Source organism: Lontra canadensis, unplaced genomic scaffold (assembly GCF_010015895.1).
Source record: "Lontra canadensis isolate GAN:19392208 unplaced genomic scaffold, GSC_riverotter_1.0 scaffold186, whole genome shotgun sequence".
NCBI lineage: Eukaryota > Metazoa > Chordata > Mammalia > Carnivora > Mustelidae > Lontra > Lontra canadensis.
The window spans coordinates 376343-443324 of NW_022631180.1; the positions used below are offsets into that span (position 1 = coordinate 376343).

The 66982-nt window shown below is 51.2% G+C and overlaps 4 protein-coding genes and 1 long non-coding RNA gene across 17 annotated transcripts; 3 read left to right on the forward strand and 2 right to left on the reverse strand.

Moving 5' to 3' along the window:
• Positions 1-7997: 7997 nt before the first annotated feature.
• On the forward strand, positions 7998-23942 carry DDR1 (discoidin domain receptor tyrosine kinase 1). Of its 6 annotated transcripts, XM_032847165.1 has the most exons (19): positions 7998-8023; positions 9444-9609; positions 12298-12436; positions 12526-12628; positions 12825-13053; positions 14646-14793; positions 15025-15133; positions 15560-15746; positions 15849-16095; positions 16620-16715; positions 16832-16983; positions 17907-18072; positions 19150-19260; positions 20374-20618; positions 20792-20919; positions 21163-21381; positions 21859-22093; positions 22670-22819; positions 22935-23942. In XM_032847165.1, the coding sequence occupies exons 3-19, from the start codon at positions 12340-12342 to the stop codon at positions 23073-23075; spliced, it is 2763 nt and encodes a 920-aa protein (XP_032703056.1). In that variant the 5' UTR covers positions 7998-8023; positions 9444-9609; positions 12298-12339; the 3' UTR covers positions 23076-23942. The 6 variants fall into 6 exon arrangements, with proteins under 6 accessions (XP_032703056.1, XP_032703059.1, XP_032703057.1 ...); XM_032847168.1 differs by lacking the exons at positions 7998-8023; positions 9444-9609 and adding an exon at positions 8049-8200; XM_032847166.1 differs by lacking the exons at positions 7998-8023; positions 9444-9609 and adding an exon at positions 9834-9904.
• A 4758-nt stretch (positions 23943-28700) lies between these two features.
• Positions 28701-34613, forward strand: GTF2H4 (general transcription factor IIH subunit 4). Of its 4 annotated transcripts, none has more exons than XM_032847356.1 (14): positions 28701-28946; positions 29571-29713; positions 29975-30079; positions 30423-30554; positions 30821-30917; positions 31009-31097; positions 31289-31400; positions 31533-31601; positions 31802-31885; positions 32261-32393; positions 32596-32726; positions 33376-33423; positions 33576-33654; positions 34324-34613. In XM_032847356.1, the coding sequence occupies exons 2-14, from the start codon at positions 29574-29576 to the stop codon at positions 34494-34496; spliced, it is 1392 nt and encodes a 463-aa protein (XP_032703247.1). In that variant the 5' UTR covers positions 28701-28946; positions 29571-29573; the 3' UTR covers positions 34497-34613. The 4 variants fall into 4 exon arrangements, with proteins under 4 accessions (XP_032703247.1, XP_032703246.1, XP_032703245.1 ...); XM_032847355.1 differs by having other exon boundaries at positions 28701-28943; XM_032847354.1 differs by having other exon boundaries at positions 28701-28915.
• Positions 34614-34799: 186 nt separating this feature from the next.
• VARS2 (valyl-tRNA synthetase 2, mitochondrial) lies at positions 34800-46277 on the forward strand. Of its 5 annotated transcripts, XM_032847350.1 has the most exons (30): positions 34800-34844; positions 35261-35487; positions 35621-35702; positions 35819-35919; positions 36223-36344; positions 36463-36529; positions 36626-36723; positions 37452-37533; positions 37711-37830; positions 38256-38373; positions 39071-39159; positions 39676-39766; positions 39980-40107; positions 40235-40338; positions 40579-40660; positions 40973-41049; positions 41132-41207; positions 41508-41613; positions 41838-41908; positions 42035-42160; positions 42382-42486; positions 42634-42702; positions 42827-42905; positions 43015-43142; positions 43265-43417; positions 44036-44242; positions 45086-45197; positions 45355-45530; positions 45720-45848; positions 45940-46277. In XM_032847350.1, exons 2-30 carry the CDS (start codon positions 35287-35289, stop codon positions 46033-46035), a joined length of 3195 nt encoding a protein of 1064 aa, XP_032703241.1. In that variant the 5' UTR covers positions 34800-34844; positions 35261-35286; the 3' UTR covers positions 46036-46277. The 5 variants fall into 5 exon arrangements, 4 of the variants coding, with proteins under 4 accessions (XP_032703241.1, XP_032703242.1, XP_032703243.1 ...); XM_032847351.1 differs by lacking the exon at positions 34800-34844 and having other exon boundaries at positions 34958-35487; positions 38256-38367; XR_004381375.1 differs by lacking the exons at positions 34800-34844; positions 45355-45530 and having other exon boundaries at positions 34957-35487; positions 45940-46055.
• LOC116860970 lies at positions 40632-42414 on the reverse strand. Its single transcript, XR_004381377.1, has 3 exons — positions 42330-42414; positions 41346-41408; positions 40632-40718 (listed from the first exon to the last, which is right to left on the reverse strand). It is a non-coding gene; the product is annotated as an uncharacterized LOC116860970 (long non-coding RNA).
• A 3732-nt stretch (positions 46278-50009) lies between the features above and the next one.
• SFTA2 (surfactant associated 2) lies at positions 50010-50858 on the reverse strand. Its single transcript, XM_032847210.1, has 3 exons — positions 50687-50858; positions 50350-50438; positions 50010-50202 (listed from the first exon to the last, which is right to left on the reverse strand). The coding sequence occupies exons 1-3, from the start codon at positions 50745-50747 to the stop codon at positions 50116-50118; spliced, it is 237 nt and encodes a 78-aa protein (XP_032703101.1). The 5' UTR covers positions 50748-50858; the 3' UTR covers positions 50010-50115.
• Positions 50859-66982: the final 16124 nt, after the last annotated feature.

Here is a 66982-nt window from a genome sequence, read left to right on the forward strand (position 1 = left end):
TCAGCAGGGAGCCTGCTTCTCCCTCTCCCACTCTTCCTGCTTGTATTCCCTTTCTCGTTGTCTCTCTGTCAAGTAAATAAATACAATCTTAATAAAAAAAAAAGTTTCAAGACTTTCCTTGGGATATTAAAAAAAACAACCTATAAGTTTATGTATTTTACCCAATATAGGAATTTTTCAGCCATTATATCTTCAAATTCATTTTTTTTATTTAAAAAAATTTATTTATTTGACAGAGAGAGAGAGCATGAGCATGGTGAACAGGAGGGAGAAGCAGGCTCCACAGTGAGCAGGGAGCCCAATGTAGGCCTTGATCCCAGGATCCTGGGATCATTACCTGAGTGTAATGCAGTCGTTTAACCAACTGAACCACTCAGGCACCCCTCAAATTCTTTTTTAGTTCCACTCTGATTTTCCACTCCTGCTGAGAACCCAAAGACACAAAAGTTAGATCTTTTGTTATAATCGCAGAGGTTCTTTCTGTTCTGCTATTGAGCCCATCCAATGACTTTTAATTTTGATTATGGTATTTTCTGTTCTAAAAACAACAACAAAAACAACAACACCCTGTAGTGGGGGGCTCTTTGCTATTGGGCAGGGATGAAAGTCTGGGATCCTCACTGATTCTTCTCTGATGTCACTCCAGAAGGGGAGAGGAGGCACTTAGGGTATCAGAGTGCCAGGTCTCAGAGGAAGTCTAGGCTCCTCACTCAGCCTTTGCTGGTTGAAGTGGAGATGGAGCTGCATTTTCCTCCCTGGTGTTTTGCTAGGATAGGCCATTATTCTTTTATTTTTTATTTTTTAGTTTAAGAAGTAGAATTTAGTGATTCATCAGTTTTGTATAACACCTGTGCTCATTCCATCAAGTGCCCTCCTTAATGCCCATCACCCAGTTACCCCATCTCCCCCATCACCTCCCTCTAGCAAACCTCAGTTTGTTTCTTAAAGTTAAGAGTCTCTTATGGTTTGTCTCCCTCTCTATTTTTATCTTATTTTATTTTCCCTTCCCTTCCCCTATGTTCATATGTTTTGGTTCTTAAATTTTATATATAATTGAAATTATATGGTATTTGTCTTTCTCTGGCTAACTTATTTCACTTAGCATAATACCCTCTGGCTCTATCCATGTCGGGGCAAATGGAAAGATTTCAATCTTTTTGATGTCTGCTTAATATTCCATTGTGTATATATACCACATCTTTATCCATTCATCTGTCAATGGACATTTGGGCTCTTTCCATAGTTTGGCTGTTGTGGGCATGGCTGCTATAAACATTGGGCTGCAGGTGACCCTTCGAATGGGATAGGCCATTATTGTCTCAGTTTCCTGTCTTGCTAGGTTCAAGCTGTTACTTTTGAAAAGATAAAATTAGTTAAGTTCACTATAAACATACCAAAAAATACAAAGCAAAACTTTCTTTCCTCCACCTTCTGTAGTCCTCTTTGGCTCACTCCAGATATCGTTCTACAGCATTCACACAGGTCTGCCTACGCACATGCATGTGTATGCACAGGCACACATATGTGTATTTATGGACATTTATGCTCAAGTGACCAGTCTCTACTTAGAGGCTTTCTCTAGTGCCATGAGAGCTCACTTAGCCTCTGAAGGCAGACTAAAAGTTCCAGGGAATTAACATCTCCAAGGGAATCCCCACCAATGAGGGATAGGAGTTGGAGGGTGCCATGGACCTGATGTTTGTGTCCCCCCACCAAAAAGCCTTATGTAGCCGCCTTAATGGTATTTGGAAGTGAGGCTTCTGGGAGGTATTTAGGTTTTGATGAGGTCATGAGGACGGAGCCCCCATGCTGAGATGAGTGTCCTTATAAGAGGAAGAGACCAGAACTCACGCTCTCTCTCCACAATGGGAGGACACAACAAGAAGGCAGCTATGTGCACACCAGAAAGAGGGCTATCACTAGACACCAAATGTGCCAGGACCTTGATCTTGGACTTCCCAGTGTCCAGAACTGTGAGAAAGAAATGTTTTTTGTTTAAGTCATCCAGACTGTGGTATTTTATTATGGTGGTCCAAACTGACTAAGATGATGGGAGATAACTGCTTCATCCCTAATGGGAACGAATCTGAGGAGCATTCTATATAGTTCCTTAGAGGGCTCACAGTTTTAAGTCCCAAGGTCCCCCAACAGTAGTCCACAAATTAACACACACATTATTGGCTCTTCTTCCCTCTTTGTCTCACTCCTCCCAGCCCTTCGTTTCAGCTTCCTGGGCTCCAAGTGAGTGACTTTCACACAAGTCATAAGTTCTTGTCTCAGGACATGCTATTGGGAAACCCCCAGCCAAAACCACCATCATTTTTATGGCTCCTCACCACTATTAATGAACACTTCACTGTCTTCTTTTTCTTTCTTTTGCTATTCTTAATTTCCTTCCTTTCTTTAATCTCAAACAAGGTAATGGAAATGTTGTAGACATCTTTGCACACCTGTACAAACATACCCATTTAGTATAAATTCCTAGGGGTAGAATTGCTAGGGGAATTAATGCACACTTAACTTTTTCATAGATACTTTCCTTAAAAAAATCTGTGTACATGTATTTGGGGAAAATTCTACACAATCTCACCGCATTTCCTGATTCTGTCATATCAGTTCTGCTTGGAGTTTTCCCCCAGGTACCTGCTCTATGACTTCCTCACTCTGACTTGCACCTCCATCTCAGTAGCCCAGGGACCCCCAGTTCCAACTTCCTTTCACTGGATCTTGAAGGTGAGAAGATTTCTGGTCCTTAACTGGAATTTGATCACTACAGGTTGGCTTTGGAGGCTCCGGAAGGCCCAGGTTTAGTTTAGCCCTGCTTTAAAACTTGAGTAATGTATGGACCATTTTGGAAGAACTACAATTCTCACGGACTTGATTTAAATTATTTTTACAATTTAAATGTGTGCAAGCCCAGCTAACCATGAATTTTTGTACTTCAATACTTGAGCAGTTATAAAGCTGAAGAAACAAAACAAAGTAGAAATAAAAACACATAAAAGTAAGAAGACAATTTAAACAAACTAATTTGATTGAACAAATAGCTGTTTCTCTGAAATGAAGTTGCTGCTGGCAGGATGAACACACACTGCTTGATACAGGTGCTCATGAAATTGACACAATAATGCACTGTGTGCCTGGTAATGACTCAATTCTCCCCACTCTTGTGTCTATTCAGATTGCTAAGAAATCTTTGTCAGTACATGTTCCCTGGACTTCACTTGGTACAAATGCAATGCAAACAATTATAGAAGTGTTAACTTGACTGTGAGAAGGAAAATGCAAACATGAACAAACACAGGTACTCACATCCAGGGCTGGGCTCAGTTATTTATGATCCAGAAAATGCTTAAATGCTTTTTCTAAATTACCAGAGAAACAAAAACATGGAATTTAATCCTTTTCATGGGGCGTCACAGGTTCTCAGGAGTCCAGTGACCTCGGTTTGAGAAATGCTATCTTAGTACTGACCTTGACTTCTGGTGTGACCTTGAGCAAATCTTTGGCCATTGTTGGATCTCTGTACATTCTTCGTACACAAACAAGAATGATTGGAGCCACCAGTATTTTTGGGAGATGAAGAATGTTAAGAATATTTTCAAGGACTAAAAGGAAGGGATAAGGCTTTTTACAGACTCTAGATTTGGGAAAATAATGATGGCTAAGACCCTCCAGCGCAGTTCTGGCTTTGGAGTAAAAAAGACTCGGGTTTGAATTCCAGATCTGCCAGTTGCGTGGGCGTTGTTTGACTTCTCTTATACTGTTTCTGTCCCGGTAACAGTGGGCATATATCAAAATGCCACATCACGGAGCTGTGGCGAGGGCCAAATGAGATGACTCAGGAAAGTGCTGAGGGCAGAGCCTGGCCCTAGTACAGCTCAGTAATCAGCAGCGTGATCAGGAAGAGGCCAGGGGCTGCTGACAACAGAAGAGAGAAAGAGTCTGAGATTCTGTCTATAACAATATTTCTGATACATGACTATCAGGATATTTCACCCCAATGAGACCTGCAGCGACCCTAAGCCTCCACTCAGCCTTTCTTTTACCTCCTTCCCTATCTGCCCTTCCAAGCCCAGGGCTGGAATCTCTTTCTCTCCAGGCTTTCAAGTCTTAGTCCGGTAAGTAGTGTTGGCACCTGGGAAGCGAGCGCCCCCACGTGGCCGTCCTCTTTTACAGGGACCACAGCCTCCCAAAAGAGTCTGACGGAAGGCGGAGTTTGTAGGGCCAGCAGGATTTATGAGGCTCAGGTGTCTAGTCTAGCCTCACAGAGGTTGTTCTGGATCCCCTCCTGGTTCCCTCCCCCTTTTGGGAGAGAGAGCCTGAGGAATTTAGGAGAGGAATGGGTGGGAAGCAGCAACTTGCCTCAGATGAGGCAAGTTACAACCTCTCCAGCTCTGTTCCCCTTTTATGAAGAGCCCTGTGCCACCCACTTCAAATGCTCCAGAGGAGACAACAAAATAATAGGAGAAAATTCCAGAAAAATATCTAGCATGTGCACTGCTTTACTGTAAAATCTCAGCATTTTCTCATGTATTCTTGACTGGGGGTGGGAGGTGAAACACTGGCTAGATGTGGACGGGATACATTTGGGATCCACTCCTCCCACCCCCTCAGCTGTTGCTCTGCCAGAGGCTGCCAACATTGCTGCCAGAAACCACCTTTAAAATCTACTCATGCCATTTCCCAGCTCAGTATCCCAAGGTCCTTCCTCCTTACCTTCAGAATAAGCGAAACTACTAATGAGATTACCTCACCTTACTCTGCTTCCCTGGGTTTACTCACCTGAGCAGACCCTGTCTTCCAGTCACAGCTGCATTCTCACATACTCATGTTCATGTCCCCCTTCCTCAGCCAGGAGTGGCCCTGCCTCATTTCCGCAAATCCCTGTCTGATTTAAGGCCCAGTTCAAGCTCCAACTCCTTCCTCCATGAAGTCTTCTTGACCTTGACTCAGGAGGACCTGGGCTGCTCCTCTCCCAGGTTTCCGCAGCCCCTTCCAGCTCCAGTTAGAGCACAGGTGATGCTATCTTCTGTGATTATAGACACACACACACACACACACACACAATCACACACATACATATATGCATATACATGTCTGGCTTCCTCTTTAGACTGTAAATGCCTGGAGGACATGGAGTGGGTTGTGTTTCTCAATGTATGTCTCAGAGTGCTTGCTTTCAGAGGCCTGTCCTGCACAAACCCTTAGTAACTATGGAATCAACTGGGAGGTGGAACTCAATGATGCAGGGACATGGGAGGGAGCCCCAGAGGGAGGTCGTGTTAGTGGACTTCCAGGTGGTTGCTTCCATGAAAAGCGCCTGTGGTTTTCAGATGCCATCTCCTATTATCACAACAGACTCCAGGGGCAGGTATTATCACATCTGTCTTACCGGTGAGGGAACTGGGATGTATGTAGTAGGATGCAGCAGGAGAGGCTAGATGGTGAGTGGCAAGTTCAACCCTAGCCGCTGAGAGGCCAAGCCTAGCTTTCTCCCCTCCCCATTTGGTACTCTGCTTCCTTCCAGCTCTGGGAGAGGGGCTGTGACTACCTCGGTCCCTGCCCCACCCCCTCCCAGCCTAATCAGTCACCTTTAGCTATGAGGATCATATTTTCCAAACTAAGAATTGGTACACTATCTGACAAGGACATCTGATTTCTGAGCTGACAGGTCAGCATATGTTTGAAATTGGCGCTGGTCTTGAAAACTGAGGGTGTCTTTTGCAAAATCCGGAGAGAAGGAAGTGGATTGTTAGGGACCCAGAAGGAGGCCTTGAAGAACTGCAGCCAGTCAATGCTAATCTCTCTTCCCTTGCCTGGATTTTCCCCCTTTGGCAGGGTCAGACGCCCACTGCCTAAGCCCTCAGTCACAACTAGCCAGTGCAGCTTTCCCCCTGCTGCCTCCTTCATCTCCCTTTGTCTGGGGTCTCTTTGTCTGGGGTCTCCCTTTGGTTCAGTTTTGAAGTCCTCTGCCCCCTCCCCTCCTTTCTTTTTGGCCAGGCTGCTCCCTTGCTCTCTGCGGGGCCAAGCGGCTCGGGGGAGGGGAGCGGGTCTGGGTTGCCATGGTCACATCGAAGCCGGCCGCAGCTGGCCCCAGGCAGCTGCTCCCAGCCCCCCTGATAGGCGGATAGGCGGACAAAGCCAGGCGTCTTGGCAGCCCCAGACCTGGAACCCCAAAGGCCTCAGACGGGGGGACTGGGACCCAGGAGAACACTAAACTGGAGGTGAGAGGGTAGATGCCAGAGCTCAACTGGGAGGGCAGCAGTGGGGACTGGAGCTGGGCTCATACCTCACCAGGAGGGACCTGGGGGTCTGGGCTGGTGGTGTGGGAGGAAGGCAGCCTGGCCACAGCAGGAGGAGGCCAAGGATACAAGTGGAGTTGGAGGCCGTGGTGTGGCGAATGGGCTGAGGGACTCGGATGGCCCCAAAGGGAGGTCTGGGGCCTCTGTGTCCTGTCACCCAGAAACAGGTTCCAGCCAGCCGTTAGGTCTGTGTCTCTTCTGGTCCGTCCCTTAGTTACCCCTTCCTTTCCTAGCCTCTTATATTTATCATCTCCCTCTGTCTCTTCGTTTCAACCCCAGTGACTCAGTCTCCCTCCTCTTCCCCCATCTCTTGGTTTCACTCCAACCCCTTATTTTCTCCTTTGCCCTTGTTTATTGTCCCCTTGGACTGTCTGTGCCTTTTAGGCTTCCTCACTTTTCTGCCCTACTTTCTGAGTGCCCCCCCACTCCAGTTAGCAGCTCTGACCAGCTCTCTTCTCCCCAAATCTCTATATCCCACCTTCTGCTGTGTGTGCCCTCATCCCCTTCCCTGCTTTCCTTCCTGTGACACCACCCCCCAACTCCTCCCTCATCCTCTGAGTTCCATCTATTCTGTGCGGTCATTCCTCACCCCCAGGCTGCCCACTGCTGAGCTGCCTCATTTCTCCCCATACTATGTCATCTTTCCTTCCTCCTTTCAACTTCTGGGCCTCAGTTTCCCATTTGTACTTGGTGGTACCAAGGCCTGACTCATGGTCGTGGTCTTGCCACCACCCTCTCCTCCCCCCCCACCCCCCGCCCCCAAGTCAGTTCTCATTCTCCCCAGCTGCTGACTGGGCCTGCTTGCTCCAGAGGCAGCTGCATCTCTTGGGAAGGGGACTGCAGCGAGTGTGTGGGGGCCTTTCTGGTCCATCCTCCCTCTCACTGGTCTTGCTGGGCTTCCCTGGGTGATTTGCAGGCCTGAAGCTGCTTCTCTCCCCTTCGTGCCTCTCCTCACTTTTTTTGGGCTCTTTCCCCTCCTCTCCTTCCTGGGCAGCAGGAGGCCATGGGCTTGAAGGGGAGTGAGGGAAGTTCGAAGGGAGGGCATGGATGTGGGAGGGCTGGGCCATCTTTGGGGGCTCAGGAAGAGGCGGGGGTCTCTGGAGTTGGGAGTGATGCAGCAGATGTGGGATGGGCTCTAGGGCCATGAAAGGCTCTGTGGACTCTCAGTCTTTGGCACTGCTCTAGGGGCCCCTGGATAGCTGGGATTTCCCTCTCTGGCCCCTGGGAATCTCGGCTCAGAGCCCCGCATTCCAGCCGGCTCCAGCCCCCTTTCCGATGTCACTTGACTCCGCTGGGCCCCAGCCCTGCATCCCTCCCACTCCTCCAGCTTTGGGCTGGGGCGAGGTGGGCATCACCGACTAGGAATTTCTCCTGGGGGAGAGACCAGGGGACGAGAGTTTCAGGATTCTATGGTTTCCTCTACTCTCCCCACTGGAACCCTCCGGCTGCGCCATGCCACCTGGCCCGGGAGCGTGGGCCTGGGGTGTGGAATGTCCCAGCGGGGTGTGAGGGGCTGCCGCTCCTTCCCTGAGGCGTCTGGAAACAGCCCAGCGGGGTCTGCCAGCCCAGGGTTCCTCCGAGCACAGTCCCTGGAAGGAGGGGTCTTGAGTCTGCCCAGGTGAGGTTACTGGGGAAACATCGGCTCCACCCCGAGCCTGGCTCCACCCCCGGCCCAGCCTCTCCAGGGCCCAGATTCCCCAGCGGCTGTTTCCAGCGGGGTAAGTGCTCTCGGGAACCCCTGGGGGTTTGGTCGGAGGGGAGGGTGGGAAGAGGCAATTCTCCCAGTGACCATGGGGCTGTTTATTAATGAGTCCCGTAGCAGCTGAACGTGTTGCAATTGGTGTGTCCCTGGTGGTTTGGTGCTCTTGCCCATACCGAGGGCCAACTTCTTCCTGGTACTACTTTTGTGTACTTGTCTGGTTGTGACTTAGTGTTTCTTTCTTGGGACTGTGGTTGGGACTGCACGTAGGGGGTGAGCTGATGTCCGCTGTGAGGAGCAGTGGGGCGGGGATCTGCAGTGGACTCAGAGATCTTTCTGAGCCGGTGACATTGATAGGTGGCTGACAGGTGTGGGTGTGGATAGATGGTGGCCTGAGGCAGTGCCCAGGGGGGCGCAGCACTTCCCACCACAGCTCTCTCTCCTGCCCCCCTCACCCAGCCTCCTTGCCCATTTTCTCTGGGACTCCTGTTCCTGGTTCTTTTGGGCTTTGTCCAGTTTTCTCTTTGTCTCCATTCCCCACAACTCCCTCACCTTGTTCAGGCCCATGCCTGCCAGTGGTCAGGGTCTCCACCTCACCTGAGCCCAAGGGAGGCTTGCCCTGAGGACTCCTGGGCCTTGAGCAGGGAGCCCAAGGGAACCAGGCCCTGGGAGTCTGGGCTGCAGGGTCCTAGAGAGGACTGGGGGGTGGAAGGTGGAAGTAGAGAGAGAATGGGGCTAGGAGAGAGTTGGGGGGCGGCTACATCAGGCTCTGGGGCAATCTGGGTTGGGGTGTAGAGGACAGGAGGCCAGAGGATGCCAGAGAGAAGCAAAGGTTGGTGGTGTGGAAAGTGTGAGTCTGGGGCGCCTCGTTGGGCAGGTGAGCCCTGCTCCCTTCCTCCATCCAAACTCCTGCTGCTGGGCTGGGCACAGGGCCTGTGGGAACCTGCTCCTTCCCTGTGCCCTGGGGCTGCCCCCTTCACCTCCCTCTCCAGGAACTGAGCCCAGAAAGGGGGAATAGGGAGGGAGCCATACCCTCACGGGGCCTGGATATGTGGGAGGCCCCAAGCGGGGCCTCAGCTTCGTCTGTTCCATTTAGTGGGGACCCTGGGGCCTGGGGGGTTGGGCCGCGGGGAGGCGGAGGGGGCTGGGCGCGCAGCGTCAAGGGGACCGCTGCGCGGTTACCTGGGGGAGGCCCGGGTGCGCGGGGGAATGCGGGGTGGGCGTGGCGGGCAGAGGGGAGCGCAAGGCCGGGAGGGCGGCGCCGGGCGTGGGAGCGGCGGGGACGACGCTGTCCGGGAGGGGGAAGGGCGGCTACCCCGGCAAGCGGGCGGAGGGCGGAGGGCGGCAGGAGGGAGGGAGGGAAGGAGGGGGAGTCGGGCTGTGGGGAGGCGGCGCCTGGGCCCGAGCCGCCCCAGCCCTGGCTCCTCTCCCCGGAACAGGCCCCCGACAGCTGCTCGCGGGAGCCGCCTCCCGACACCCGAGCCCCGCCGGCGCCTCCCGCTCCCTGCTCCTGGCTCCCTGCGCCTCCCCCGCCCCTCGCCCAGCCGCGGAGGAGGCCCCGCTCCGGGGTCGGACGCCTGGGTCTCCCGGGAAGAGCGATGAGAGGTAGGGGGTGCGGCCGGAGGACCCCTGCGGGGCGGAGGGACAGAGGCCGAGGCCGGGGGCTCCAGGGGAGGTGCGGCGGCCGGGTGAGGGCTTGGCGTCGGAGGCAGGACGCTCCCGGGCTGTTCTAGGTTGCCCAGCTCCGCCAAGCGTGTCCCTGCCCGCCTGTGCGCTGGGACTGTCTGGCTTACCGTCTGAAAATGGGGGGGGGCACCTCCCTGACCTCGGAGAAAGTGTGTTTCATCATTGAGGAAGGACCCTTTACTCAGTGCGAAGGAACTGACGCCCAGGAAGGCAGGTGCTCTTGTGTGGCCCCATTGAATCATCCCCTCTGGCCCCTGGAGAAGCGGGTGTGCCCTCCTATCAGGCGAGTCCCTGCGGGCATCTACCTGCTAAGTGCTAAGTCTCTGCCCAGTCAGCTCCCAGTGGGGCAGCCTGCCCTTAGCCCAGCAGAGAGGCACTGATACCTAACCCGCCAGTGACAGCCTCCGGATGGTCAGTTGGTTCTATTGTGAGGCTGTGTCACTGCCTGGTGCGCCCCATCCTCAGTGTCCCCCCCCCCCCCCCCACACACACCCCCTCGGTCCCCTGCTGGCAGGACTTTCCTTCCCAGCACCTCTACCTGCAGCCAGTGCTGTAGGCACATGGGTGCCTCAGAAGTGAGTGCTACAGTGGAGACAGGTGAAAGCTGAGAGTCTGGAAAAATGGAGCAGTGCCTCTTTTTCTCATGGCCCTTCTAGCCACCACCTTGACTTCTCTCTGGCTTGGTCTTGGTGTGTATTGGGAGGTGGGCCCCAGTTGTCTTGGGATCCTGTGTCTGAGAGCCTGAGTGTATGTGTCTCACGGTGTCCTCTAATGGTAGGAGCATGTGTTATCTGTCATTTCACGTTCACGGATGTCTGAAGATGGCTATTCACTAAGTGATGGCCTGTGGATGGAGTTGATGTGTGCATGAGCATCTGTGATTGCCCCAGCTGGGACAGATGTGTGTAACACATTTAAGTGTCTGTCTCTAAAAGTCTGTGAAGAGTTGTCTTTGACAGAGGGGTGTGTGTGTGTTACAATTAGCCCCAGGGTTTACAGTCAGCTCTGCAAGTTTGCATGGCTGATGAGTGGGGGTGGGGTGGGGTCGTGGGGGGTAAGGGGTGCACAGAATTGTGTCGCTGGTGTTTGTGGTGGGGGGTGGGGATAGGAGAGGAAAAGGAAGGACCTGCAGCAGTGACCAGGTCCCTGCTTTGTAATTGGGGTAGGGTAGGGTGGGGTGGGGTTGGGGTAGCTCTTCTCAGCCTGTCCTCTGTGTGCCTGACCCAGTGGAGAGAAGTAGGGTGATTGGAGTGTTGGAGGGATTGCCCCAGACATCTGTGTGTTTCTCTGCTTGGCTCTGTGCCCTGTGCTTCTGAGCCTGCTCTATTTACCTCTTGCTTTGTGTTTCTCGCCCCGTCTCCCCCTGCCTCCTATCCTTTGCCTGTCTTTGTATCTTTGCCTGGGGCTCCTCTAGCTCTGTCTGGCTCCGATGACTCATCTAGGATAGGCATGAAGGTTACCCAGGGGAACAAGGGCCCCGCTGTTCCCGAGAGAGGTGGGGGTGGAGAGCGGCACCCAGGAATTCCAGGCCAGCCGCCTGGGACCCTGCAGCCTGCTGCCCTGCACGTGGCTCCTGGACCTCCGAGGGACCAGGTGTGATGCCTCCGGTTCTAGCTCTTCTTTGATGCCTTGGTGCCCCCTGCAACTCAGTCAGCCCCCTCAGCTGCTGCTTCAGAGCTGTGGGGTCTCAGCTGCCTCTTACATTCCTGCCCTAGAGCATGATGGGAGCAGCTGGAAGAGGACAAAGGGATGGGGGAGTATCCCCCCACTCTTCCTACCTCCTGGGGTGACCTGGCCTCCCTGCCTGTAGACCCGCCCTCGTCTCCAAGGCAACTCAGGCCTTTCCTCAGCACTGGGCTTCTCCTTCAGAGGCAGCCACCTTCAGAAAGTAGGAACTGTGGGGACAGGATGTCTGGGTCTTAAGAAGGGAAGCATAATGAGGAGAGCTGGGATAGCAGGCTTTGGATCTGATGGCAGAGGTGGGGGAAGGGCATTAGGGGTGGCCCTAGGGGTCCCTCGGGATTCCAGGGCCTGGGGAGCTCAGTTCAGACCTCCAGGAAGAGGAGAGGTCAGAGCAGCTTCTGCTGTTCTGCAGAGGGTGGATAACCTGGATTCACAAGGAGATTCCAGTTGAAATTGTTTTAGGTAGTGTGTGCCACCCAGGCCCTAGTGAAGAGCAGGGATTCTCGGACTTCCATGGGCACGGATCACCTGGGGATTGTGTTAAAATGCAGATTCTGATTCAGCAGATCTCGGGGAGGGATGAAGTTCTGCCTGTCTCCCAACTGCCTGCGTGCTGGGGGGCTGCCAGTCTTGGGGTGACACTGGGCTTAGTGGGGCTATAGAGGACAGTGAGATTGGAAAACCCTGGGGTCCCCCACTTTTCTTAGAATTCTGGGATCGTAGGTGGGGAGTGGACCAGAGTTTAGCCCGGCGTCTGGCACATGGGGAACATTCTAAGAACACAGCTGGTGCTGTTAAGCAGCTTTTGCTGTTGTCACTTTACTCCTGTTATTCCCAGAGCAACCCATTCTGCCTGTCTGTCCTTGGCTGTGACTCAGGCTCCTTGACTTTCACTCACCCTACCCCTTGTTTGCTCCCCTGCAGAGATGCTGCCCCCGCCCCCTTAGGCCTGAGGAATCAGGAGCTATGGGGCCAGGGGCCCTCACATCTCTGCCGCTGGTGCTGCTGCTGCTGCTCTTGGTGGCAACTGGAGATGCTGATATGAAGGGACATTTTGACCCTGGTGAGGAACCTGGCTCCTGGGTCCCTGAGGATGGGGCTTGGGAGACAGAGCCAGGGGCCTTGACCCTCTGTATGCCTGTGTTCACCCAGCCAAATGCCGCTATGCCCTGGGCATGCAGGACAGGACCATTCCAGATGGAGACATCTCTGCCTCCAGCTCTTGGTCAGATTCCACTGCTGCTCGCCACAGCAGGTAACTGGCACACCTGGGGCACCTCTCTGGAGGGAGCTCCTGGGGCCTCTACCTGCCTTTCCGAGTCCTCTGCCCAGGCCCAGAGGCTGCTCGGAGGGCCAGTGCCAATGAAACCCCACCCTGCATCGTGAGGGGCTTGAAATACTAGAGACAGAGGCAGACCAGATGTTCCTTGTGACCTCTTGCTCCCTCCCAGGCTGGAGAGCAGCGACGGGGACGGGGCCTGGTGCCCCGCGGGGCCGGTCTTTCCGAAGGAGGAGGAGTACCTGCAGGTGGATCTGCGGCGGCTGCACCTGGTGGCTTTGGTGGGCACCCAGGGGCGGCACGCAGGAGGCCTGGGCAAGGAGTTCTCCCCCAGCTACCGGTTGCGTTACTCCCGGGACGGCCACCGCTGGATGGCCTGGAGGGACCGCTGGGGTCAGGAGGTGAGGCCAGTGGGGGCAGCCCCGAGGGAAGGTCGGCTCTACTCTTGTCCCCAGCTATACTATAAATGCCACCTGTCCACCCATGACTGACGATTTCTACCTTCTCTAGCCCAAGCCTCTCTCTTGAGCTCCATCTAGCATTGCAAACATGACCACCTTCTGGGCCCTTCCACCTGAATGTCTAATGGGCATCTCAAACCTACCGTAAACCTCCCAAGCTGAATTTGAATCCCATTCCCACCCCAAACCTGCTCCTCCCCCCAACTCAGGCGAGTTGCTCAGGCCACAAGCTAAGATGATGTCTCGGATTCCTCTGGTCTCTCACCCTCCTGCTTCCAAAGCACCAGCAAGGCCAGTCTGTTCTACCTCCGCATTTCCTGAATCCAACCATTTCTCACCACCGCCGCCTCTACCACCCCAGGCCACACACCACACCATCCTAGGCTTAGATGAACCTGTTGGCCTCCAGAGTGTTCTCCCTGCTCCTGTCTGTTCCCACCTGAACTATCTCCACCTAGAGGCTTCGTCCACTGTGCCTGAGAAAATGCAGATCAGATGAGGCGCACCTGGTCCATGACCCTCCACTGGCTTTCCACTATGGAACCAAAGCTAAGCTTCTTCCTGGGTGCAGAAGCTTAGCCTGGCCTGGCTCTTGCCCACTTCCCTTACTCCTCCCTCCTGTATTCTCACTCCACTTGGGCCCACTGGCTTTCTTGCTGTCCCTGGAAGGAACATGGATACATCCCACAGCTTTAGGACATTTTCGCTTGCCAGTCTCTGTGCCTGGAGAGTCTCTCCTGCAGATGTTCCTGGCTTCTCCTTCCACTCAGTTCCCCTCTAGATATCACCTCCTTAGAGAGCCTGCCTCCCACTGCTTCAGCCCCACACCCTGCCTCTTGTTCTGCACAGCTGTTTTTCCTACTGGAATCTCAGTACGGCATGGGGAGAAGGGAGGGACGGATGTTTACCACTGAGAATGTTCATGGCTGGCACAGAGTGGGCAGTCAGCCAATGCCTGCCGAGTGGACAGAGAGGATGGGGTGAAGGAAGAGGGGGAAGGTGGAAGCAGAGGTGCAGAGCTCTGAGAAATGGGTAGAATCTGTGCACGGTGGGATGCATGGCTTAGAGACAAATGGAGACAGGCAGGGTTCGGGGCTGACGCTGGAGGTTGAGGACAAAGCGTCAGGCTGAGAGATGTGTCAGAGGTCCTTTTTAAAAGATTTTATTTATTTATTTGACAGAGAGACACACAGAGAGAGAGAGGGAACACAAGCAGGGGGAGCGGGAGAGGGAGAAGCAGGCTTCCCACCTAGCAGGGAGCCTGATGTGGGCCTCGATCCTAGGACCCTGGGATCATGACCTGAGCCGAAGGCAGCCAACCGAGCCACCCAGGTGCCCGTGTCAGAGGTCTTTGCTACAGCCCCTCATTTTAGAAATGCTTGGCTGTACCCCAGAGCCCTGGGTGCTCAACACCAGCCTTCATGAGTCTCCTTGTGGCTACTGTGTGCTGGGCCAGGGGACCGCGGCTGACTGGGAAGTGAGATCCAACCCAGAGCCTTTCCCGCTCATCCACCCTAATTCCTGGGCCACAGGTGATTTTAGGTAATGAGGACCCTGGGGGCGTGGTGCTGAAGGACCTGGGACCCCCCATGGTGGCCCGGCTGGTTCGCTTTTACCCCCGGGCGGACCGGGTCATGAGTGTCTGTCTGCGGGTGGAGCTCTATGGCTGCCTCTGGAAGGGTGAGTCATTCAGACCCCTGAGAATTTGTTTTCTGGGCTGGGGCCTGGGGAGAAGGGCCTCCAGAATCATCCTTCTCTTGTTGGGAAGCTGTCACTCTGAGTGGGGGGCAGTGCTGGCCAACTTTGTCCCCTCCATGCCCGTGGGCCTGTGGAGGGACACAGGAAGGGACTGATGCAAGGGAGCGGGAGAGGCTTCCTGCCTCTAACATCACCTCTGCAACCCTGCCCCAGACGGACTGCTGTCTTACACGGCCCCTGTGGGGCAGACGATGTACTTATCCGAGGCAGTGCACCTGAACGACTCCACCTACGATGGACACACCACACACGCTGTTGGCGGGTAAGAGAGGCAGGCTGTGCAGGGCCAGGAGCCTGGGGTGGGAGGGAGGATGTAGTGGGTGGGGTCAAGAGTCTGGCCAGTGAGATGGAAGAACTGGGGAGAGGGACAGGTTAGGTGGGGCCTTGGGAACACAAGATCAGGATTGAAGGGTAGCAAGGCAACTACTAGCTCATGTGACACTTTGTGTGAGTTAGTAAAAGGCACCCCTTTTGCTAAGACACATCTTTAGAAACTGTTGCCATAAATACACACACCTTAGGCTGCATGGTGCCCCCTAGAGGTGGTGCCTCCATGCAACCAGGGCAATTCTGGGGGTGAGAGAGAGAGCCACAGCGGGGAGGTCGAGGCCCGGGGTGGCAGAGCACATGGATGGGTGCCACTCTCTTCTCTGCCACCCTCTGGTTCCTCTGCTGTCCTGCTTTCCAGGCTGCTGTACGGAGGTCTGGGTCAGCTGGCGGATGGTGTGGTGGGGCTGGATGACTTTAGGAAGAGCCAGGAGCTGCGGGTCTGGCCAGGCTATGACTATGTGGGGTGGAGCAACCACAGCTTCCCAGCTGGCTATGTGGAGATGGAGTTTGAGTTTGACCGCCTGAGGGCTTTCCAGGCCATGCAGGTAAGTGTGTCCGGCTCCTCGGAGTCCAGGGTGGTTGCTCCTGGGGTGCTCACCTGGGCTCTCCTGGCCTTGACCCTGTATCCCTCCTCCCTTCCCCCCCAGGTCCACTGTAACAACATGCACACCCTGGGAGCCCGCCTGCCTGGTGGGGTGGAATGTCGCTTCAAGCGGGGCCCTGCCATGGCCTGGGAGGGGGAGCCTGTACGCCACGCCCTGGGGGGCAGCCTGGGGGACCCCAGAGCCCGGGCTGTGTCCGTGCCTCTGGGCGGCCGCGTGGGCCGCTTTCTGCAGTGTCGCTTCCTCTTTGCTGGGCCTTGGTTACTCTTCAGCGAAATCTCCTTCATCTCTGGTAAGCCCCTTGTCTCTGCCCAGTCCTCATCCTCTAGGATTGCCAACCTGCAGGATGCCAAAATATCCACTCCCAGCACCAGATCCATCTACCACTCGTGAGACTTCCCAAGCAGAGATGCCCAGAATAATTGGAACGTCTCCCTACTCCTTCCCCCCAGCCCTATCTTTGCTTTATCAGCCCTTCCCTCATGACTGATACTGAGCTGGTAATACAGTGTTGGCTATAAAAACACGAAGTACTCTGTGCTGGTTGAGAAATAGCCTCTTCTCCAGGCCGCCTGGTACCCAAGATCCCCACCTGGGGCTCTCTCTCTCTCTGGGAGTCCTGTATCTCCTCACAACCCAGCAGCTAAACACTTGACAACCACAATAGCCAGCCCCCTTCCTTCGGATGGGTGGGTACATATACTGAGTATCACCCCTGCTCCTAGTGGTAGAATTCCACAGGTCTCATGCCAGTAGCTTCCCTTTGGGCCCTCTTCCCTCTCTGACTCCATCCTTTCTTCTCGTCCTTCTCTATAGATGTTATGAATGACTCCTCTCCAGCTCTGGGGGGCACCTTCCCACCGGCTCCGTGGTGGCCACCTGGCCCACCTCCCACCAACTTCAGCAGCCTGGGTGAGCAGCCTGGGGCCTCCTCCCAAACCAGTGGGTCCTGTGCTGCCATTGCTACTGGGGCCACTCCCACTCGGGTGGGAAGCCTCCTGTGGTTCTGACTCTCCTGTCTCTGACAGAGCTAGAGCCCCGAGGCCAGCAACCTGTGGCCAAGGCGGAGGGGAGCCCAACTGCCATCCTCATCGGCTGCCTGGTGGCCATCATCTTGCTGCTGCTGCTCATCATTGCCCTCATGCTCTGGCGGCTGCACTGGCGCAGGCTCCTCAGCAAGGTGAGCGGTGTGGGGGTGTGGCCTGGGGGTGTAGAGTGTGGGCGAGGGGTGAGGGGATTGAGGGGAGCATGGGGTTACAGTGTGGAGAGCACAGGCAGGGTGTGGGTGTGGAGACTGAGGCCAGGCTGAGGCCAACGTGTATGGGGACGCCTGCGTTAGTTTGGGTCCTGTAGGTACCACAGAACACAGTCTAATTAAGATAACCAGAGGTGGGCTCAGTAAACTGCCAGGTTGCAAAGGAGTGGGCGGCCTTATGGAAATCGCAAAGAGTAGTGAAATTCCCACAGAACTGTCACCACTCATGGGCTTTGGGCATGCAAGATGAGAGGAGGGAAGTTACCAGAACCTGGAGAAGTGAGTCTGGGGAAAGGCTCCTTGAGACGGGCAGTGGTGTTTGCTTCAAGGATACAGCTAGCCTGAGTCCACTTCTCAGGGAGGGGCTGGGAGACTAATCACCCTGACCTTACTTCCCGCCTGCCCAACAAACTCCTCTCCAGCCAACCCAAACTGAGTCAGTTGATAAGGTCCACACTAGTCAACCTCTTGGTGTAGGAGCCAGATGGGAAAGGGGGAGAGTGGAGCTAGAAGGGCGGAGAGGAGCTAGAGGAAGAAACCAGGCATACTCCAAGCCCCTGTCTTCCTGGTGAGAGTTTGGTGGGGGTGATATGCATGAAGGTTGATGGTTCTATAATTATCTGGTCAGATTTGAGTTGGAATCCCATTATGGGACATCAGGGGACTGACCTACATGCTCTTGAACCTTTGTTTCTTTAGAAAGAGAGTTAATAGTGATACCACTATGTGAAATAGAGCTAATAGTAGATACCACTATGCGACTGTTGTGGGGACTGAAGGGGAGAAGGGGACCTTGTCATTATTGAGCTGGAATCATGTGCAGTTAACATTCCCATTCCCGCAACAAGGCTGAGCGCCGGGTTTTAGAAGAGGAGCTGACAGTTCATCTGTCTGTCCCTGGGGACACCATCCTCATCAACAACCGCCCAGGCCCTCTTGAGCCACCTCCTTACCAGGAACCCCGCCCTCGTGGGAATCCGCCCCACTCTGCTCCCAGTGTCCCCAACAGCTCTGGTAAGACCTGCCTTGTTCTAGTCCTACCTCCGTCCTCTGCTTATTTTCTTATTGTATCCCTTTTCCTCTCTGTTTCCATTCCCTTCTTTTTCTGTCTTTCCAATTTCAACTCATTTTCTTTATTTCTGTGCCCTGGTCACCACACTGTATCTCTCCCATGTCCTTACCTTATAATTTTTCTCAAGAATTTCCCATGTATTACCCCTAATCCGTGGTGGTCTCATTTTGTTTGTGTCCCATACACATTTCTCTCTTCTTTTTGGTGCCCTCTCATTGTATCGTCTAGCCTCTCTCCTTTCTCCTAGACTTGCCATGTTCATTCCATCCATCCATCCATCCATTATCCATCCTTCTATCTGTATTTATGTGTACGTTCATCCCTCTGTCCGTTCACTCCTCTATCCACCATCTGACCATTTATCCATTATGCATCCATCCATAAATGTTCATACATCTATTCACCCATCTATCATCCAGCCAGCCAGCCACCCATCCAATCTTCCATCTCTCCGTCCATCCATTTTACCACCCATCTGTCCTCTGTCCGTCTACCAATCCATTATTCATCCATGTTCATACATCTGTACATCCATCCATCTACCATCCAATTACTGGATGCATCATCTACCCATCCATCATCCATCCAAATATATTCAAACATCCATTTGTTCATCTCTCCATCCATCCATCCACCATCCAATCATTCACCTGTCATCCATCCAGCTATCCATATATATTTATCCACTCATTTCTCTGTCTGCCCATTCATCCATTCAACCGTTCGTTTATCATCCATCCAGCTATCCATATATATTTATCCACTCATTTCTCTGTCTGCCCATTCATCCATTCAACCGTTCGTTTATCATCCATCCATCTACCCATCCATCTGTCCGTCTGTTCACTCATTATTCATCCAGCAATCCAGCACTCTCCAGATCCTTGTTTTATCCTGTCCCTGTCTCTCAGTACACTCATTCCCATCAGCCCTGGTCTTGCCCTATTCCAGGTCTCCTTGTCTGTCTAGCCTTGAGTCTCATCCCTTCCCCGTGTCTCCCCCCCTCCTTCTCCCGACAGCGTTGCTGCTCTCCAATCCAGCCTACCGCCTCCTTCTGGCCACTTACGCCCGTCCCCCTCGGGGCCCCGGCCCCCCCACACCCGCCTGGGCCAAACCCACCAACACCCAGGGTAAGCCCCTCTGCCTCTGGGCTCCTCCAGGCTCCCCATACCTTTACAGGGGCAGGGAAAAGTCCTCACACCTTGCATTCCCTCCTCTCCCTGCTGTGGCCTCTTTTGCTCTCCTGAGCTCCCAAGGAGGAAGCTCTAATGCCCTTAGCTCTCCTCTGCTGTGCTTGTTCCTTCTTAAAGCCTTTCCCTTGAGCACAGGAGCAGAAAGCTCACTGGTTCTCAGCTCTGTCTTCCTCCTCCTCTTCCACCCCATCTTTTCTGCTCTCCAGAGCCAGAGAGGAGGTTGCTATACTGACCCCAGGTTCTCTTATAACTCCTCCTTTGTTTCCTCTCTCTCTAGAGCTGCAAGGAGGAGGGCCTCTCACCCTGGGTGCTTGCCCTCTCCCCCCATGTGTACTCTCTCTGCAGTCCCAGAGGTGAAGGCTCACACCCTGCCCTTCCTGTCTGCTCCTCCTCTCCTTGGTGTTGCCTTCTCTCATTGTTGCTCCTTCCCCAGGGCTAAGAGGGGACAGCTCTGCTTCCTCTCCTCTGTCTGTAGATTCCTTGTTGTCCTGGCCGTGAGGAACTGTTCCCCCTCCCCCTTTCTGTGTGCCCCTGTCTCTGCTTGTCTTTGAGCTTGGAGTATTGGGTCAGGGAGGGTTTGGGTAACCATGGCAGGGAGGAGCCAAGGCTGAAATTATGTGTGGGGACGTGCAGGTAGGTAGAACAGCTAAGTGAACAGGAGGGGCTGGCGGTGAGTGGGACAAGGGCTTAGAAGGTAGGGGGTAACCAGATGACTGGCACCATCCTTCTTCTGATGGTGGGTAGAGGAATTCCTCTTCTAATCAAGACTTCTGTCATGGTTTCTTGGGCTGTGCTGGGATCCCTAGAGAATAGACGATGTCATTCTTTGTTCAACTGTTTCCATTGCCTTAAACTCTGGAACAGTTCACTCTCATCTCATGCCAGCATCTTCTCTGGTTTGAGGTTGGCAGGTAGAATATCAAGAAGATGGATCATAGACCCAGTCTCTCACCCAGCTGGGAGACAAGGGAGGCTGGGGCGTGGAGAACCATGGCTCTCAAGGGCTGCTCCTGATGCTTCGTCTTGTCTTCTTTCCCCTCAACCCTCCAGCCTGCAGTGGGGACTATATGGAGCCTGAGAAGCCGGGTGCCCTGCTTCTGCCCCCACCGCCCCAGAACAGCGTCCCCCATTATGCCGAGGCTGACATTGTCACCCTGCAGGGCGTCACCGGGGGCAACACCTATGCTGTGCCTGCGCTGCCCCCAGGGGCTGCCGGGGATGGGCCTCCCAGAGTGGATTTTCCTCGGTCTCGGCTCCGCTTCAAAGAGAAGCTTGGCGAGGGCCAATTTGGGGAGGTAAGGAGGATCCCTGCCCAGCTATCAGCAGTGTCTTGACTGTCTGGAGCTCTGATGTCATGCCCATATATCCCCATTGGTCAGAACCTGTCATCTGTGACTGTGTTATCCCAGTTGACCCTGTGACCTCAGTGAATCATGTGACTTTCTAACAAATGAGCTTCTTTCCCCAGGTGCACCTGTGTGAGGTAGAAAACCCTCAAGATCTGGTCAGTCTTGATTTCCCCCTTAATGTGTGCAAGGGACACCCTTTGCTGGTAGCTGTCAAGATCCTACGGCCAGATGCCACCAAGAATGCCAGGTGAGGACCAGGGATGGTGTCTGGTGATAGGGAAGGGAGGCCATGAAGAATGGGGAATATGGTAGAGACCAATAGGGGGAGTGGCTGGGGAAGGAAGTTTGCATCTCAGGCTGATCTCAGGCCAGGTCTCAGTGTCACTAGTGAGTCAGCTTGTCTGCTGGGGTTAGGGTGCTGGTCTGCGTGAGCAGGAGAGAAAGGACAAATCAGCCCCTCAGTGTCCCTGCCACCTCCCCGCTTTTCTAGGAATGATTTCCTGAAGGAGGTGAAGATCATGTCGAGGCTAAAGGACCCAAACATCATCCGGCTCCTGGGCGTGTGTGTGCAGGACGACCCCCTCTGCATGATTACCGATTACATGGAGAATGGTGACCTTAACCAGTTCCTCAGTGCCCACCAGCTAGAGGACAAGGTGGCCGAGGGGGCCCCCAGAGACGGGGAGGCTGCCCCAGGGCCCACCATCAGGTACCCACTTACCCAGGCTGGCCCTTCTCTGAGAGCTCCCCGGGGAGGGGTCTCCTCTCCCCTTGCTCCAACCTGGATCCATCATGGGATGTGGGGGCAGGTAGTGAGGTTCAGGGGGTGTGGGGACTGGGGTGAGGAATACATGGCCATGTTCATCTGGGGACTGAGAAGCAAGAAGTTACTATAGGGGGTTGCTGAAGGGACTTGGACTCTGTCAGGAATCTCCCTCTGCTCTTGCTCACCCTCAGTGCCTGAGTCCAGACAACAGAGCAGCAGCTCCCTGGGTCAGATGAGCCAAACAAGTGTTGTGTGGGCACCTACCCCTGGCCTCTGCATGGGCATTCCATCCCTGCACCAGCAGTAGACATGACCCAGTCCCAGGGAGTGGGCCCCCTGGGATTCCTCCCAGGAATCTGTGAGGTGGGTGTGAGTCTGGGACTGCCTCCAGGGACTCTCTCTCATTGGCTCTGTCCTCAGCTACCCCATGCTGCTACACGTGGCAGCTCAGATTGCCTCGGGCATGCGCTATCTGGCCACGCTCAACTTTGTGCATCGGGACCTGGCCACAAGGAACTGCCTGGTTGGGGAAAATTTCACTATCAAAATTGCTGACTTCGGTATGAGCCGGAACCTCTATGCTGGGGACTATTATCGCGTGCAGGGCCGGGCAGTGCTGCCCATCCGGTGGATGGCCTGGGAGTGCATCCTCATGGTGAGAGGCCCTGAGAGAGGCGGGCAGGGCAGGGCTGGGCAGGGGTTGGCAGGGGAGGGCAGAGAGGGGGTTAGCACTGGCTGCTCTGTGGTGTCTGTCAAGTCACTTGCCTTCCCCTCACTGCAGTTCCCTCATCTCTGAAGTGAGGGTTTGGGCCAGTGCTCTGTAAGTTTCCCTCTGGCTCTAGGGACCAGAGAAAGTAGGGAGGAGTGGTATGATGGGAAAGGGTTCAGGAGCCAAGAGTGGGTACAAGAGCAGGAGTCAGGGAGCAAGAGAGGTAAGGGGAGACAGGAGGCTAGAGATAAAAAGGTAGGAGTTGGGAGAGAATCAGGAGCAGAAAATGAGGGTCATGGTGGAAGGGCAGGGTGCGTAGAAGAAGGAAGATTTCAGGGAGAGGACTAGAGCCTGAGAAAGAAGGCAAAGCCCGAAGGAGGGAGGAGCAGGCTTGTTGGGAGGGGCCAGCCAGGAGGAGTCATTCTGGGGAAGTGCTGAGTGAACGGGGAGCTGTGGGGAGGTGAGGAGGGTCTCTGTTACCTGATGTCTTTCTCTGCCTTTGTTGCTTTATCCACACGCCAGGGGAAGTTCACGACGGCAAGTGACGTGTGGGCCTTTGGGGTGACCCTGTGGGAGGTGCTGATGCTCTGCCGGGCCCAGCCGTTTGGGCAGCTCACTGATGAGCAAGTCATTGAGAACGCCGGGGAGTTCTTCCGGGACCAGGGCCGCCAGGTCAGAGCAGAAGGGAGGGAAGATAAGGTTGTGGGTCTGGGAGGGCCAGAGCCTGTCATCTTGGGAACTAAAGACCATTTGTTCCCTGCCTTTTGTCCACCCTGTCATAATGCAGGTGTACCTTTCTCGGCCCCCTGCCTGCCCGCTGGGCCTGTACGAGCTGATGCTTCGGTGCTGGAGCCGGGAGCCTGAGCAGCGACCACCCTTTTCCCAGCTACATCGGTTCCTGGCCGAAGATGCGCTCAACACGGTGTGAATCACACCCAGCTGCCCCTTCCTCAGGGAGGATTCAGGCAAAGCCAGAGGCAATAAACAAGAGGATTTTCATGGCACCCCCACTCCATTCCCTGTCCCAAACACCTTTCACCTCTGAAAGAGAGGCAGTGTGACCACAGGTAGGCTGGGCCTGCCAGGGAGCTGACGCCTCCCTTCCAGGGACATACTCTTATGGCCCCTTCCTGCTCCTCTCTTAGAAGCCTCCGCCACCCACCCAGCTGGCCCTGTGGATGGGATCCTCTCTGACCTCTTCTAGCCATCCCTGGGGGGCGGGGGGGAGATAGGGGCACATATAGGACAGACACTGGATAAGGCCTATTGGAGCACCTGGGCCCCACTGGACAACACTGGTTCCAAGAGAGAAGGCTGTGCCCCCCCAGCCTCTCTCTCCTTCCGTCACACACTGGATCCTATTGGCTGAGAATCTGGGGAATGAGGAGGACAAGAAGGGGAGAAAGATGTTCCCTTGTGCTAACTCCTGGAATTGTCCTTGACTTTGGCTTCTCCCTCCTCCATCCTCTGAAACACTGGACCTGGGGGTGATCCCTGTACCCCACCCCCAGCCATCCCCACTTCCCACCTGCTGTGTTCTAGCTAGAACTTCTCTAAGCCTGTATGTTTCTATGGATTAAATACTGGGATTAGGGGTAAAGAGGGAGCAATGGCCTGTGGCCTTGGGGTTGGACACCTCTGTTGTAGCTGCCATATTGGTTTTTCTATAATCACTTGGGGTTTGTACATTTTTGGGGGGAGAGACACAGATTTTTACACTAATATATGGATCTAGCTCAATGCAATTTTAATATCCTGCACTAGGCAGGTAATAATAAAGGTTGAGTTTTCCACAGATGTGAGTGGATTTCTTGCGGTTTTGGTTAAATCTGCTTCCTGTGTCTGTTCCCAACTCATTTCCATTTCCTTCCTTCTCCTTTCTTCTCCTCCCCACTCCATTTCCTATTGTATCTTGGCCAGCACAGTGTTCTGTCTATAAGCCAGGCTCTTGCCTATGGGGACCTCAGGTCCTATATGAATGTATGAACTTTGTAAACTCCAGTGGGAGCTCTGCAGGAGGCTTAGAGGGGGCTGAATTAGGCCTGATGGCTTACCCTTGTTTGACCCATGGGTCCCTTTGGCAGACTAGAGCAGTCTACTGATTCCTCCTCAGAATTGTTTTAAAATGTGTTACACATACACACACACACACGTGTGCACACACAAATGCATATATCATATATGATCATAGAAGAAATGAATTGAGTTTCCTAAAATGTTTAAAAAAAACCTATCACATGGTAACCTATGTGTTTTTTAAATATATTTAATAACAATATCTAGCAGGAGGTGTAATAACTACTAACATTCTCCAAATAGTAATAAGCATAAAAGGTACTCAATACTCCGAGATTTCTACAAAAGTAGTGGGATATGAAAAGAGCTGTGGTGTCTCAGTGACAAGTCCCGGGTCCTGCTAATACTACCGGGGGTTTTGCTTATATTCATACTTGCAGGAAATGCTAAATTTGTTAGAGATTAATAAAAACAGAGGTGTACATTTTGGGGGCCCTAATTCTAGGACCCCCCTTCAAGGATCTGGAAGTCCCAGGCAGAGAATCTTTGGATTTGGCTGATGAGATGCACAGATGAGATGATAGGTGTCAGCTATTTGTGTGGGAACCAGAATCAAGAGCTTAAATTATTTCAGAGGTCTGGAAGGATGAGCCACAACCACCAACAGAGCATTAACAGAGTTTTAAAATAGGTTGGAAAAAAAAATCACTTGCAAGTAGTGGAAAAGGCAAGCTTATCTTGATGGAAGTTCGTGTGAAATAAAGACCCTGGGGTCTTGGTTGATGATATTCACCAAATGAGCCAACTGGATAAGGGGAGAAGCAAACTCTTCTGCTGAACAGGGAACCCGATGTGGGGCTCCATCCCAGGACCTTGGGATCGTGACCTGAGCCGAAGGTAGTCATTTAACCGACTGAGCCACCCAGGTATCCCGTGATCTATGTTTTAAGACACGTTGATGGGTCAGGAGTTTAGAGGCCAGGACCCAGAATGGTGAACAACAGATGCCATGGCTGTGAGCTGAGAACTCCCAAAGCTCCAGACATACGCAATCACCTGGAATTCATTTGAACTTGTCTCAGAATATTCAAACCTGCTCCTCCATGGGGTCCCGAAGTCAGTGAATGGCAGCATCATCCATTCAGCTTCACATGCCAAAACCTTGGGGATCATCCCTGACGCCTCTTCTCCCCTCTTCTCCCCTTCCAAGGCCAGCCTATCAAGAAGCCCTGTTGATCTTGCTTCCCAGATTTCCCTTAAATTTGTCATTTCTCTTCATCTCCATCACCATCCTGGCACATGCTACCTCCATCTTGCCCAGACTACTGCAGTAGTTTCCCAGAGTCTATTCCTGCTCTTTGGTTTGTTTTCCGCTGCCGCCAAACATAAATCTGACCCTGCTACTTTATTTCAAATCCTTTAATGGCTTCCTGTTAACCTTAGAATAAAGAACAAAAATCTTCTTGACCAAGTTTGCCCACCTCATTCTTCAGCATCCTACCCCACTGTCCTTTATACACCACTGGCCTAGTTCCAGTTCCTGCAACCGCCCACAGTCCCTCCTGCCATGGCCTTTGCAGAATCTTGTTCCCCTCCCTGCTGTCTTTGCCTTGTTAAGTCCTGCTTGTCCTTCAGCAATCTTCCCCCACTTGGCAACCAGATCAAATCCCCTCTTGCTGCTTTCAGGCACAGGACTTTCTTCTTTGTAGTACTTACTATAGGTGTGATTTTACTTTTTAAAGAAAATAATAACAATACTATTTACTGAGCACCTATTACATGCCAGGACAATACTTATTACATATTATATCTTATTTCATACAACACGAAATAGTTAATGTTATTGCCATTTCACAGAAAAGAAAACTTAATTGTTTTTTTGTAAAGGATTTTATTTTTATTTTTGCAAGAGCGAGAGCGAGTACAAGCACCAGCGTGCACGTGCATGACTAGTTGAGAGGGAGGGGCAGAGGGAGAGGCAGACTCCCCGCTGAGCAGAGAGCCCATGCAGGACTCAACCCCAGCACCCTGAGATCATGACCTGAGCTGAAGGCGCCAACTGAGCCACCCAGGTGCCTAAAAACTTGTTTTAAGCAACTTGCTCAAGGCCACACAGCCAGGAAACTGCAAAGCTGGTCAGAAGCAGCCAGTAGGCTCTGGGCTCTCTGTTCTTTCTCTCTAGGATGCTGCCTGAGGGGAGGAGGTTATGAACTCTCCATCATAGGTTGGATAATCCTATTTCGGGAAGCTCCCAGGATCCCAGGCTGATGATCCAGCTCTAGAAACAGCCTGTACTCAGTTCCTGACATCAGACAAATTGTCCCCATTCACTGCATCCCTTCAGGCAAGACTCTCCAAGAGAATCTGTGATCACAGAAACGGTCTATAGCTGCACCACCCAATAGGTAGCCACTAGTCACATGTGACTATTGACTACTTGAAATGCGGCTAATGTGGCTGAGGAACTGAAGTTAAAATTTTAGTTAATTTAAATTTAAATAGCCGCAGGTGGCTATAGTGGCTCCTCTTCTGGGCAGGGTAGCCTTAAAGAGTTTTCTCTATGCTATAGGGAACTGTCACCTTGTCCGCCCGGCTTCTGCTGGTTTGCACCTGTCAAAATGAAGCACATGACCTATTTCAGTTTTACACACCCATAAAAAGCTTCTTACAAAGAAGGCACTGAACTAGGCAAGCCATTTTGTAATCTGCTTTTCTCCCCCTCATGATAGGTAGTAGTACATAGTTCGGCCACTATGCATATGGTGTCCTTTCTAAGTGTTGCCAGTATCCTACATTGTTGTGATGACCCACATTTTGGGACATTCAGGCAGTTTCCATTGTTTTCACAATACAATAACAGACACACTTCTTTTTTTTTTTTTTTTAAAGATTTTACTTATTTATTTGACAGAGAGAGATCACAAGTAGGCAGAGAAGTAGGCAGAGAGAGCGCGGGAAGCCGACTCCCTGCAGAGCAGAGAGCCCGACACAGGGCTTGATCCCAGGACCCTGAGATCATGACCTGAGCCGAAGGCAGAGGCTTAACCCACTGAGCCACCCAGGCGCCCCTAACAGACACACTTCAATAAATATCTTTGCATGTCTATCTCTGTATCCGTGGGGGAGAACTTCAGTATGATACATTTCTAAAGGTGGAGTTGGTAGGTCAAACAGCAGTCACATTCAAATAACTGGACATACCGCCAAAGCCCCCTTTAAAAGGTGTGACTGGAGTCGCCTTTCAACAGAAAGTTGAGTACTGTTGAGTACTGTATGCTCCTGTGCGGTGACAACGAGGTTGTCAATCCCTAATTTTTTTTTCTAATCAGATATTATATTGTTTCTTTAATTTGCTTTTCCTTACTTACTGGTAAAGATGAGAGCTTTTTCATTTGGTTATAAACAATTCATATTTTTTTCTGTTTATTGCCTGTTGCATCTTTCTACAGTTTTTTAAGATTTTATTTATTTATTTGTCAGAGAGAGAGCACAAGCAGAGGGAACAGCAGGCAGAGGGAGAAGCAGGCTCCCCGCTGAGCAAGGAGCCCCATGTGGGACTCAATGCCAGGACCTGGGATCATGATCTGAGCCAAAGGCAGAGGCTTAACCTACTGAGCTATCCAGGAGTCCCTCTTCCTACAGTCTTTCTACTCTGTTCTTCTTACTGCTTTGTAAAAGCTCTCTGTATTGTCTATTTAGTTAAATATTTCTTCCAGACTAATTTGTCACTTATTTTACTTAAGGTTAACCGTAAAAACGCTTTGTTACTTTTGTGTCATTCTTGAGGATTTTATGCAGGACTGTTAAAGAAACGGAAAAACAAAACAAGCACGAGTGAGCATAACAGGGTCTTACACAGTTCTTGCCATTTTGGTCCGTGTTCCCTCACATGTACTTCAAATCCCAGCCTCAGGTTTTTCCAGATGAACCATTGTGGGCAAATTTCCTAATCTCACTGGGCTTCGGTATTCTAGTCTGTAAAGTGGGAATAATAAACCTTGCTTTATAGGAACTTGGGGATACTTGTAGTTCTGGCTTTGGCTTAAGACGTTCCCTTCCCTTTCCCCGCAGTAGCCTCATGAATCATATCAGACCCAACAACTGGTTTCTTTGAAAATCGTATTAAAGAAACAAGGTGGTGGGAGCATGGTGGACGTGGTAAAATTAACACTGAGTACATACGCGCCGAGTGAGGAGTAGTGCTCTTACCTCGCAAGAACGCTCTATAGAGTGCTGTATTCCATGAGGACCAAAGAGCTCAAGGAGCTCAGTTTCCTGTGTCTCTAGTAGGAGCGTCTCACCAGGGAGCCATATGCCCGCCTCCCGCCCAGGTCGGTCCGACTCGCCGTTAACTGCGTGAGCGGAAAGCGACGCGGAACCAAGTGGTACGGCCTCTGATGTCTCCGGCTCCCTCAATTAAAGGCCAGCCTCCCTCCCGTCCGGCTTCCTCGCGGTGCCTTTTGGGAGTTGTAGTCAGACGAGCTAAAGCCCACTCCGGGGCGAGGCGAGACAAGACTCTAATTCCCAGAATGCCCCGCGGCGGGCGAATGAGTGCCGCGCCTATTCTTAGCTTCCCTACTTTTCCACTCCTTCCCCTCCTTTCCTTCTCTTCTGAATCCTCCACTCTGGACTCCTGTCTAGTTGTTTGTCCTTCTCCCCATCTTTTTCTCTCAATTTCCATCGTCCATTCTCCTATTCTCGGGAGCCAAGGCGAGACTTTAGCTCCGATTAAGCGACGACTTGAAACTCCGGGTGCACGAGGGGGGAGCGACACGGAGTGGTGGTGGGGGGCCCGAGAGAGAGGGGATGGGGGAGGTTTGAGAGTTGGGTGAGAGGCTAGGAGTAGGAGGGAAGTAGGAGAGAAGTTAGGAGACCCGACATGTCGATCAAGGTGAATGGGGTGAAGTCTTGCGGTGCAAAGAGGAGAGGTGGACTTAGATTTGGGAGACAAGGAGGAGAAAGGTAGTTCATTGTTGTGCCCGGTAGGACCTGTGGGTCCAAGAAACAGATGGGAAGGACTGACAGATTTGGAGCTCATGGGCTGATCTGACCAGGAGAGGGCAACGGAGAGGGGATTTGGCTTAAACAAGTGTCCTTGCAACCTAGGTAAAAATAAGACAAGATAGTGAAATAAAAAAAATGATTTTTCTAATATGGGACAATTAACAATTCTCCAGTTTGGAAATTGAGAGAAGACTGGAGTTGAGGCCAGAAGTGGGGCGTGGAGGCAAGAGAGAAGTGGAGGTGGGTCAGGTCTGGGAGAAAGGAAAGGAGATGAGTGACACAGAAGAGGAAATCTTAGAAAGGATGGGTTACTATGGGGGCCAGCGGATCTGGAATAGGAATGAGGTGAGGGATGATACTGGCATGGATTGTGGGGGTGCATTTCTAACTTTGCATCTCTCAGGTGATGGAGAGCACCCCCTCAAGGGGTGGACTGAACCGAGTACACCTACAATGCAGGAATCTGCAGGAATTCCTAGGGGGCCTGAGCCCTGGCGTATTAGATCGATTGTATGGGCATCCTGCCACCTGTTTGGCTGTCTTCAGGTAAGGACCCTCTTCATTGCAGGGACCATGTTGAAGAAGTGTAATGGGGCCTTCAGACTGGAATAAGTTATCATGAGTTGAAGCTTAGCCCTGGGGGGCTGGAAGACTGAAATGTGTCAGGCGAAAACAGATGGAGCTAGTGGGAGCAGCAAGACTGGTAGAGGTGTGGGGGGTGGAATGAGATGTTTGAGAGGTTGTTGAGGGCAGAGATGCAGATGAGGCAGTTTCTGATATTAACATTTTACCTGTACCCCCTTCCAGGGAGCTCCCCTCATTGGCTAAGAACTGGGTGATGCGGATGCTCTTTCTGGAGCAGCCTTTGCCACAAGCTGCCGTAGCCCTGTGGGTGAAGAAGGAATTCAGCAAGTGAGTCTCTGTTGCATGCTCAACCAGATACGGATTTCTCAACAACTAGCTATTCCAAGTGTTCCTTGGAACACTTCCAGGAAATGTTAATGGATACACCACAAAACTTGTATTTAAATAAGTTTGGGAAATTCTGTGTACTGTGTTTTTCCTTTTGGAAAGTTGTGATGTCTGCAACATGGTTCTAGTAAGGCATTGCCGTAAAGAAATTTGCCTTAAGAAGGCATTGTTTTTGCTGTGTGAAATGGTGTTTCAAGGGAAAACCAGTTCAGAAAAGGCAGACGTGGAGGCCTTTATGGGCCTCCTGCTTTTTGTTCTCCACACACCCCTGCTTCTGTTTCAGAGCTCAAGAGGAGAGCACAGGGCTGCTGAGTGGCCTCCGGATCTGGCACACCCAGCTGCTCCCTGGTGGTCTCCAGGGCCTGATCCTCAACCCCATCTTCCGCCAAAACCTCCGCATTGCCCTTCTGGGTGGGTATGTCACTTCCATCTTCCTAAGCTAGGCCAGGGGAACTAGTATTTAAACTGCTGGTTGGGGGGAGCCCCTAAGGGCCTCTCTGGAACCTTGTGGGCTTTACCTTTGGGAGCTCCTTTAGGAATAATTTGGATGAGATGTAGCTGCATGATGTAGGAAAGGAATGTCTCCCACTCATAGCCCATAGAGATGAAGGGGGAAAGAGGACAGAGGATCAGGCAGGGAACACAGGCAGGGTTCCTTACTCTTGGTCCATTCTGGCATAGGGGCAAGGCCTGGTCTGACGACACAAGTCAGCTGGGTCCCGACAAGCACGCTCGGGATGTTCCCTCACTTGACAAGTATGCCGAGGAGCGATGGGAGGTGAGGACTTGGGACTCTATGTCTCTGCTTGTGCTCCTATGTCTCGTGGCCCTTAGAGGCATTGTTCTCTCTATCCACTTCTGTTTCTCAGGTGGTCCTACACTTCATGGTGGGCTCCCCCAGTGCAGCTGTCAGCCAGGACTTGGCTCAGCTCCTCAGCCAGGCTGGGCTCATGAAGAGGTGAGGAAACCAGAGGTACATCAGATCCCTGCTAAACTGAGTATCTGGGGTGGGCTAGGCGTGCAGGCAGTTATGAGAAAGGATTGCTGAGTGGAGTATGGCCAGAGAGAAACAAAAAAATGTGAGAGGACAAGTGGGGATGGTGGCCTCTCACGGCGTATCTCTGCCATTGTCCCTGTCTGTGTCTCTAGCACTGAACCTGGAGAGCCGCCCTGCATTACCTCAGCTGGCTTCCAGTTCCTGTTGCTGGACACCCCTGCCCAGCTGTGGTACTTTATGTTGCAGTATCTACAGACAGCCCAGGTGAGGAGGCTATTTGCTGACATGCTCTGATCTTCTCAGGACCCACTGAGAGACTACCTTGCAGACTGTTCCCTGATCCCTCATTTTCTCCCTTCCATCCCTGCCCCTTTGTCTCTGCGCATTCCTCCCTAGAGTCGGGGCATGGACCTAGTGGAGATTCTCTCCTTCCTCTTCCAGCTCAGTTTCTCTACTCTGGGCAAGGTAAGCAGGGGGATGGAGCTGGGGACTTAAGTGGGCAAGTTGGTGGGTAGAGAGATGATAAGAGGAAATCAGGTTATGGGCAAAAGCGTGAAAGATAAGAATGAATAAAGCGTAGATGGGAAAAGAGGGAATGAGTGTATGAATTTGGGAAGGGGGAGAACGGGATGTTTTGATTCCAGTCAACCACTTCTCTTCCCCAGGATTATTCCGTGGAAGGTATGAGTGATTCTTTGTTGAATTTCCTACAACATCTACGTGAGTTTGGGCTTGTTTTCCAGAGGAAGGTATGCATACCCAGATACGTGGCTTCTAGGAAAGAGGCAGGGTGGTCTCTTGCCTTGGCCTTTAAAAAGGAGTGGGGTCTCAGATGGGAGTTACACTTATAATGAGTGTGGCCTAAGTGTAGAGTTGCTGAATCACTATATTATGCACCTGAAACTAATGTTACATTACGTGTCAACTATACTAAAAAAAGAGTGGGGTCTCAGGCGGCAGTAGCTAGAAGGGAGTTGCCAGGACTGAGTACTTAGGCCCCTTGGGGTTGTTAAATTGGGAGTTGAGGCTCTTGCCATCAGAGGGGTCTGGTGTCTCAGGCAGAAAGATGGTTAGGGACCCTGAGAGTGAGCCGGCCCTCTGTCTTTCCCTTCTGTCTTTTCCAGAGGAAATCTCGGCGTTACTACCCCACACGGCTGGCCATTAATCTCTCATCAGGTGTTTCTGGAGCTGGGGGTACTGCCCATCAGCCAGGCTTCATTGTCGTGGAGACTAATTACCGACTGTATGCCTACACTGGTGAGGCCAGACAGAGGGCCCCAAGCAGCAGATAGAGGATGGAAGTGGGGAGAGGGAAGGGAGCAGGAGGGAGTGCCAGTTTGTGTTATGTTTACCTGGCAGTTTACAGAGTTCTCTGGCATTCCTCATCATACTTGAAGGTCTTGAGGGAATTGGGGTGTGGGAATAGCCTTCTCACCTTCTCTTCCTATCCCTGGGCCAGAGTCGGAGCTGCAGATTGCCCTCATTGCCCTCTTCTCAGAGATGCTCTATCGATTCCCCAACATGGTGGTGGCACAGGTGACCCGGGAGAGTGTTCAGCAGGCCATCGCCAGTGGCATCACAGCCCAGCAGGTATTGCTACTTGGGGAAGGCAGGGGCAGGAAGATAGGCTGCACTTGAGCTATGGGGTACAGGGTGCTCATCTTATAGAAGGCTGATATCGGTTCTGTGAGAGTAGATAGTGGCGAGTTGTCTCTGAGCATAGACCATGGACTTGAAGAGAAGTCAAGGTTCTAAGCATCAGGAAAAAACACGGGAGTGGGGGAGGTATAGATTTGTGTCTCTACCACCAACCCCTTCCTAGCTGCATAAATGTCCTGGTTGCTTCACTTCTCTGAGCCTCATTTTCCTCATCTGAAAAATGGAAATAATAACAGTTCTCCCCTCACAGGGTTTGGGGAGGATTCAATGAGAGAATAGCAGTAAAACCTTTGGCTCAGAGCCTGTCATGCAGTAAGTGCTAAAAAAAATAGTAGTTGCTGCTATTTAAAAAAAATAAAAACAGGACTATCGAAAGGGCAAATGTGCTAGAGAAGAAATAGCAGACATAACCAGTGGGAACAGCAACTTGGGATGACAGCTGTACAGGGATGGCTTTATGACAGGCATATGGCTATGGATTTTTAAATAGCTGATATTCCAGTGACATTAGGTGACAGTTTAGGTACCTTTCCTGCCCTCTTACTTGAGCCCCTGATTCCATTCTTGTCTGTTTCCCTAGATCATCCATTTCCTAAGGACAAGGGCGCACCCAGTGATGCTCAAACAGGTAGCAAGCTGCTGGAGGCTGACAGTTCCTGGCACCTGGCGATGAAGTGATGGGAAAGAGAAAGGGACAGCCAAATCTGGGGAATGAGTAGAGGGGTGGGGTTGTCTGGGGCAGTATTCCTGAATCTTCACAGCCATTGCTTGCCCCTACAGACACCTGTGCTGCCGCCCACCATCACAGACCAGATTCGGCTGTGGGAGCTGGAAAGGGACAGACTCAGGTTCACTGAGGGTGAGTGGCTTCTGGTGGTTGATTCTTGGTCACTGGCCAGGGGAAGGACAGTTTAGTCTTGATGAACTGAAAAAGCTTTTCATGTATTTTATATTTTTATTGCATGAAATGGGAGAGAAAAGCTGGCAAGACACTTTATTTTGGGGGTGAGTGTGCAGTGGTAAATAAATTGTCTCAACTCTGGAATGTGGATTGAGCTAGAAGAGGGAAATTGGGAGCAATAATTAGAGTAATTTCTCTGTGGTGAGCATTAGTTGGTTTTTCTTACTGTGTTATATTGCCTTACTGAACATGGCTGGCTCACACTACTGTTAGGATGAGCTCTAGGACAGACAGGCATAGAGAATTTAGTTTTGTTTTTTTTTTTAAAGATTTTATTTATTCATTTGAGAGAGAGAGAGAGCACAAGACGGGCAGAGGGAGAGGCAGAGGGAGAAGCAGACTCCCCACTGAGCTAGTAGCCTGTTGTGGGGCTCGATCCCAGGACCTGGAGATCATGACCTGAGCCGAAGGCAGAGGCTTAACCATCTGAGCCACCCAGGCGCCCCGAGAATTTATTTTTTAAATTGTGTCTGGCAAGCCCAGACTACTGCCCTGAAGCTGCTCCGCAGGGGCCTCACGTTTTTTGCCCTTTCTGCCTCCCGGCTGCCCCTGCCCTGCGGACTCCAGGTGTCCTGTATAACCAGTTCCTGTCGCAAGTGGACTTTGAACTGCTGCTGGCCCACGCTCGCGAGTTGGGCGTGCTGGTGTTCGAGAACTCTGCCAAGCGGCTGATGGTGGTGACCCCAGCGGGGCACAGCGACGTCAAGCGCTTCTGGAAGCGGCAGAAGCACAGCTCCTGAGAGCTCGGGCTCCGGGTGGGGCGGGGTGGCCGCGGCCTCAGAACTCAGGTGTTTTTATTTACACGTCGGACTATTAATTGTTTAATAAAGTTGTGGAAATGAGCCACGCGGCCCCGGGCCGCTCCTCGCGAGGCTTCCTCTCTCCTTGGAGGGCCCGCTTCTTGCGGCGCCGGCAGCCATTGGACCGGAGGGCAGCGAATGGGGTCGAGCCGGCTACCGCGCATGCCCGGGGCAGGGCTCCGCCTCCCTGCGCCGTGCGGCTCGCGGGTCGCTTTCCGGGGTCGTAGTCGCTGCTTCGCTTGGCGCCTGGGGCCGCCGGGTTCCGTGGGATAGCGGCGGGCTAGCCCGGTGAGCGCGCGTCGGAGCTGCCTCCGGAGGGGTGGGAGGCGCAGCCGCCGGGATCCACGCGGTGAAGCGGTGCTACGGGCCGGGAGGGCCGGGAGGGCCGGGCGGGCCGGGCGGAATGGGCCCAGGGGTAGCGCGAGACTCCTTGCGGGTTTCGCTCTCGGGCGCCCTGAGGTCGACTGTCTCCCAGAATGCCTGAGTCCTTTCCCCGCCTGTGTGTTGGCGGTCAGCCACAGTCGCCGATGCAGAGGTTGAGGACGGCAGACTCCCGACACCATGCCCTCTGGCCCTCACTAGAAAGCGTTGTGTGGGAGGGGGTAAACAGAAAAAAGACCAGTGCTAGTAGAAGGCAGGCAGGGAATAAGGAAGAGGGTGTGACCCACGCAGCCACATCTCTTAATGTGCTCTATCTGGAACAGATCTTGGCCCTTTTCAAGCACTCCTGATGCCTCATTTGCCTTTGGGCTATTTTCGATCACCAGTCTGGGGGCTGAGGCCCTTAGAGGGCCTCCCCAGGTTCCGTGCCCTCTCTACCCACTCAAAGCCCCATGGATCCTCCATCTCCCGAAAGAACCATGAAGCCAAACAGAAGCGCCAGCGAAAGAAGCAGGCGGCGCTGGAGGCTGGGATAGCCCGACAGAACAAGGTTAGGGATCAGCTTGTCCTTGGTTCTTTGAGAAAACTTTGGACGGGGCTGGAAGAGACTGGTTGGATTCAGATGCCTGGCGTATGCTGGAAATTGTATTTCCCCATCCCCGCTTTTTGGTCATTCTTTCCAGTCACCTGCAGAATCCAGTAAGGCCTGGACTCCCAAGGAGGTAGTGTTGTATGAAATCCCCACGGAACCGGGTGAAAAAAAAGGTGATTAGGGAACTTGAAGGCCTATTCACTCACATGTTTGTTGCCCACTTGGGCTGCTGAAATGCAGCCCAGGAACAAAGTTCAGGACTTAGTGGATCTCTCCTCTGCTGCTGCAGATGTCTCCCGGCTTCTGCCTCCTGCATACAGCCCTCAATATGTTGAGGCTGCCTGGTACTCTTGGTGGGTGCAAGAGGGCTTCTTCAAACCAGAGTATCAGGTTAGTACCTGGAAGGGAGGGATACTAAATGGTCCCCAGGACAGAATGGCCATTGAGTTTGGGTGGGCACAACTGAGCCTCAGAGTCTAGAGCTTACAGCCAGCCTGCCCAATAAATGGGAGAGCTTGTCTTCACCCCTGGTGTCCAAAGGGTTTTCTTGGCAGGTTTTTCCTGTTACTTGTTGGTTTATCTTTCCTGCAGTTCTTTCCGCCTTGGGGACACCAGAGGGTACTATTCCCCCATGTAAGAGCCCAGGGCAGGTGGGGGAGTCGTCTCTTGCTCTTTGACTTTTCCACTTTATAGACCAAGCTGCCTCAGGCTACAGGGGAGACCTTCTCCATGTGTATCCCACCTCCCAATGTCACTGGCTCCCTACATATCGGGCATGCACTGACGGTGGCCATACAGGATGCTCTGGTGCGCTGGTGAGAGGGGTTGGGGATGCTTGCTTTCCTGGAGGGGAAGGAGGAAGTGAGGTAGTGTGGAAGCATCGAGAATAAACACGCAAGCTCAGGGGTTCACTTGAGGGTGTTTGTTTTGTAGGCACCGGATGTGTGGGGATCAGGTGCTGTGGGTTCCTGGCTCAGATCATGCAGGAATTGCTACACAAGTATGCATTTTGCCACTTTGCCCTTTTGTTGGGTGGAGGAGAGTTTTCCCAAAGTGATCCGATTCTCTGTTCATTTGCCTCCTAATCTTACTGTAGGCTGTGGTGGAGAAGCAACTGTGGAAGGAGAGAGGAGTGAGGAGACACGAGCTGAGCCGGGAAGAATTCCTTAGGGAGGTGTGGAAGTGGAAGGAGGAGTGAGTACGATGGGTGGAGGTGGAGGGGCCGAGGTGGCAGGCTTGGGCCCTGCTTCCCAGCCGTTCTCCCTGACTCGATGGGCTCTTCCCATTCAGCTCTAACCTTCCTTGGAGAGGGGAACTCTGGGTTCCTTTAGCTTTCAGCAGGGTCTCCAAGCTGTCTCTCTGTGTGTGTGTGTGTGTGTGTATATATATATATATATATATATATATTTTTTTTTTTTTTAAATGCACATATTTGTGGGTGTGGACATGTATGTATAATTTTTGTCTACTTACCCCGTGTTTCCTTACCTTTCACCATCTCTTCTACTTACCTATTTCTCCTCTCCATTTGCTTGAAATTACCCTCATTCTTACAGGTCTGTTACCACGTACCACTTTCTCTGTAAAGCTTCTTTTGGTTTTTCCCAAATTAGCTGCCCCCTTCTCTGTTACCATAGAACTTTGTTTTAAGTATACTCTACATCCAGTGTGGGGCTTGAACTCATTGCCTCGAGATCCAGAATCACGTGCTCCACCAACTGAGCCAACCAGGCGCCCATACCTTTACACTTATTTTAATGCCACAGAAGTTCCCTGCTGAGTTTGTGTGTCTGTCTTCGTTGGCTTCTAGAGGCTAGATTAATGCCATACTCTAATGCTCGGCATTGCCGGTAGTATCACTGGGCCTGGTACATAGTTGGTGCTCAGGACAAGTTTGCTGACCAAAATCTGTCTGGGCACAGGAAAGGAGGAGAGATCAGTGAGCAGCTCCAAGCTCTGGGGGCCTCCCTGGACTGGGACCGAGAGTGCTTCACTATGGATGCTGTGAGTGCTCCATGCCTTGCTCCCTGTGGGTATTGAGGCGGTGTCTAGAGACAGGTGTGGGCAGGCAGGATGCTGTGTGTGTTGGGGATACTAGTAGGGAGGGAATGCCTGGGTCCCTGAGTGGGGTGATGGGCTAAGAAGGGGCTGTTGGATAGAGACGCTGAGGTCATTTCCTAGGGCTCCTCGGTGGCCGTGACTGAAGCTTTTGTGCGACTCTACGAGGCAGGCTTGTTGTACCGGGGCCAGCAGCTTGTCAACTGGTCCTGCGCTTTAAGATCAGCCATCTCGGATATTGAGGTGAGGCAGAGGAGGAGGGCAGGTTGGGAGAGCTCCTAGGTGGGCAAAAAAAGCTCAGACTCTGCAGCCAGATGGCCAGGATTCACTGAGTCCTGCCACCAACCAGCCATGGGAACTCTGGCAGGGCACTAGCCTCTGTCACCCTCAGTTTCCCCAGTCAGTTAGGGCTGATGGAAATGCCTGTGTCAGGAGGGCGTCGTGAGAATTAAGTGAGAATTCATGGAAGGTGTTCAGCATGATACTGGCGCACAGTGTAAGTGCTCGATGAATGTTTCTGTAACTGTGACTGAATTGAGGGGGAGGTGGCTCCTGAATCCTTGGAGTGTCTTTAGATGGGCTGCAAGGAGCCCAGGGCAGGTGGGGGAGTGAAGATGGGAAGCCTGCAGAAAGGCTGCTCTCCAGCCCTGCTGCTTGGATTCCTCTAGGTGGAGAGCCGGCCGCTTCCTGGCCGCACGGAGCTTCGACTGCCTGGCTGCCCCAGCCCTGTGTCTTTTGGCCTCCTCGTTTCTGTGGCCTTCCCTGTGGATGGAGAGCCTGGTGAGGGTAATCCTCAGAAAGGTTGCCTGCTTATCTCTGCTTTCTTGCGCATGTGTTGGGTTGATGGGAAGGAACCCATAAACCCATTTCCCACGTGGCCTGGTGGGAGGCACATAAGGAACCTTGGGTAGTATTTGCGTTCTGGTGGGCATTTGTTCTGGGTATTCTGTGTCACGTGAGAAAAGTGCACGTGGTACTTGCCTGTCGGAAGCTTAGCATCATTCTACAGGAGGCTGCTACCCTGAAAGAGACAAAAAATAAATTCTGAAGTGTGATTTGAACAGTAAGTGCTTGGAAGAATTCAGAGAAAGCAAAGAAGGATTAGCTGGCATAGATGGAGAACGTTTCCCAAGGAAGGGCTGGTGCTTGCCCCAGAGAAAGCACAGCATTTGTGATTACGGTCTCGAGAACTCTCAGTGTTTTCTGGGCACCATGTAAGGATTCTGGTTGCTTTTATTCATGATCTACCTGTTTCTCCCGTGCACATTTTTGAGAAATTCCTTAACACCAGACAGCCTCCCAGGCTTCTGGTCATCAGCTTACATGGAAACCCCCGGCTCCTAATTTTCTCTAGTTGCTCCTGGGGCCCTGCTCAATCTTGATAGGTTCTCGCCTCCTCCCTTTTCTGGTTCCTCTGGCTCCAGTTATGAGAGTGAGGGGCCATGGCAATGACCAGTGTTGAGTGCTTGACTTTTGTCTTCAGATGCAGAGGTTGTAGTGGGAACCACAAGGCCAGAAACATTGCCTGGAGATGTGGCTGTGGCTGTTCATCCTGAGGACTCTCGATACATGGTAACACACAGTGTACTCTCTGCCACTCGCTTGTCTACCTCATAGCTTGCATTTCTTGTCCTTTTTTGATGGTAGCTCCTTCTTTCCTTCAGTTGCATCTTCCTAAGATTTTTCTCGTGTCAGCTCTCCAGTGTCTCTGACTATATGCCTTTCTTTTCTTGATGTTCTATTTTTTCTCTAGCTCAGTGGTTGATAAATTGTGGCCCATGGGCCAAATCCATCCCATTGCCTGTTTTTGTATGATATGCACTTGCCTGTTTACACATTATCTGCAACTGGGTATCATGACCTCACTGCTGCAGTGGCAGAGCAGAGGAATTGTGCAGAGACTGAATTTGCCTCTTGGTCTGCAAAGGCTTAAATACACCCTGGCCCCATAAGAAAAAGTTTACTGACCACTGCTCTAGCTCTTTACCTTCTGGTTTTCACCCTGTTATTCCCAGGGTTCTCACGCTCAGCCCAGACCTTTGCACTCCACATGTGTGCCTGTCCTTGATCTCGCTCCCTTCCTTTCAGCATTTGCATGGACGACAGCTTCGTCACCCCTTGACTGGGCAGCTTCTCCCCCTCATCACAGACTCTGCTGTTCAGCCACATGTGGGCACAGGTAGGTGGAGGTCACAGAAAGGCAAGGAGGCTGGGGATTCTGGAGGAGTGGGGAGCACCAGGAAGAGGAAAGGAGGGGAGGGAAGTCTCAGTGGATAATGAGATGGGAAGGAGGCATAGACCGAGAAGAGAAGGGAGGGGTGGGGGCATGGGCAATGACAGAACTGCTGGAAAAGGTGAGGGGTCAGTGCTCACGGTGGTTCTCCTCTCCCAGGGGCAGTGAAGGTGACTCCGGCACATAGCCCTGCTGATGCTGAGCTGGGGGCCCGGCACAGCTTGAGCCCCCTGAGTGTCATTGCAGAGGATGGGACCATGACCTCCCTCTGCGGGGACTGGCTGCAGGTGGTACTGGCCTCAGTGTCACCCCATTCTTTGGGCGCACTCTCTGCCTTTTCTCACCTCCTCCCCTCTCTCACTTTCTTATTTTTTTAGCAACCTTTACCCTCTATTGTTGCCATCATCTCCCCAGGGTCTTCACCGATTTGTGGCCCGAGAGAAGATTATGTCTGCGTTGAGGGAACGGGGCCTGTTCCGAGGCATCCAGAACCACCCCATGGTGCTTCCTATTTGCAGGTAACCCCATTTTAACTCTTTTTACGTAGGACTTCTCCAGGAAGGGAGTGAATAAAGCTGAAGAGGGCAAGAGGGTGGGCTCTATACGTACCCCTTTGCGAGGGAACAGAAGCTCTGTGTCAGTTTTATTTGCTGTTCTATTCTTGGTTCTGAGGGCCTGGCGTGTAGTAGTGTCCCATGTCCCTTGGGGGAAGAGCACAGAACCCAAGGAGCAGCACACTTAGCCTGTCTCTTTCTCAGCCGTTCTGGGGATGTGGTTGAATACCTACTGAAGAGCCAGTGGTTTGTCCGCTGCCAGGAGATGGGGGACCGAGCTGCGCAGGTGAGGCTGCAGTGTGCGGAAGGGGCCAGCGCCTTGGGTGGCGGGAACTCCCTGCAAACTGGAATGAAGAAACAGGGAGGCTGAGGCCTCCTGATCCATAGACCTCTGGCCCCAGCATTTGAGAGGATAGCTGTGGGATGGAGGCAGGGTGGCCTAGACGGGGCTGGCTCATCTCCCACTCAAACCCAGAAGCTCCTCAGGAGCCTTGGGAGATCCTTTCTGAGTAACAGCACCACCTCAGAGGCCACTTGTCCCATCCGGGAGGGTACAGGTGCAGGAAGCGAAGCACTGTCTAAGGGCCTTTTTCTCCAGGCTGTGGAGTCAGGGGCTCTGGAGCTTAGTCCATCCTTCCACCAGAAGAACTGGCAGCACTGGTTTTCCCAAATCGGGTAAGGGTGAGGGGAGTTCTGTGGAGGTGGGGTGGGGCAATGCCCTGCTTATGCCAAGGAGTTACTGACGTCCTTCCCGCAGGGACTGGTGTGTCTCCCGGCAGCTGTGGTGGGGCCATCAGATTCCTGCCTACCTGGTGGTGGAGGGGCACGTGAAGGTTGGTACGTGGAAGAGGATGGGAGGGCTGGGCATGGTGGAGGGAGAAATAGCCATATCACAGGAGTCAGAGGACTTCCAGGGCCAGTCCCAGCTCCCTGCCTTCCCTGGGCTTCATGCCCTTAGTCATGTCACCCACCATGTGGTCAGAGCTCCCGAGCTGGACCTTCTTCCTCCCACTGCCAGAGGGAGCCAGCCGTTCCTAGATCACGTGGGAGAATGTGAAACTCAGTGATGTTTCTTTCACACCTGGTGGGTGTTACTCTTCCTCACTCTCTCCACCCCTTAACTTTTTCTGTAGGGTGATAAAGGAGACTGTTGGGTGGTTGGGCGGACAGAGGCCGAGGCCAGAAAAATAGCTGCAGAACTGACAGGGAAACCAGGGGCAGAGCTGACCCTGCAGAGGGGTGAGTGTCTGGGTTGTGGAGGGCAGGGGTGGGAGGCTGGGCTGTTCGGGAGCAGATCCTGAGGTGGAGGAGGTGGTGTTGGGAAAGTTGAGAATGAGGCAGAGGGCCTGATAATGGTGTCTGCTTGGGGGGACGGGTACAGAGGTTGGGGGGATTGGGCTGGAAAGATGCACAGCAGTGGGCTTGCGGTTCCATCTGCCCCCATTCCCTGTTCTGTTTCCCAGATCCTGATGTCCTGGACACATGGTTCTCTTCAGCTCTTTTCCCCTTTGCTGCCCTGGGTTGGCCCCAAGAGGTGAGGCGGGTTGTGAGGAAGAGAGTGAAGGTGGGGATGATGAATTAAAGACCTTGCTCCCCCAAGAACCTTGAGGAGAGCTATAGGCACAGAGCTTGGCTTCTCATTGCTTCTCTTTTTCTCTAGACCCCAGACCTCGCTCGTTTCTACCCCCTGTCACTTTTGGAAACGGGCAGTGACCTTCTGTTGTTCTGGGTGGGCCGCATGGTCATGTTGGGGACCCAGCTCACAGGGCAGCTCCCCTTCAGTAAGGTAATGGCCCTTCAGTGCCCAGCCCCTCTCTTTGACCCCCCAGTTTTCCTTAAATCTTGTTCTCTCTTCTAACCCCGATTGTGCTGTTGTCTGTGGTCCCAATTCCTTTTTCCTGATTTACTAACTCCTCTAACCCCTGATGCACAGAGGCATCTTCCAGGGAAATCACCTCCAGGGAAAGGCTCCCCCAGCTCCTCTGCTGACTCCCTCCATGCCCCCAGGTGCTCCTTCATTCCATGGTTCGGGACAGGCAGGGCCGGAAGATGAGCAAGTCCCTGGGGAATGTGTTGGACCCACGAGACATCATCCATGGGGTGGACCTGCAGGTCAGGATGAAGAGTTTTGTGAAGGATGGCATTCGTGGGGGAGATGGGAGCTTGAGGAGAGAGGGGCCAGCTGGAAGGGATAGTGGCTGGGAGCCTTGTAGGGGCAGGGTCCCTGACCAAGGCCACTGAAGTCCTTACACATCCCAGGTGCTGCAGACAAAGCTGAGGGATGGGAACTTGGACTCCACAGAGCTGGCGATCGCGACTGCAGCACAAGTGAGTCACCAGCGTCTGCCTGTCTCAGCCTCAAGCTCATGGCTGCCGGTCTCCTGCGTAGCCCAGGCTTCTGGCCTTGCAGCTGCATAGACATCGGCCATACCTCCTCTCCCTCTGATTGCAGAGAAAGGACTTCCCTCATGGGATCCCTGAGTGTGGGACAGATGCCCTGCGATTCGCCCTGTGCTCCCATGGGGCCTTAGGTAAGCCTGGGCGAGGGAGGGGCTAGGGCTGTAGGCCCCACAATAGAGGGGTGGGCCAGGACTCCCTGTGCCTCTGCCACCCACGTGCACGCTCCCCCCTCCCTCTCAGGGGGCGACTTGAACCTGTCTGTCTCTGAGGTCCTGAGTTCCCGGCATTTCTGCAACAAAATTTGGAATGCCCTGCGCTTTATGCTCAATGCCTTAGGGGAGAAATTCGTACCCCAGCCTGTGGAGGAGGTAAGAGAATAAGAGAGGCTTGAAGGGCAGAATCATCAGGTGTCTGAGGGTTGAAGATGGGGTTTGGAGGGAAAGGAGATGGGAGTCCGTTATCCCGTCCTGAAGCCCCCTTCTGCCTGCAGCTGTCCCCCTCGTCCCCCATGGATGCCTGGATCCTGAGCCGTCTTGCCCATACTGCCCAGGAGTGTGAGCGAGGCTTCCTTGCTCGAGAGCTCTCACTTATCACCCATGCCCTACACCACTTCTGGCTCCACAACCTCTGTGATGTCTACTTGGTAAGTCAGACTGGGGCCACGGAGTTTCATTCCACCCTGCATACCTGCTTCCTGTTCCCCTTGAGATCGGGTTCCCTGGCAGAGAACTCTTTTTTTTTTTTTAAATGTTAAATATTTACAGAATCATTTTTTAAAAGGATTTTTTATTTATTTATTTGAGGGAGAGAGTGAAGGAGAGAGCCTGAGCAAAGGGAGTGTCAGAGAGAGAGGGAGAAGCAGACTTCTGGCCGAGCAAGGAGCCCGATGCAGGCCTCTATGAGGGACTCCATGCTGTTGCACTCCAGGATAATGACCTGAGCTGAAGGCAGATGAGACACTGAGACACCCAGGCGCCCCTCTGTCTTTCTGATAGGCAAAAACCTCAGTGCTTTGCTTTCAAAACTATGCAAACCACGCTGACAGTTTTATCCCCCTTCCCACCCCTGAGAATCCTGGCCATAGATTTCTACTTTTCATTTGCTCCAAAGTGTGTTCTGGGACAGCCAGTGGTGTCCAAGATGCTGTGTGCTCCTACCTGTGTTTACCCACAGCATTTTCCATGGGCAGGGCAGCAGATGCGTGGGAAAAGGATGTGGTTATGGCTTTGGCCTGCCCCCGACCCTATGGCTTCTTCCCTAGGAGGCTATAAAGCCAGTGCTGTCGCACTCGCCCCATCCCCCAGACCCCCTTCAGGTCCTGTTCTCCTGTGCTGATGTCGGTCTCCGCCTCCTCGCCCCACTCATGCCCTTCCTGGCTGAAGAGCTCTGGCAGAGGCTGCCCCCCAGGCCTGGCGGCAGCTCTGCCCCTAGCATCTGTGTTGCCCCCTATCCCACTGCCCACAGCCTGGTGAGTCCCATGGGAACGGGACCATGGGTGAAGGGGTGGGGAGCAGTCTTCTCTAAGGGTGTGGTGCTGTGGGGTCTCGGGTCTACTTTAGAGTCTTTAGGAGGATGAGTTGTTCCTGCAGAGCTGTGGCGGGGGTAGTCTTAGCCCAGTGGGCAAGAGCAGGACCACACTGCTGTGTGACCGTGCCTCAGTTCCCCATCTTTAGCCACGGTTATGATGAGGATTAGATGTTAGTCCTAGGATGGCCCCCAAATATCTGTGGTTTTAAGCTTTAATAATGTCGGAAGGGTAAATGCCGTAAACTCACCCCCAAGTGATTTAAAGTTTATGTAAATTTTCTTTTTTTTTTTTTTTAAGAGTTTTATTTATTTATTTGACAGAGAGAGAGCACAAGTAGGCAGAGAGGCAGGCAGAGAGAGAGGGGGGAAGCAGGCTCCCCGCTGAGCAGAGAGCCCGATGTGGGGCTCGATCCCAGGACCCCGGGATCATGACCTGAGCCGAAGGCAGAGGCTTAACCCACTGAGCCACCCAGGCGCCCCACTATGTAAATTTTCTTATGCTTATTTGGTTCTGTGAGTTTTGAGTAATAGAGTTTAAGTTCTAACTTACTTCTGGTCGTTCGCCTTTGATGAGAACAGTTAACAGATATCAACCACAGCCGCCAACTGAGACCTGCATAGGCAGTGCCCCAGGTTTTGCTTGAGTTGGTGAATTCTGTGTGTGGTGGGGAGGACAGATTCTGTTGCCCTAAGCAGACTGGGTTGTGCAGGTGTGGGACAGAGCCAGGAGAGTTGCTGCTGTGTCCCAGGAGCCTGCTTGTCAGCTCTGGGTCTTCATCTGCAGGAGCACTGGCGCCAGCCAGAGCTGGAGCAGCACTTCTCCCGGGTCCAGGAGGCTGTGCAGGCACTGAGGGCTCTCCGAGCCACATACCAGCTCACCAAGGCCCGGCCCCGAGGTGAGCTGGGTTCTGGGTCCCTAAGTCCTGCAGAAAGAGGGGGCTGGCAGAGGAGCATGGGGGAGCCTGGAGGGCAGAGTCCGAGTTAGGAGGTGCAGGATGGGCAGGGAAGCAGGATCTTGTGGTTTGACCCTGACAGTTTCCCTTTCTTCCTCAGTGCTGCTGCAGAGCTCAGAGCCTGGAGAGCAGGGCCTCTTTGAGGCCTTCCTGGAGCCCCTGGGCACCCTGGGCCGCTGTGGGGTCATGGGCCTCTTACCCCCAGGTGTTGCAGCGCCTTCCGGCTGGGCCCAGACCCCACTCAGTGACACCACTCAGGTGTACATGGAGCTGCAGGTGCCCAGAGGAGATTGGAGGAGGAAGGGAGGGATCGAAAGGATGTTGGGAGGAGGGCAAGGGGCAGGTTCCGTAAAAGTGAGGGGAGCTCCTAAGAATGGGGTGGACAGAGGTATTGGACAGGCTGCAGGTGAAGCAGAGCTGTGGGTGGTGCAGAGAGAAACTTGAACCCTCGCTGTTCTCCCGCAGGGCCTGGTGGACCCCCAGACCCATCTGTCTCTGCTAGCTGCCCGAAGACACAAGTTGCAGAAGCAGCTTGATGGCCTCATGGCCTGGACCCCATCAGAGGGAGAGGCGGAGACTAAGAGGCAGCAGAGGGTGAGGCTGGAGGCCTGACTCCCTGTAGGCACGTGGGCTGGAGGGTGTGGCCCTAATATCTGGATCCTCACCTGCTGCTCTTCTTGTCTAGCTTTCTTCCCTCCAGCTGGACTTGTCGAAGCTGGACAAGGCGGCCTCTCACCTCCGGCAGCTGATGGATGCATGTCCCGGCCCTGGGGAGCTCTGAGCGCCAGCTCACTCTTGGGGAGAAAAAAACCCTGCCTTTGGGGACAAACATCTGGCAGCTGTGGGCATTGATGGCGCCTCTGAGACCATGTGGCTCACCTCTCTCATTTCATAAATGGGGAAACAGATTGGCTTGGTTGGTGTCACTGGGTGTCCTCGAGATGCTGACATTCCTGCCCAGCCTCCCTCCTATGTAATCCCACCTGGAAGTTTAGGAGTGAGATAAACTTTTAAAATCCCAAACATTGGGGCACCTGGGTGGCTCAGTGGGTTAAGGCCTCTGCTTTCAGCTCAGGTCATGATCCCAGGGTCTTGGGATCGAGCCCCACATCGGGCTCTCTGCTCAGCAGGGAGCCTGCTTCCACCTCTCTCTCTGTCTGCCTCTCTGCCTACTTGTGATCTCTGCCTATGTAAAGATTTAAATAAAATCTTTAAAATAAAATAAAATAAAATCCCAAACATTACTGTCTGTGGTCCTTTTATCCCTCTTCCCCTAGTGGTGACTTTCTTGCATCTCAGTTGTTCCCTGAGACGTTGGTCTAGGAAATGAGGGGGGCTACTTCTTAGCCCTGGGCTCTGCTGCAGTGGAAGCGTGTATGCTGGTGGTGCCTGCCTCACTGGAAAAGAGAGGCACTTCCTAGGAGCATCTGGGTACAGTGACTTGGGTTCCACCTGCTTTGAATTATTGCTAGTGCCTTGGCTTCTGCTGGCCCTTCCTCCTCACCAGACGGAAGCTCCCCTGTTTCCTTGGCCTTATCTTGGGGGCTGCTGGAGAGGAGTAGGTACTTCCTGTAGGCCCGAGGGGCTGCAGGGTGCGCTGGGGCTGGAGTGCTGCTTCCATTCTGTGTCCGTGACACCACATATACGTCCCCACAGATAAAGACACCCACCCACCCACCGTGAACATCTCATGTCCTCCCCGTGGAATTCGGGGGCCTGCTTCTTACACGTCCAAGTTATATTCTGTCCAGCAGCTCCGAGTAGCTACTATTTATGGTGGGCCTATCAGGGTCTGGGTCTTCAGTGATGCCATGGAGAACCTCATGGTAGATGTTTGCTCCAGTTTGGAAATGAAGAAATGTCCTCCGAGAATAAAAACAACTTGTCCCAAATATCAACTGGGATTCAACCCAGTAAACAGGTGCAGTTCTTTTTGGCCACTATAAGCAAGCTTCATATAGAATGGTGGTGGCTTAGGCAAAGTGGACGTTTCTCCTGGGCAGAGGTAGGGCAGGGGTCTGCAGAAATGGAGGCCCACACCTCACTGAATCTGATTTTGTGCCATTCTGCTGCACTCCTTCCAACTTAGTGTCTAAGATCTGTTCCAGCTCCCATCCTCCCTCCCAACTCCCCTGGCCCCATCCCACCTAGAAGGAAGAGGGAGAGGAGAGGAGGGCAGCAGCTTCCTGTCTTTCCCCTTTGAACAAGTACTTCTTGAGTACTTACTACTGTGTGCTAGGCCCTATTCTGGACCCTTGGATTCATCAATGAGTGAAACAGATCTTTGCCCTTGTACTTTCATTCTAGTAAAGAGAACACATGTAAGTAAGTTCACTGCAGCGTGTCTGAGTCATAAATGCTATTGGGGAAAAAGCGGTAACGGGTGGGGAGCAGATTGTAGTATTAAGTAGGGGGTCAAGTAGAACTCATTGTGAAAGTGAGATTAAGCAAGGACTTGCCGGAGTTGTAGGAATTAGCCAAGTAGGATGTGTGGGAGGGAAGGGCCAGAGCAAAACTAAGACGCAAGCATTCCCTGAGTACTCAAAAGTGTAACAAGGAGACCAGTGTTGGGGGCAAGAGCAGGGGTAAATTCCATTGTGGGGTAGGGGGTTAGGAAGGCTTGAGGCAGACCATCTAGGGCTATGCTATCCAAAATGGTTGCCACTTAACTAATTAAAATTAAACACAACTAAACATTCAGCTCCTTGGTCACACTAGCCACATTTCAAGTGTTTGATAGCCACATGTAGCTAGTGTCTACCATATTGGTCAGTGCAGGTCAGTCTTGGAAGAGAGATTTTTGAGAAAAGAATCAGAAAATCACAGCCTGGTGATCCTGGGCCCTGAGATCTAGGAATCAGGTTAAGGAGCAGTTAGCTGTTTGCTCCTCCAGTCTTTTGGATATCCAGACATCCAGTCTCCCAGCTTGGTTAGGGCCTTATACCGAACCCATTGGGGCTCACCTGCCCACTGGTGCGGGCTAGGAGCAAGTCATGAAACACTGGGGCCCTTTGCGGCTCCCAGTTGCTTCTCTTCTAAGCTGCTGGTCCCAGGACAATTGCAGAGGAAACTAGAGGAATTTTGTTGCACAGTTTTCTTTTTTAAACTCCCCCATTTATACAGAGCCAGGCCTTCACCTCCCTCCAAAGGAGTCAGCATCTAATTTCACATGGTGATGGTGTGTAGGTGGGAACTATGATAGGCAGGAGTGAGGACTATGGAGAACAGGAAACGATTACATTAATACTCCCAAATGGTCAGGTTTGGGCTGCATGCTTGCATTTTGAGAGAGGTAGTAAGAAGTCAAGATAATCTTGGGGAGGAGTCAGATGAGTGCCTGTGTCAAGACTATCAGGAGAAGGAGGACCCTGGATTCCTGAGGGGACAAGGATTTATATGTTGGGACTAGGGTTCTACCTTAACCACCCTTACTGCTGATTCCTACTGATCTGACATGTGTCCTAAATGGCTGATGCATGTAATCCTCCCAGGAGTGCAAGCAGCAGGTACCATCAGTCATTCCCATGTTGCCCGTGAAGAAATGGAGGCACCAAGAAGGTAAGAAATTTACCTAGGACTCAAGTGCAGGCCTATGGGACTGAATGTCCTCAGAGTCAGCCAGTAGGAGCTCTGCTCCCCCACCCACCCCGTCCACCCCGCCCACCCTCTTCCCCACCACTTAAACCAGGCTGGCCATCTCCTCACAGGTGGAACCTCTCATCTCCCACGGGGACTGCCTCCCACCCCTACCTCCTACCCTAACTGACCTGTGCGGAGTCACACAGGTTCTGTCCACATTGCTCTCTGGGCTCCTGAGCTCCCAGCCCCAAAGCTGAAGCAGAGAGAGATGAAATGAAAATCTTGCTTAAGCTAAGGCATTTGTCTGGTGTCGGACTTGTCTGCTGCTGATGGCCCTCAAGTGACTTACCCTTGGTAAGCCTCAGTCCTCATCTGTAAATTTCAAGACAGCTGTGAGCATCGAAATGGGAAAGCATTGAGCCTGGAACAAAGTAAGAATTCCATACAGGCGGAGAGCCTGAGGGCTCAGTGGGTTAAAGCCTCTGCCTTCAGCTCAGGTCATGATCCCAGGGTCCTGGGATCGAGACTCGCATCGGACTCTCTGCTCAGCAGGGAGCCTGCTTCCTCCTCTCTCCTCTCTCTCTGCCTGCCTCTCTGCCTACTTGTGATCTCTGTCAAATAAATAAATAAAATCTTAAAAAAAAAAAAAAAACAAACTCCATACAGGCTTCTTTGCTTTATTTCTAGGTGTTATGAGGATCTCAGCTTGAAGTGTTAGTTCACGCACATGGGTATATGAGTGTGGTGTGTGTGTCCCCCAAACACTTAATTCCCCAGATTCTTTCTAGGCCTTTCACACTGGTGTTGAGGGACATGATGTCCATCCTGGAACCTCTCTGCTTAATAAGGGGGAGAATCAGAGATTTTGGTGTCCCAATTCCGTTTTTTCTTTCTTTCTTCCTTTCTTTCTTTCTTTCTTTCCTTTCTTTCTTCTTTCTTTTTTTAGATTTTATTTATTTATTTGACAGAGAGCATGCACACAAGCAGGGAGAGTGGTGGGCAGAGGGAGAGAGAGAAGCAGACTCCCTGCTGAGCAGGAAGCCCCATGTGGGACTCAACCCCAGGACCCCAGGATCATGACCTGAGCTGAAGGCAATCACTTAATCAACTGAGCCATCCAGGCGCTCCCAATTCCATTTTCCTGCTGGACCTCTGCTCATGAACACACAAAGGCAGGTCATTGAATTTACATTTACTGCCCCTCAGCAGGGTTAGGGCATCCCTTTTGTACCTTGGTGGCCAAATGCCTGGGCCAAGGGAGATACACAGGTTTCGACTATTCTCAGACTTTGCAGATGACGTGGAGTGGGGATCCTGCATGACGGAGGGTGACATTGGTCCCCGATGGGAGATGGAGGAGGAAGCAGAGCTGGGGGAGAGAAAAGGTTAGAGGGAAAGGTGTAAGATGGCTCCCACTCATCCCTTGGTGGTGGCCAAACATCAGCAGAGAGGCCCACAATGAGTCAGAAATACACTTTGAGGTCATGCAGCCCTCTCTCCCCTCCCAAAGAACTACCTTTTCGAGCAATTCCAGGAAGCTGGAGTCATAGGAGAAATTTGCTAGAAAAGAGTCCTTCAGCTTCAGCTGTAAAATCATTCCTGGCCCTAGGGATCCAAAAACAGAGTTTAGGGCCCAGTAATTAGGGTCATATTCCCTCAGAGACACACGTACCCCTTCCCCTACACCCTCCTACCCCCAGTTCCTCTTCCCTGACAATGGCCTTTCAGAACCTATCAATGCAGGAGTTCAGCCCCAGACTGAGAGCTCAGAACTGGGTGCCCTGTCCCTATCACCCTCCTCTTTGGCCTCTTCCTGCCATGAGCACCCAGGCCTCAAGCCATCCCGCCCTCACCTGTTCCCTGTGAGCTGCCCAGGAGAGTCAGGAAGAGAAAGAAGGGCATCCTGGCCCCCATTGTGGCCACCTTGCTTCTTGCTTCCCTGATGGAAGAGTTGTCTGAAGCTCTGGCTGGCCTCTCCTTACCAGGCCTGCCTTTCTACACTCCACTCAATCCTTAAGCCCAGGTGTTTGGGGAAAAATGGGAGAGGAAAGCTGGGTAACTGGATTTTCCAGTTTCCCCAATAAGGCTTGAGGACACAGGAGAGGGCCATTCAGTGGGTTGTTGAGGAAAATAGAAAGTTGTTCCCTTTCCTCAATCCTGTGCCCCCCTCTCCCTGTATCTGGAGACTTGAGGAGGGTGCCCAGTCCTACAGAGAGGGAAGTTAAGGAAGTGTCCCTCTCTAAGTGTCTGGGCCCCACCCAAGCCTGGGCCTCTCCTTGCTCTTTAGAGATTAATGATTAACTGCAATTAATTTCCATCATTCATGCCACGAAAGGGCTCAGGAATGTGGGCCCAAAAGGGAGGGGTAGATTACACCCAAGTTTCTTTCCAAACCCAGGTATCCTGCTCCCCGAGGCACAGCGGCTTTCTAGATGAGAAATCTGGGTAAGAGGGAGCCTTCATCTTTGAATGTTTTGTTTTGATTGTTCTAAAACATCTGCTCAGGTGGAAACACAAGTTTCATCAAATATCCTCCCACCCCCTGCCTTATGAACACTCATCCTCCCAATCCACAGCTATATACGCAGGCATTCTGAATGATGAAAACAAGTACAAATATGGAGGGAGAGTTTGGAGCCCATCTAGTTTACCATCTTTCATTACAAATTAGGAAACCAAGGCCCAGAAAGGGCATATGACTCACTAAGGTCACATCACAGGTTTGCAGCAGAGAGATTAGAACCCACCCCTCCATATGCCAGACATAGGGACAAGCTCAACAGATTGACACACTGGTCAAATAAGCCCCCAGAACACATAAAAGCACATGCCCTTTGTCTTCCTACTTGCATGCCTGTGTTTTATCTCCATCCTCCCTGGAAGACCAGTGGGCCCAAGCACAGAGGGATGGAAGCAGTGAGACCACTGGGCAGACTCAAGGAGAGAAGCCAAAAGCAAAAGCAAGGAAATGGAGAGATGGAGGGAGACACTGTCTACACCATAAAGATAAATAAAGTGAGGCATCCAAGGACCCCCAGACTTGCACAAGAGAGCAGGCAGAGAAGAATGGAAAGAATAAATGGACAGAAAGATCAGTGGGCACCAGAGGTATGAGCAGGGGGTAGGAGGCAAGAGCACAGGCAGATGCACTGGGGCATCTGAGTCTTCTTACGAGGAGAGTGGGGGCACCCTATGTCTTTCCCCGCTGGTTCCCCCAACTCTATATATTTGTGGCTGACACTGCTGTTTGCTAGGAACATTAGAACCATTATTTCCTTTAGTGCTGGTAACGACCCTGTGAAGTACGTACCAGCTCACGCCATTTTGGGGTGAAGAAATGACTTAGATCACATGACTTGTCTGAGATTGCACAGGTTGGGAGTAGTGGATTCAAAACAGTCTGGCTTCAGAGCTAGGTTCTGAACTCCTGCATTGCACTGTTCCAGAACATGACTCATGTCTTCCCTGGTGCTCCTCTTTGCCCCTTGCCCCTTCTCTGCTGAAAGAATGGAAAGCTTTGTGGGCCACAACCAGCGAGGTGAGTGATGGCTCAGGTGTTTACCCTACCCTGAGCAGGCCCCAGGTCCCGATATCCTCCACCTCCATCCAGCTCCCAAATTCTGCTTCCTCAAGGGACCCATGTATCCTTACCCCTGATGGTTGTACTCCTAGGAGCAAGAGGACTCTGGGATAGGACACCCTCCCTTTGGGGAAGGTCTGGGCTGGAGATTGACTTGAGCATGGGAGATTGGTCCCAAGTCTGGGAAGAGCCTAAAGGGCCAGGTAGGGGAGTCCTCAGCCTCTCTTGCTCACTCTTCCCCTCCCCCAGTGTTTCCTGGGATCAAGCTGGGACAGGTTAATCCCCTGAGGACAGCTTGGTGACCTCTCCCTGGGGATGGAGATCCTGGGGTTGATGGAGGCCCCGACACACCTGGCTCTCCTGAGACTTGTAATCAGCCTTTAAAGAGCCGGGAGATGGATCTAGAAAGGCACACACTGGCAGGTACCATGGATGCTGCACTGGTGCTGTTCCTGGGCCTGCAGGAACACCAACCACTGAAAAGGGGTGTTGGGGTGAAGATGTGGGCTCTGAACCCAGGGACATGACTGACTCTTCTAACCTCATTTATTTTTCTTCTTCCAACAGCTCAGCTGAGCTCATCAGGAAACACAGTATCTGGAGGCATCCTGACTACCTCTGAGAGTCCCTCAAACTCTTGAAGATACCTCTGCCAGTCTCCTATTTCTGAGGAGATCTCTGCTGGTCTCCTCACTGTCTCTGCTGGTCTCCCCACGATCTTTGGGGAGATCTCTTCCAGGCTCCCCACTGTCTCTGGGGAGATCTCTGACAGTCTGACAGTCTCTGTACCATCTTTGTGAGTTTCTCAACAAGTTCTTCAACTTCTGGGGTTTTCCCAGAAGTGCTCAGACTTCCACTATGACCATTTCTGGGAGCACTGCAGTAACAGTCTTAGTGTCTCAGTGATATTTCTGTTGCTCAGTCCATCTCTGAAGGGCTCTTTAGCTTGGCCTGGGGCTTGGGGCAGGGAGTAAGTCGACAGTTCCCCAGAACCTCAACTGAAGCAGTGCCCTGGCCTTGGTGACTCTACAAAGGCCCCCCTTCCGCTTTTTTAATTTACAAAGTTCTTTTCTTGTAGTTAGTGTTTTTTGTATCCTGCCCAGGACTTTTTTTTTTTTTCTCCCAACGTCAAAGTAAAAGAAGTATTCTCTTATATGTCCTGTTGGAAGCTTTATTATTTAGGCTCTGAAATTTAAGCTTATGATCTGTCTTTGATTAATTTCTGTTTATGGAGTAAGGTAGAGGTTGGTTCATTTTTCCCCTTGTGAATAACCAGTTGTCCCAGACCATTTATTTCAAAGACCCTCCCTCTCTGCCGCCATTGAATTGTGTGAGTACCTTTACTGAAAGTCAAGCAAGCATATATGTGGAGATCTATTTCTGGACTCTATTCTGTTATTCTGTGTATATTCTTATGTCAGTGCCACAGCACTTAATGACCAGTTTTGTACCAAGTTTCAAGATCTGGTAGGATACGTCTTCTACCTTTGTTTTGCTTTAAGATTTCTTGGCTATTCTCAGTCTTCATTATCATAGAGTCAGTTCATTAACTTATACCAACAACTTGCTAGGATTTTTTTTTTTAAGGTTTTTTTTATTTATTTGACAGATCACAAGTAGGCAGAGAGAGAGAGAGGAGGAGGAGGCAGGCTCTCCGCTGAGCAGAGAGCCCGACGCGGGACTCGATCCCAGGACCCTGAGATCATGACCTGAGCCGAAGGCAGAGGCTCTAACCACTGAGCCACCCAGGCGCCCCACTTGCTAGGATTTTGACCGAGGGTACACTGGGCGTAATTTCTTCTGCTCTCACTCTGATCTCTTCTGGCCATGTTCTCCCTCTGCCCTTCTAGGATCTGTCTGTCTCCCTCACAGTAGCCCCTGGAACTGCAACCACTCTGCCTGGCCTTCCATGCCCAGCATTGCTGTTTCAGGAGTTTTCACTCCCATAGTGGCTAAAGCGGCCACCACATGCCCTGAATTCAGCCCCCAGACCAGTAAGGTGCTCTTATTTGCACTGGGCCACTTACCAGTAAAGATGGTGGTTGGGCCCATTCTTTTACAGCCAGCCCTGTCTCTTGGAGAAGAGTGTAGGAACAGGCGTTAGTGCCTGCTTTCAACTGTGTTTTGAGTATGTCTAAGGATGTCTACAATTCTTAAAGGGGTTTTGGTCCTGCTTGAGCTTCTGGTCATACCAACAGCAGTCTGTTACCTGACTGCTTCCTTAAAAAGTTTCCAACCTCCTTCCTCATGGCCTGATCTTTCTGGTGCAAGAAGCATTCCCTCTAAGGATCCTGTTCCCCCTCCTCCCTCTGTCTCCTCTTCTTCTCCCCTCCATTCCCAGCAGGGGAGGCATGAGCAGCCTCTCCCCAGGTAGCTGAGGGCAGGAAATGAGGGGAAGGAAGACAGGACAACAGGCTCTAGCTCCCCTTGATCAGGTGGTGGAAAGGACTGGGGTTCAGAAGAAGGAGAGAGGCCTGCCTGGGCATCCTCATAGCAGACACATTACAGATGAGAGAGACATAGACAATAGAGCCAGAAATACTAGAGGAAGGTTCAGAAAGACAGAGATATGTGGATGTCAGTGAGGAGTTTAGAGACCAACAGACACACAATCTACAGGTGTCAGGGAAGAGGTGGCTGTGGCTTGGATGGAAGCCCTTAAAACCCCTTCCATTGAGATTCTGCTCTCAAGATGATAGGAAAGAACTCCACAGAGACCTGTGGTCTTTGGGCTACATAGACATAGGAGTCACAGAAGGAAAGATGGAAAGTCATGAGGCAGTGGAGAGCTGAGGGTTGAGGTCCCACCTGCCTTGATCACTGTTCCTCTCTGTTCCTCAGGCCCGAAGCCTCAGGAGAAGAGCTCTGTCTGGGACTGGGCCATTGTGCTGATCACCCTCACTGTGGTGGCAACAATGGTCAGCCTACTGTATGGTATTGAGAAGGTGAGTGAAACTGTGGCCCAAACGTGGGGGTCCCAAGGCTAGTGGGGCTGGGACCTGGCATTCCAGGACTCTGAGAAGAACAGGGGCTTCAGGGAGGAGGATGACAACCTGCCACACTTAGAGGTCAGGGGGAAAAGGAAACCTTGTCTGGGTAGCTGAAACATTGACCAGGCAGGGATAGGGATTTGGGGCCACTGAAAGAGAGGCTGGGGAGGGCTAGAGGCTGGGAGACAAGCCCAGGGAGACACTAAATTTAGCTCCAAGCAGTGAAGAGCTGTCTGCTCTGTGAATCATATCAACCTGGGTGTTGAATCCTAGCTCTACCATTATAGCTGTGTGATCTTGTGCAAAGTACTTAACCTTTCTGTGCTCCAGATTTCTCATTAATAATAATAACTAATACTTAAATAGCATTTATTATATGCCAGGGACTATATACATACCCACATACCTGTTGATATAGGTGCTATTATGACCCCTCATTTTATAGATGAGGTGTAGCCCTCATTTGATAAATGAATGCTGGGTAAAAGGAAAATGATAGCATCCATTTCAAAGGGCTGTTGGAGAATGAACTATATATGTAAAGCACTTAAGTGCTTGGGATTGGTAAGTGCTTACTAAATTAGCCTTATTGATCACTATTATTGTTTTGCTTGAAAAGGAATGCTGAGAACCTGAGCTGTCAAAAAGAGACAGCAATCTTTGGGGAGAGCTGAGGACTGGACAGCAGGTTCCGGGGGCCCTCAGTTAACCCAAACTATCCATCCCTCATCTCATAGGTCTGTTGGTTCCAGAAAAAAATGAGTGTGGAGTGTGGTTGTGGTTCTGGGAGTTCTTACAACTGCCACCATGAGGACAGCAGCCAGTGCTACCCTGTCAAATGAAGGGATGGGGCCAGGATAGCTGAGTATTCCTCCCCCTTGGGCCTTCCTTCTTCCTCTCCAAAAGAGACTCATTCCCAGACTCAGCTTCCCATTCAGCTAGCTGGGTCCATTTCCTACAGTGGATTCCTTGGGCTACTGACCCATCCAGGTCTCCTCCACCAACATTGTAAGGGGAAGTCCATGGTCAGTCACCAAGTGGGAGGCCGAGATTCCAGTCCTGGTCCTGCCACCAGCCTGCCATCTGGCACTTAAGTTCTCTGATGCCGTTTTCTCATCTGCAGAAGGAAGGACCAGAGCTCCATTGTCTCCAGGGGTCTTCCAGACTTCATGGAATCTAGGCCTGGATGGTTGGAACTTTTGCCCCTCACCCTTTCTTCATATTCTACCCTCTTCCACAGAGAAGCTCATTAGCTAAGGACACTTTGGGCCTCCCTGGCTTAGGATGAGGGATTCTCCCTTCACAGCTCCTTTCATATGGAGCCCCTTTGGGCTGGCTCCTTCCCTCCCAAGACCCAAATTCTCTCACTCTCTCACCAGTTTCTCCTCACAGGTGAGGAACCCTGCTCTGTAATGTCCCCTTAGACCACTCTGAGTGGATGAAGGACACAATTCTTGCTAAATAAAACACTAGCCCCTTCACTTGTCTCCTAGCCACTGTGTATTTGTCGAAGCACATGGGTTTTACCATAGAGCAGGCCCTGCCTGATTCTGGTCTCCTATTTACCAGGTGTGTGACCTTGGGCAAGTCACTTCCCTGATCTGAGGTTGTTTATTCTCATCAGTAAAAGTGAGGCTGATATTGTTAACCTCATAGGTTATAACAAGGTAAGGTGCTTAGCACAGTCTTTGGTACATAATAAATGCTCAAACATTAGAAGCTAGTAGGGTTGTTTTGTGACTGGCCCCTCAGCCTCTAGCACAGCATCCTCTACTCACAGTAAGAAATCAACTTGAGCCTCTAACCCCCCCAATTCCTCTAACCCAGATCTATGGATCCTCTGGGGTAAGTTGTGGCTGCTAAAAGAGAAGAGAGGATGTTTATTTACCCAGCCAAAACAATCTCAGCACTGACATACTGACATACTGGTCTGGAGAGTTCTTTGTTCTAGGATCTCCTGGAGTCTCCATCTTTCCTTTCTCCTGATTCCTTGTTGGGGGGACTGTCCTATGCAGTAACATTATGTTGAGCAGCCTCTCTGGCCTCTATCCCCTAGATGCTAGTAGTACCCCTCCAAGTTATGACAAGAATATCTCCGGGTTTTGCCAGACGTTTGTTGGGGGAGTAAAACTGTCCCTCTCTGTGGAGAACCACTTTCGTAGAGGTCTGGGTCCCTGGGGGAAAGGGTGAGGTTGGGGACTAGTGGAAAAGGGGGTTGTCAGTCACTCTGAGTCCAGATGGAGTTGCAGTGGACGATCTGCTGCTGACTTTGTTCCACCATCTTCTAGGGTGCATTGCTTGGGAGTCAGGCCACTTAGTTCTGACAAGTCAGTCTTTAGACTGACTCCATGGAGCCTCATCTAACTCCCATTAATTTCATAAATGAGCAGTTGGCCTGTTCTCCTCTTCTCAATCATTCCAGCCCTGCCTAGGGCTTAGGGACAAGTCATATCAAGAGATGAGATGAGAGAAATCCACATGTCCAGTCTACTGGTCCTCCCATGAGCCCCACTGCCCTGAGGCCCTGGCCCTTTAGATCTTGACCTTCTCCACTCTCTCTGCCATCTCTACTTCTTGCAGAAACTCATTAGGTGGCCCAGGTACCCACTCCATACAGCCCAGTAGTATGTGCTTACTGATTGTCTACTGTGTTCCACGTGCTGTCTCAGGTGATGGGGAAGCAGCAGAGGTCAAGGCAAAGACCTCACCTACAGGGTGCCTACTTTCCATGAGAGGAGGCCCACTGGGAGCAGATCAAGTGATAGTCATAGTGGGGTGGTGATGTGGACACCTGGACTCATGGCTTTTTCTCTCATTGACCTTGGTAGTTTGTTCCCCACTGCAACTCCAGCTGCAGACACAGTCATTTGGGAGTCCAGTGAATGAATTTTGACAATCTTCTGAACTAATGCTTGCTCTAGGCAAGAAATCAGGAGAAAGGAAAGATGGAGACTCTAGGAGATCCTAGAAATGAGATGTCTGTATTTCTATGAGGGGGGCTTGGAGGCAAAGAGATGGTCGCTGGGCTGATATGGGAGAGGAGGGGAGGTATGGGCTGAAGGCAGAGCCCCTGTATACCAAGCATCTCCACCAAAGATAAATCTCAGCCTCTGTATTCTGCATCCCTGGTGAGGTGTGTGAGGTCAGGTTCTGGGCTTCTGTATCTGTCTTGTCACTTGTCCCTGTCACTGCCCTTATTGTCTCTGCATCTTGTTGTGTCATCTCTGGACATCTGGAAGCATCTATCTCTGCCATGGTGGGCCATGTGAGGGTTTTCCTCTTTGCTCTTTCACCTGATATGCATGGATGGCTCCACCCAGGGCAAAAAGAGTGACCATGTGTGAGTAAGGGGTGTGGAAAGCAGGGCTGACGTGAGAGAGGCAGGAAGGCAAATGTGAAGCTGGAGAAGAACCAGAATTTAGATCTCTTCCCATAACCTGATGACCCAATCATCTCCCTCTCCACTCCACCCATCAGAGCTCAGTCCTTCCAGAGTCTAGACATTTGCTCCCTACCTCCCCAGAGCCCTGGAAGCCACCCCACCTAGTACCCCCTCCCTCTGCTGGGGCTGGGGCTGGAGTCTGCCCCCTCTGTGTTCCTTTTCTCAGATCCCACCCATTTGGCAGACACCCAGGGCCTGGCTCCATGACGCAGCAGTTGCGGTCTCCTGTTATCAGGGCACCCCTCTGGGGTGGGGTGGTTCCATTTGTTTAAGGTTTAGGCCTGAGGGGCCCCAGCCCCCATGACGTCAAATATGGACCCATATAAGCTGAGGAGACCCCAGCCCATGGCTCCAAGCAGCTGTCCAACTCCGACATGGCCCAGCCAGTCCACTGCATCTGCTCCACCTTTGGTCTCCAGTGCTGCCTCCTCGTCCTTCTAGCTTCTTGGGAGGCAGGTAAGATGCCCTCACAGGCAAAGGGGTCATCATAACACAGGGAGACAAAAGACAGAGAGGGATTTTTTCTTAACACTTATAGGGTTGAATGACCAATCAAAGAAATGGATAGCAGGTGGATGTGTGTGGAAGGGGTAGGAGTGTGGGTACAGGTTTGTTGCAAAAGTTGCCCAGAATGTTCACTGCTCAAGTTAGTTGGCTAATGGGCAGGTAGGAGATGAAATCCAGCCTGTGCTTTGCTTCTGAAGACACACCTGCAAGCCTGCATCCACCCAGAGCGGGGCTTCTTCCAGTTTATATAAAGACACCGTACAGGCTGGGACAGCAGTGGGGACCTGACATTTGCTGAGCATCTGCTCTGTGCAAGGAACTTACAGGTGCTCACAGTACTTCATCTCATTTTATCTCCTCACATCCCCTAAGGTGGTTAATAATATCCTACTTTATAGTGAGAAGAGTGTGACCCAGAGAGGTAAAGGGACTTGTCCAAAGTCATGCAGCTAGAGGGTAGCAAACAGGGATTCTGACACTCCACATTGCCTGCTTCCCTAAGGAGGCATGGGGTGCATTTCTCTTCCAAAAGCCCTGTTTTATGCTGACCTCAGTTCTACTCTGGAGTGTGGCCCATTTAACTAGTCTAGACTTCCCCACATCTGGCTGATACCAATAGACGATGCTTACTGAGCACTTACTATGTGCTAGGTACTGTTGTATGCACTTCATCCACGTTTACTTGTTTAATCCTTATAACGACTTGATAAAGTATGTGTATGTTTTTGTCTCTCCATGTTATAGTTGGGAAATATTCCAGGATTCGGTGAGAAAATGTATATGGAAAAGTTTAATGAGCAAAACAGAACCATAAGTTAAAGTGAAATCACCAAATTAGTTCACTTAGTTAAGAAAGAGCTCTGTGACTGACCCCAGGACATAGAGAGGCCAAACACAAAGGCAGTTTGGAGAGGACCTGGGTGATTTGAAGGAGGGTCTTCATAAGGCAGACATCCACAAGTAGATTTGGATGGACTCTGTGTACTGGATAGGGTTATCCATGGCAACGATGTTAATGATCATAAACCAGAGCCCAGAAAGTTGTGAGTCTGGATGCTCCAGACAGTATTTGGGGCAGGATGGGTAGAAGCTTCTCCTTCTAATAGTATTTGGCTGAGGGTGATATTGGAGGAAGTTTCTTCTTCCCTGAGCTCAGGTCATGTTGGGCCCAGAAGGGCTGGGGGGCGAGGGGATCAAGTGTATGGTAGATGGTAAGGGAAGGGGCTGAGTAATCTTCAAGCTGCCTCTGCTAGGTCTCAGCGGTGCGTTCTATTTGTGCCCTGACTTGATGTCCTTCTGTCTACATTGACGGTCTGGGGACAGAGGCATCAGGGCCCTCCTCAGCCTCCCAATCTCCAGTCTCTTCTCTTTGCCTTCCTGTCCAACACAACTGTAAAGGCTGCTCTCCCACCTGCTGCTCTCCACCACCTTCTGTTGCGCGGCTGCCCAGGAAGAGGAATTTGTAGGTACAGAGCAAAAGGGCATGAGTCATGAATTAACTCCATATACCTTCGCTTTTGAGGGAGATTTGCTCTAGGACACAGAGAGGTGCAGGGCAGACTTGACATCCAAATTCTAGAACAGAATACTCTGGGCTCTGCGTGTGTTGTCTGGGGAGATGGCCATTAGAACTTGCCTGGGTGGCATGGAGGGGAAGGCTGAGGGAAGGGCCAGGGAAGTGGACACTCAGATCCTATAGAGAAGAACAAGTGGATGACAGGTGGGGAGGGCTTGAGACTGGGATAAGGTTGGGATGGGGTAAGGTTGGAGCTGAAATATGGATCTGGCTGGGCACATGACTCTGTCCAGCAGGGAGTGAAGCTAGGATAGAGAGGGAAGAGTGATGACCGGGGAGGATGAAGATCTTTAGCCCACAGTTCTAGCCCTTGTCCCCCATCATTTATCCATAGGACTAGTCAATACCCAAGCTCAGATAACTGGATCTTGGAAACTAAGAGTCTGTGTCATGTAGCCATAGAACCAGAGGTGCAGAAACTAGATTAAATTAGGGCAATACAAGTGGGGCTAGGGTCGTGGAGAGAATCTAAAAAGGATGTTTTCCTATAATAAATGTTATTTGATTTAATTTATATGACAGAAATAATATATGCTCATTATAGAAACTGGAAAATTAAAAAAATGAGGAAGAAAAATAAAATCTCTCCTAATACTCCCCAGTTACCTACCTAGGCAACCATTTGAGTATATTTCTCTTTAGTCTTTTTACTCTCAGTTTTAGGTCACATATTGAGCTTATGTTCTATAGACATTTCAAGCATTTACCCATATTACTACAAATGGAGTAAGCCATTTTCTAGGGGCAGGACACCAAAAAACACCAGATATGCTCTTTTGGGTGAGGCTGCTCTAACAGCTACCCTGCATCATGAGTCACCTAGCAGGATGTCCACCTTCTTTTCAAATAAGAAAATGAAAGAGATTGAACAAACCTTTGGAATTGCACATAGTTTTGATGTTGTGGGATTTGTTTTCATTCTTTAATCCAGGCTGAGCATCCACCTCCAGTGCCTTGTGCTAAGGCCAGAATTTCCTCTTTGCCTGTCAGTGACCAAAAAATTTACTTTCAGGCCATTATTGTAGTCAGGGAAATAAATATCTCATGGTGACAAGTTCCTAGAGAAATAAAACTGCTACCAATGGTAGATTTACTGGGGAGAAGAGATGGTCATCTCATGGCTGGTGAAGGGGGGTGGTGTTAGTCACTGACTTGCCTCGTGGGTGAACTCAGAACCAAGGAATTTGAGTTTGACTCCAGATTTTACCATTGATGGCTCCACAATTTGGTGATGTAGATCTGGGATTCTAAGATGCAGTTATCTGAGTCTAGTTATTGATTATGTGGCCCTTGGGGTTAAATAACAGCCAGTATCCCAGAACTGGTGTGCTGAGGACTTCTTTTAACATCTCAGGGGCTCAGGGGACCTCAGTTGGTTAAGTGTGTGCCTTTGGCTCTGGTCATGATCTCAAGGTCCTGGGATTGAGCCCTATATTGCACTCCCTGCTCAGTGGTGAGCCTGCTTCTCCCTCTCCCTCTGCTTGTGCTGTTTCTCACTCTCTCTCAAATAAATTGATAAAATCTTTAAAAAACCCATACATCTCAGGGGCTCAATTATTTCACATGACAGAAATTACCCTTTGGTTTTCCAACCTTTGAAGGTGACAGCTATGTTTGCTTTTTTACTTAATGTGCATAAGCAAAGGTTGTTGGCACTGCTCCTGAAGAGTTTTCATCAGTCTTAAAATATTCTGTTAATCACCCATTCAACAAATATGTATAAAGTGCTTCCTCTAGGCTGGGGACTTAATAATGAATAAAACAAATAAAAATCCCTGCCATTGTGGGAAGTACTCATTATATACTAGAGAATAATGAGTGTCATGTTGATAAAACACAGAAAGGGGAAGTGGCCCAGGAATGCAGGCTGCCCTTCGGAAGAGGTGGTTAGGGCAGGCCTCAGAGGTATATGGAGTGGGTTGGTCAGGAGAGACAGCAGTGGCTGCAGAAGGCCACTCTCAGACTCTGCTTACTACCAGGAGAACAGGGTGAAATATGAGACTGTTTCAGACTACAATTTGGATTCAGCAAACTCTTTTAAAAAATCTTTTATTCTCAAGCTTTTGCAGTTGACATCATTGTTATTTATAGTTAAGGATGTGGAGCTTCTGAACATTTAAGTGACCTAAGCAAGGATGCAAAGCTGGTGAGGGACAAAGCCTGAATTCTGATCCTGTCCTCTGATTCTTTAAGGCCAGTGGAATTTTCCACTGTGCTCCTGCTGCTCATTTCTTCACTCTGTATATTTATTCAGCCCATATCACATTTAAAAGCATCTGACATAGGGATTCGTGGGTGGCTCAGTCAGTTAAGTTTCCGACTCTTGATTTCAGCTCAGGTCATGATTGCAGGGTTGTGAGATTGAGACCTGTGTCAAGCCACATGCTGAGTGTGGAGTCTGATTCATATTCTCTTTCTTCTTCCGCCCCCCCAATTCTCTCTTTAAAAAAAATTAAAAATTAAAAAAAATCATCTGGGGTATAGTGAGAAGCCTGACTTTGCCAATTATTTAATCTCTTTGAATTTCCTTTCCTTACCTATAAAATAGTAAGATCATATACTTCTCTCACAGGTTTGTGGTGAAGATTAAATAAACAAATGTAGAGACAGCATTCTTTAGGGTTTCCACAAATGCCAGTGTTCTTTCTTTCCTAACAGCTGGACTGACCTATAGTTTGTGTAATGTAGTCTTAACAAGTAGGAGCCTGGGCCTGGGAACCCAGAATGTGTGTTCAAACTCTGGCTCAACTTCTTACTTGGGGAGTGTCCTTGGGGAGATTACTTAACCTCTCTGAACTTTGTTTTCTCATCTGTAAAAAGGAGAGAATAGTGAATAGTTCTCAACTTCAAAGGGCTATTGTGAGAAGTAAATGAGCTAATACATGTCCTCATTCATAAGACCCACCTGTCTCACATTACGTGTGCAAGAAAGGTTGGCCATGGCCATTGCTGTGAGATTGCGTGCAAGTCACCATTCCTCCAGGTTGAAACTGGAAACTTAAGTTTCTTGGCTATAAGATAGGGAGGCTGACAGCTTTCTAAGGCACCTTTTGCAGGGCTATGAGATCAGTCATCTTAGAAGAAAGTACAGAAAGAGATGTCTATGAGGCAACCACCTGAGCTCTTGGCCTAGAGAATGTGGCCAGTGAACAGCAGCTATCATTGGGATTGCTGCTGAGGGAATCAAAGAATGGAACTAACATAATGGAATGAGGGCCTGAAAATTCAGCCCTCCTTTCGCTCCCTAACCTCTAATCCCTTCAGAGACGTGGGCTTCTCTAGTATCCTCACCCCCTTCTTTTCCCACCCTATTTCTTTCAAAGAGTTCCCCAGCCCTCTACTCTCATTGGGAGCAGGGAGGTGGGTGGACTGTGCTTTTCTAAGATTGGGAATGGGTCAAGGTTCTGGTTGCCACCTTGAGTTAACAGAGTTAACAGAGACTGGAAATCTCAATTATGTAACAACACTATCTCTCACTCTTTGACGATCTCCTAGCTAGTTATCAGAGACATCCCCTCTGTCCCCATTAGTTGTTTTTCTATGTAATTAAGGTCCATATCTGCTCATTGATAGAGGTTTTTTCTCTCACACCCTGTCCTTAAACATGGTCAGTCCCTTTCAGAATTCAGCTGCCTCATTCACTCTCAGGACCCCCAATCAGATACCCTTTTCTTCTTTTTTTTTTTTTAAAGATTTTATTTATTTATTTGACAGAGAGAGATCACAAGCAGGCAGAGAGGCCGGCAGAGAGAGAGGAGGAAGCAGGCTCCATGCTGAGCAGACAGCCTGATGCGGGGCTCGATCCCAGGACCCTGAGATCATGACCCGAGCCGAAGGCAGCGGCTTAACCCACTGAGCCACCCAGGCGCCCCCAGATACCCTTTTCTTTAAGGAAGGAGACCTTCATCTATCCCAGATGACTTTAGGTGTGTGAAGGGGTGGGGGAGTCAGTGGGGAACCATAAGGATTGAGTCATCTCATCTACTTCTCTGCATCCAGACCAAATTTGAACACCAAAATGAAAGTTTCCCATCTCCCTCCTCTATCCACCCTCCATTCCTCTTCTTACCTTTCATTCATCATCTGTGTCTACTTATTAATCCCTATGGGAAGTTCTGCCAGAAATCTTACCTCAGTCTCTCACATAGTTACATTTGAGATGGAGCTCAAATGTTATGGAAAGATGGAGATTCTGATATTTGTTCCCTTTCCTCTCAATTCTGTCATGGAAATGGAACTGTACTCCATAAGTATATAAACTCTAAAGGAGCATTTGTGGAACAAAGTTCCAGTCGATATCTCATCTCAAAATCTTATGATTTGATGGGCAGGGCAAGAGGTAGAAATTGACAGGCACACAAATAACTAATGTCAAGTTGAAGGTAACAGGAAAGGGTATTAACAAATAATTTTTGGAGCACTAAGATGAAGCTAGATCTTGTCTGTTTGGAAGGATCTGGAAAGATGCTATAAAGCCACAAGGTCTGAAGCTGAGAACTGAAGAGTTGATGAGGAAAAGAGGTATGGTGACATTCTTGCCGAAGGCACAACCTGAACAAAGGTCCGGAGACTAAAGGAGAGAGTGGGAATTATATATCATAGCATTCTGGGAATACTGGCTGGGGAGATATATCTAGGACAATAAAGGGATCTCTAGAGACAGAAGTGGACAGAGAAGCAAAGAAGAACATAATGGAAGTTTCTTGTTTGCCTCTCTTCCTTCACAGGTGCTATTCAAAGATTTCAGAAAACTGGTGAATCCCCAGCACCTGATCATATGATCCCTTCTACTTCAGGCCTTGTTTATAGTACACCCTCTGATCATACTTCTCTTCATTCAGGCCACAGCCTCCTAGACATCAGTAAACCTACAGAAACCCATAAGCTAAAACATCATTGCAATACTACACACAATTTCAAACCAAGTTACAAACCTACAGGTAATTCCCAAAACTCTGCAAGTCATCATATAGTTCCTCCTACTTCTGGGAAAAACCCCAGCAATCAAGGAAAAGACCCAAATGTCCAGAATGTACGCTCTCTTAATACTACTGACTCTACTAACACACATAAAGGACTGTGTGGTACAAAAGATCCAGTCCCAGCACCCAGGAACAAAACAGCTTGCTGTAAGCCCAACATACAAAAAATGGGTACAGGAAAGCAACATAAAACTGTAACACCTTCAAGAAACATCAACATTACTTTAAACAGTAAAAACACTGCTTCACACAAGATCATAAGTCCTGTCCACAACTTGGTCAGTCCAGAGAGCAATGAAATACCTAATTCCTCTTCAGGCAAAAGCAAAACAACCACAAAGGTATCATATGAGATTAAAAGAAAGCCAGAAAGGTCAAAAAGAGCTGAGGATCACAAAATATCTCCTAGTTCCAGAACTACAGTTCCCGCAAGCCAGACTGAGATGAAGACTACAGAACCCATAAAGAGGAGTACATCAGCCACTGAGAATAACACACCAGTGCTAGCAACACTTAGAGAAGGGGGACATAAGACCACATCAGCTCATATACATATCACAAGATCACTAGAAAACTCACTGGAACAGGGAAGAGGGGTCACATTGCTTTATAGGAAGAACACAGGAGTTCCAGCAGAGTCTATAAAACATGGAGAAGGGACTAAATCAACTGATAAGACAATCACAACAACCCAAGAAAACACCAATAAACATGGAGAGAGCAGCACTCCGTCGAGCAGGAAGACCACGAAAGCCCCAGAAGGGTCCACAGCTGATGTGGGGAAAACCACAGGAGCTTTGGAAGGGTCCGAGACCCAAATGGAGAAGACCACCCTAGCCAAGAGAAAGACCATAAGAGCGCCAGAAGGGTCTACTGAAGATGTGGAGAAGACCACAGGAGCCCTAGAAGGGACAAAAGAACATGCGGGGAAGAACACCCAAGCCAGGGGGAAGACCATGAGAGCCCTAGAAAGGCCGACGGAAGATGTGGGGAAAACAACAGGAGCCCCAGAAAGGTCCACGGAAGAAACGTGGAAGACCACAAAAGCCCTAGAAGGGTCCAACGAAGGTGG

Coding starts and splice junctions, on each gene's coding strand:
- DDR1 (XM_032847165.1), top strand. CDS start 12,340: ATGGGGCCAGGGGCCCTCACATCTCTGCCGCTGGTGCTGCTGCTGCTG. Junction 14,794..15,024: donor CTATGGCTGCCTCTGGAAGG/GTGAGTCATTCA, acceptor ACCCTGCCCCAG/ACGGACTGCTGTCTTACACG. Junction 16,984..17,906: donor GGCGCAGGCTCCTCAGCAAG/GTGAGCGGTGTG, acceptor TCCCGCAACAAG/GCTGAGCGCCGGGTTTTAGA.
- GTF2H4 (XM_032847356.1), top strand. CDS start 29,574: ATGGAGAGCACCCCCTCAAGGGGTGGACTGAACCGAGTACACCTACAA. Junction 30,080..30,422: donor GTGAAGAAGGAATTCAGCAA/GTGAGTCTCTGT, acceptor CTTCTGTTTCAG/AGCTCAAGAGGAGAGCACAG. Junction 33,424..33,575: donor ACCCAGTGATGCTCAAACAG/GTAGCAAGCTGC, acceptor TTGCCCCTACAG/ACACCTGTGCTGCCGCCCAC.
- VARS2 (XM_032847350.1), top strand. CDS start 35,287: ATGCCTCATTTGCCTTTGGGCTATTTTCGATCACCAGTCTGGGGGCTG. Junction 35,488..35,620: donor GGATAGCCCGACAGAACAAG/GTTAGGGATCAG, acceptor CATTCTTTCCAG/TCACCTGCAGAATCCAGTAA. Junction 41,050..41,131: donor CACTGGTTTTCCCAAATCGG/GTAAGGGTGAGG, acceptor TCCTTCCCGCAG/GGACTGGTGTGTCTCCCGGC.
- SFTA2 (XM_032847210.1), bottom strand. CDS start 50,747: ATGGGGGCCAGGATGCCCTTCTTTCTCTTCCTGACTCTCCTGGGCAGC. Junction 50,439..50,686: donor GGGCAGCTCACAGGGAACAG/GTGAGGGCGGGA, acceptor TTGGATCCCTAG/GGCCAGGAATGATTTTACAG. Junction 50,203..50,349: donor TCCTGGAATTGCTCGAAAAG/GTAGTTCTTTGG, acceptor TCTCTCCCCCAG/CTCTGCTTCCTCCTCCATCT.